This window comes from Pogonomyrmex barbatus, unplaced genomic scaffold, assembly GCF_055798465.1.
Source record: "Pogonomyrmex barbatus isolate J1 unplaced genomic scaffold, ASM5579846v1 scaffold28, whole genome shotgun sequence".
Classification (NCBI taxonomy): Eukaryota; Metazoa; Arthropoda; class Insecta; order Hymenoptera; family Formicidae; genus Pogonomyrmex; species Pogonomyrmex barbatus.
In genome coordinates, this window is record NW_028297125.1 from 362471 (window position 1) to 429889 (window position 67419).

The 67419-nt window shown below is 37.4% G+C and overlaps 2 protein-coding genes, 1 long non-coding RNA gene and 2 pseudogenes across 3 annotated transcripts in view; 2 read left to right on the forward strand and 3 right to left on the reverse strand.

The window, feature by feature from the left end:
• LOC148936201 (uncharacterized) overlaps nt 1-1860 on the forward strand; it is a 2892-nt gene extending 1032 nt beyond the window's left edge. The window contains exon 1 of the mRNA XM_089078702.1: nt 1-1860. This exon is cut by the window's left edge and continues 1032 nt beyond it. Coding sequence (XP_088934828.1) covers nt 1-1737 — 1737 coding nt within the window. The 3' untranslated portion in view covers nt 1738-1860.
• Nucleotides 1861-35428: 33568 nt separating this feature from the next.
• On the reverse strand, nt 35429-36200 carry LOC148936202 (uncharacterized). The gene is made up of 2 exons (XM_089078704.1): nt 36011-36200; nt 35429-35913 (listed from the first exon to the last, which is right to left on the reverse strand). The coding sequence occupies exons 1-2, from the start codon at nt 36048-36050 to the stop codon at nt 35621-35623; spliced, it is 333 nt and encodes a 110-aa protein (XP_088934830.1). The 5' UTR covers nt 36051-36200; the 3' UTR covers nt 35429-35620.
• A 1242-nt stretch (nt 36201-37442) lies between these two features.
• Nucleotides 37443-38601, forward strand: LOC148936203 (uncharacterized; annotated as a pseudogene).
• Nucleotides 38602-42218: 3617 nt separating this feature from the next.
• LOC148936204 (uncharacterized) lies at nt 42219-44024 on the reverse strand (annotated as a pseudogene).
• An 18900-nt stretch (nt 44025-62924) lies between these two features.
• LOC148936205 (uncharacterized) lies at nt 62925-67412 on the reverse strand. The gene is made up of 3 exons (XR_016139706.1): nt 65951-67412; nt 65680-65848; nt 62925-64690 (listed from the first exon to the last, which is right to left on the reverse strand). It is a non-coding gene; the product is annotated as an uncharacterized LOC148936205 (long non-coding RNA).
• Between the last annotated feature and the right edge of the window lie 7 nt (nt 67413-67419).

Genomic DNA, 67419 nt, shown 5'->3' on the forward strand with positions numbered 1-67419 from the left:
TTTTCTCACTCTATGGATGTTCCCAATGGCAAATATTCATACATACAAGAAATATCCCAAGGAGCATGCATAAATATGCATGTGTTTGGTCACTACCACCTAGGAGCAACGCTTACAGGCATTCTTCCTAACCAAACGATCACCAGGCCTGTAACGTTGGCGGGACAATTAGATGCCGATGGAACATGTCATGGGGGAACGTATTCAGACCCTTACGGAACATGGACAGACGTCACCGTTCTCGCGACTATAAAGATCACCTTACAAGATTATACAGCCAAAGTAAAAGTAGATACCAATAGGATTATACTCCGTTCAGCAGTAACCTGTGAACTCACGGCTACTCGGTGTATCGATCTAGAAGGAGGAGATACATTCTGGAATGCATTACCCGAAGACGATTGTCAACTTAGTAATTATGGCTTATTATATGAAGGAGTCGCAGGAAAAATAATCGACCAACTGGACGATCAACCCATGGAAATCTATGCCCTGGTTGCGGATGACATGGTTTTCGCCTTAACCAGCAAGGGAACTATCTCAAAATGCGGATATACGCTTACCCGAACTGAACATCCCAAATTATTCATTTTTATAACAACCCCTGATAATAAAGTTTTTAAAAAGACGGAAAACCGCGCTTATAATTTCGATATATTCACCTATGTAAATTCCAAATTCGTATACGTAGAAAGGCATGTCCGTACACAAATAAGCCAGTTATACCGAAATGTTCTCCTGCAACAATGTAACCTCGAGCAAAAAATGCTAAAGAATGCTTTAGCTATAGCTACTCAGTCACCAGATGTTTTCGCCTATCATCTAATGAAGGGACCAGGATATATGGCCCTACGAGCCGGAGAGGTAATACACATAATAAAGTGCGTACCAGTTGAAGTAAAAATTGCTCAAACTGACAAATGCTACGACCAATTACAAGTAATACGAGACAATCAAACACAATTTTTAACCCCTCAAACACACATTCTATTACAACAAGGAACTGAGGTAAATTGTAATAAACTCGCATCCGCCATGTATCTACTTGGAGATTCGTGGTACAAATTCACACCCAAACCAATCGAATCACTACCCCCAATCGTCATAAAACCAACCACCAAATTAACTTGGAAGTATATTAATCCTGGAGCACTCGCTACAAGCGGGATATACACGGAAAAGGATTTACAGGATCTTCGGGATCATATAATGTTTCCTGCAGAACGGCCTGCAGTACTTAATACCATAGCCCGAGGAATGCTAGGGCAACCTGGCTCTGTAAACGGAGGATCATTTTCTAATTTATTAGACGAAGCATCCATAGAAAAAATAGCTACATCTGCCTGGGAAAAATTTTGGGATCGGTTTCTCATTTTTGGTAACATCAGCGCCGGAATGATTAGGATATACATGACTATTAGAATCTTAAAATTGATACTAGACACAGCAGTACACGCATATACCCTGCATACCGTGTATGGATGGTCAATACATCTATTCGGATCTATTTGGGATTCTATCACCCATCTTTTGTTACACCTTAGCACATACGGACAGAAAAAATCTTCGGAGGCGAGCGCCCCTCCTCCTGAATGCAATTCTGAGCATACAATCCCAAGCGACGCACTACGAGAAGCTCCAACGAAAGGCGCAGACCCAAACTCAATGTATCCTCTCCTTCCCACGGAAGTTGTATCAACCTCTCAACCAACCTTTTCTCTACAATTGAAAAATTAAAATCTTCTTTAATATCATCATCCATATCTTTGCAATCAGATAATACCGAAAAATGGAATCTAACGTCATCGATACCAGCTGTTTGACCCGTGGGCGCCTTGACTGCAAGATACTCCGGATGGAATCACCTACCACCTCTTTTGGATACGACTCAAAACTGGAGAGTCGAGCCTAAAGGAATTAATGGAGGAACTTGGGTTCCGAATGAATCGGAAGTCAAATACCCTCATCTGCTGGCCACACTTGGTGAAAATAAATCTGGCCGTCGCAATCAAGGAAGGCGACATATGGCACCGAGAAATAATAACGGCAGTCGGGCGGATCCAAGGAATTGCCCGGGTAGCTCTCAGGGACGAAGGACGAGAAGTGTGGCGGCGATTCAACGAATTATACATCCTAGAAGATCGCTTTCAAGAATTGCCGTGGCAAGCTCTCAAGTGTGGGTTAGCCTACACTGGCCCGACAGTGCCAACTCTAGTATGATCCAAGAAAATCAGGGCATTGTGCCAAATCCTCGCAGAAGAACAGGAGGGATACTTAAAAATAATACATCCTCTGCCGGACGGAACCGCACTCATCAAGCTGGTTATTTCACACGAAAACGGCTACATGCAGTTGAATCTTCGAGACGCCCTCGTAAATTTAGGATATGCACGAATTGACAAAAGAATCGCGGTAAATATTTATCCATCTGTCGAAATTAACAAATGTAATCATAAGATAATACGAAATACATTAGCAACAGATAGTAATAGTCTCAGGAAAAATCATTGCAATTCCATTAAGTAACTAATCCAAGTAAGTAACTTTAACATTAGATATGTACACTTTCTCTCCTTTCTACTACCTAAAATTAAATCTTATAAACAACCCTGGAGGATCACGATACCGAATGCCAGTGATGAAAAAAAAAAAAAAAAAAAATAATAATAATTATATATATATATATATATCTCTTCTGTCGATGCCTATCAACCTTCTATATAATCCAGATGCATTTTACTCCCATCAGGCATTACTATCAGCAATCGGTTATCATTCAATCCGAAACTATCTAAGAATATAGTAGTGCCGCACGGTCCAGTTCATAAGAACAATGCACATAAAATAGCGTGCATCTTCGCGACTAAATAGAAATCAGCAAAACAAAGATTAGGAGAGCATCGAAAGGGATTATGTATGTGTGCATCCACATGCATATATATTCTCGGGCAACGACAGAGAGTATCCACACGTGCGAAAGGATAACATCTGGTTACTTGATGACTAACCTCTGGCATTTTGTATCGGACCCCCTGTAGTAAACCTTTTTCTTTTGTGTTTCAAATGAACTCACTTTATGGAAAGGAAAGAACGTGTGCATTAGTACAACTGTTAAGTAATCTATACACCAAAAATAGTAATAATAATAAATAATATAATAATAAATAATAATGATAGTAACGATAATAGAAAAGGGAAAAATATATATAATAATAGCACTAAATTAATTACCCCATACTAAATTTATTCTTCTTCCTTCAATATCTTTGATATATGTAAAAGGGAAGAATAACTAAACTTTTTGTTCAAATGCCTAAATATACATATACATATAAAAAAAAGGGGGAAAAAAAAGGGGAGAAAATATATAATATATATATATATCATAAATATAATGATGTAATTGTTAAAAAATCATTTCACAGAAATATATGTATATGAACACGCAACGAATGAACAGAAAGAATAGAAAAGATAAATAATTATAATTAACACCTTAAGAGACTGCTTTTTATCGCTGCATTAAGAATTTTTTTTTCTCTACAAAAAGAGGGAAGAGAGAAAAAAATAATATATATATATATAATCTATATACACATTTATAAATAAGAAAACTCAAGAAGAACGAAAGAAATTACAGAGTCCTTTCTTTCCTTCTTCTTCGTGTTGAGAAAGCGCAATAGTACCTATCGAAAGAGAAGAATTATTACTTTTCAATGCAAATATCGTGTACCCCCGATATTTGTCTAAGATGGGGGGTGTTACGTCGTGGGTGTTACGACTGCACGATTCTTCTCTTTCGGGTATCTGTTATTAGAATTTAATTAAGCAGATAAACGAGTGACGCATGTTTTGTTACTCTGTTAGATCGCGACGGTCACACAACTGATCTCTTCCGGAGGTCGGTTTCTAGAATTCGGCTAAGCGGATAATCTCTATTATCTTAATCGCTGAAGTACACCGACGTTACATTTTGATGACTGCGCGACTCTTCTCTTTCGGATATCAGTTATTAGAATTTAGTTAAATAAATAAACGAATGACACATGTTGTGTTACGATCACGATGGCTACGCCGCTAATCTCTTCCGAGAGTCGATTACTAAGAATTAGGCTAAGCGGATAATCCCTATTATCCTAATCACGGAAAAACAATACGTGTACAGATGTTTTCCTCAACGAAATCATATATATATAGTGCCCTTAAAGGCACGGAAGGCACTCTCTCTGCAACGTCCCATTTCTTTACACGGTCGGAACATTTCGTTTTACCAGTTTGTCGATAATTTAAGTTATCAATAATTTAGTCGGTGTCAGTTGAAAACAACCAACAAGAACAAGCGATCAAGTTTCCTAACGACACTATTACCGCTTTCATCTCGCAGATCTCAACTCTACAGAATAAAAGTAAGTTTAATTACACATAAAAAATTCTCTTAGTAATAATTTTCGGGTCTCTTCTCCTTATACTTTCTCATTCATCCTTTCTATCCTCTGCCGTTCTCCTTACACGTCTACTCCCTTTTTCTTTTTCTTTTCTCTTTCTTTCCTTGCTTCAGCTGTCGAACCTCTCGGGCTCCCTATGCGTTGCGGAGCACTCAGCAGGTTCATGGCTGTCGAGTAACTCGGGAAATCTATTCTTTTGGCTGTTCTCTCCTCTCTTACAATTTTCTTTTTCCCTTTTTCCATTTCTCTCCTCTCGGATCTCTCGGTTTCCTGAAATATTTCAGAGATAGCCTTAAGGTTCGCGACTAACGACATTTCCTTCATATTCCAAATCCATTCCTTTTTAGTGAAAGCTGCATATTCCACACTCTCCGACGCTCAAAGACGGAGGCGAGCCCTGAAGAGGCTCCGTTACCGTCGGAACAAGCGAGCTCGCCAGACGGGAAGCTATCCTTTGCCTGGGACATCCGAGGTTTTAATACATCAAGAAACCACGAGTTGTTCCAGCAGGAGACCCAATTATTTACATCTTTCTCCTCCATCCTATTCCCCGATCAAACCTGAAGACCAAGCTGAATCTGGATCACCCCCAGATTTCAGTGTACTCTTCCCAGAGCGCCACCTCCAGACATACTCAGATTTCCTGAAATCCTTGGACGAGTTCTGTGAACTACGGACTCCTTCCCCTCCTCTCCTAGACCTCACTAGCGAAAACCCGACCTCCTCTCAGAACACACACAGTCAACAACATACAATTTAAAATAAATTAATAACAAATTAAAAATACTAAATTAATAGATTAATAGAATTATACACAGAAAAACCAAACAATACATCCGTCGATTTCTAGAACACACGAATTTCTGTACGTAACACCCTTCCTGTTTTATATTTTTATAAATATATCGTCAATAAATATATTCCAACGAAAAAAAAAATATGATACGATCTTGTAGCTAATGTACGATCTTGTATACGATGTCGATACGTAATTAACCTTGTATCATCTTAAAATTATTAATTATATGTAAAATTTAAATTATTTATCGTTTAGTTATTCACTCCCTCTTTCATTCCTCGTCATCCCAAGATTCGCGCATGGTCCTATCCCTGGCAAAAGAGATTAAATTCTCTTGCCTAAATTACGGACCGACGGACGCACGTCACGCAGTCGAAGTCATAGCGTCTTTTTCAAGACGTTGACTCGCACTCGTGGCTCTGCACAGTGTGTCCGACTCGTAGGGACGCCTCAGCGCGGTCACCTGCGAGAGGGTATTTGGAGCGTCCTTCCAAGCCCCATCCATTAAGAAAAAAAATATATAAAAATATATTTACCTCGGGTTGGACGTAACAGTAAAAAAGAATGCTGTTCCTTCTGTTTGGACGTGTGGGTCAATCACGATCTCCAAGTCACGATTCTGTGCGTTTTTTGAATTGATGGTTTAAAATAATTGGTGGTTTGAAATAAAAACAATGTTCCCTGACGGAGGTGTGTGATTGAGTGGGGGAACTGTAGAAATAATGGATCGGTTTTATGTCATTAATTTTAATTCTATGTTTCGTCAATAAGTTATCAAATTTCTTGTTAAGTTTGCCATGATTGGTAAAAAAGGAATGTATGCCTTGTTGCCTAGTGAAAAAAGAATTGCAGATAGATAAAGGGATATAACTGTCGCGATATAACAGCCGAGACAGTTTATAAATCTGAGTGTGTGTAGTGTAAGTAAGTGTTGGAGAGTTCAATCTACAGTAATTGCAGATGAGCTCTGAATTTATTTGTAAGTAATCTTTTTATATGTATTTGCGCGTTCTTTCACATCGTCTCGCATAAAAGCCGCTCTGGTCATTTACAGGCATTATTGTAAATGCATCATAACTTCATGCCCGTACAATGTTGGGATTTTTCAACTTTCGACCCTGTAATCGAGGAGTTGGCCATCCTAGCAACTACTGTCATATGCCTTGAAGATGCATCGTAATATGAGAGATCTCCGATTTTATGAACTTCGACATTTGTGGCCACAATGACTAAGATTTTGCGATACGTCTTTTGTTTAATTATATTTATCTGTATATGTTAACTCTTGCGTTGATGAAGGCTAAAAGATTAGCCGAAACGTCCGCTCTACGCGTTATGTTACATTTCGTTCTACTTTATGTTGATTATATAATAAACTTATATGCGCTCTTAGTATTGGGCTCTTAGCGCTGGGCTCTTATTGCCATTATATCTCATTCTTAGATTCTAAAAGCTAACCATCATTTTATGTTACATTATCCTCAAGTCATGCGTAATGTTGGTCCGCTATAGTTCGTATGTTGTCTTCGATGGGAAGCAAAATAGGCCTTTGAAACAAGCAGCTCGTGCTACTAATTCACACAGAAATTTGCCCTTAACCCTTGCTATTAAACATCAACTGAATATATGTGCTCGATTTTTATCAAAACAGCCTCTTGGTAATAAATTTTCTTTTGTTGAAACAGTTATACTCATTATACAATTAATCACAAAAGCAATTTTGTAAACCCACGTACAGAAGTTCATACTCAAAATATTGAAAGATTCTGGAGAGATGTAAAAAATGTGTATAAAAATATGTTACCTCGATATGGAACTTCTAAAGATCATTACATTATTTGAACAAATTTATATTTAAACAGCATTACTTTTTAGAAGAACGTATTGATAAATTTTTTAATAATATAACTCATTTCCATCCACCATATCGTGATTAATAATGCATTTATTCAATGATAATATTATGAAAATAATTAACTGTGTGTTACTTATTGATGAATAAATTGTTCACTTTATTCTTTATTTTTTTGTTAACTTTTTAACGAACAGTGATCATCACCTAAAATCTTCTCAGGGTAGTAGACAACATATGTCAAGGTTAAAGTCATTGGAAGTAGCTCCGTTTTTCTATACATTTACCTATATTTTCATTATGGTGCAACTTTTTAATATCATAACTTTTTTGAGTAAATTACATTTAGATTAATTATATTTTTCGTACAATTATATTTTTTATTAAAATACTTTATTTTTCGTTTACTATCCGTTTTTATAAAGTAAAATTATATTGTGTTTAAGATTTTAAAATCTTTTGAATTTCATATCAATAATTTATATTATAATTTTTCCACTTTTAACATCAAACCACTACGTACATGTTTATATAATTTCTGCATTTTTAACATCAAATCATAATGTGCAAATTTATATTTATATTTTACTTTCCTTTTGACATAATTTTTGGATATTATCAATTTTGGATATTATCTCTTTTTAAAAAAGTAAATTTAAAGTAAGTTTCTTTCTGTATAATATATCTTTCATTTAATTAATTTTTTATTTAAATGTTTTTCAATCAATTTTTACTCAAAATTTATTTAATCAACATATTTCCATATATTGATGTCAACATATTTTGGTGCTTTCTTTTGCCTTTTTAAAAAAAAATATTTTAGTAATGTTTTAGTAATCTACAATTTCTTTACAGAAATCAGAGGAGGAAATAAAAAAAAATATAAAAAAAATATTAAATTCCTCCGACAGCAAAAAAAGAAAAGAAATCCGGCAAGGTAATATACGTAATAGAGGCATTGTTTTTAATAATAATCCATCTATTCTATTTTATCTTTCATTTCAGAATATTTGTCAAATATATAAGGAGAATAGAGAAGATAAAAAGATAAAATATTTAGTACAAAATGTGGCGTAGAAAAGTACATAAAAATTATCCACAATAAAAAAAGACGTTTGTGAGGAATACGGTAAAAAATATACTAGTAACGATAACTAATAAAGAAACACAAACTAAAAGAAAACCATTAAGAAAACTGTTACGTCCGTGTTCTCGTCAGGAGGAGGAGAACTCGGGTGGACGCACGGAACCTCTCCTTTTCTCGCGGAACGACGTCGTGATGCCGATCCGCGAGTCGAACGCGCGTTGAGAGGGGGCAGGGATCGGGTCAGCGTCAGCGGCGCTATTACCCTTACCTGCGCCCGCGCTATTCGGTGGTCCGTTTTAGGTCAGAGAACCGAATCTCTTTGACCAGGGATGGACCTAGTGCGATCTTCAGGGAGCCGGGAACGGCGCGGGGTCAGGTTTAGGAGAAAAAAAAACTGTTTACTACCGAATTTTGATCAATTAATTTTAATAAGAAATAATAAACGTGAACTACAATCTTCTGTTCGTATACATAAAAGGTTAAAGTATTGACAAAAGGTTAAAGTATTAACAAAAGAAATCTTGTACATACAAATATAAAAAAAAACGACCGCGGGGAAGGAAAATCTCTTATATTCCCAATTTCTCAAGTTGGGATAAGAAATTGGTGATAGCGAACGGGTCTATCGGATCGGGTTGCAGGTGTGGAGGAGGATTGGGGTGCGCGCTGCGGAATGCTTTAATCGGGACGAGGTAAGGGAGAGGATCGCGGGAAATGTACATTGGGACAGTATCGGTTATGGCATGCTTGGATATTTGGTCCCAGAATTGTTGGTCGGGTTTAAATTTCCTTGGGATGAAAAAGGTGCCGGGAGGTGGATGGGCGGGAGAGCGGGGGAATTGACGGACGAGGTGGAAAAACTTCTCCACGTCAAAATCTTCCGGAGTGCACTGCCTCTCGAATTCGGCTGCGGAACGGAGGGCGGAGGCGTATTCGTGGAGCGATATATTGGCGAGTCCCGGCTCTACTTCTAGTAACCGCTCCGCGAGCTCTTCGGCGTGGCATTCGCGACGAATCCGTTTATTTGCCTTCTCGCGGCGGTGTCGCAATGCCCGTTTCGTTGGTCCATTACGATTGGCATTTGTTTGGTTCACTATACAAATGAAGGTCAAATATGAGAGAAGTTGAGGAATCGAAATAAGGCAGCTTCACCGAATCAATCGGCGACTTGCCCGGTTGGAATGTTATGGAATCGGAGGAGGCAGCTTCACCGAGTTAATCGGCGGCTTGCCTGGTTAGAAGGTTGTGGAAATGATTGTGAAGTTAGGGAAGGCAGCTTCACCGAGTTAATCGGCGGCTTGCCCTTTGGGAATGTTGGGGTGGGTTTAAGATAGATAAATTTTTGAGGAATAAATAAATAAGATGTCGCGAACCAAACTGCCAGTAAACACGCGGGAAAAATTGATAAGGTTGGACTTACTTTTTGTTGTAGCGGCCGGGGGCGGTGGTCGAAGAATGTAATTGCACAGGCTGGATCACTGAATGGTTCGAGAATAAAGTCGCGCACAGATTCTAACTGTTACGGAAGGTGTCGACCTCGAGTGTATCAGGAAGAAGAGAGCGATCCGCTCCGAGTCGCGGTTTTTGAAGGGTTCCGGAGGGGTGGGAATATCTAAGGGCGTGATGGATTTCCGTGTTGGCTTGTCAAATGATAATTTAGGAAAATTATGAATATAGAGGAAGGAGGGGAGCGGTGTCCTATGATTTGTGGTCGTTTTTCGATTTCCAGATTTCCCAGCGAATGATAGAATTAGTTTTTAGATAGATAGAATTTATTAATAAAAATTCTCCCGCTAGTTCACACTCTTAATCGCTCATTGGTGTGCCAGCCAACGGCCACTAATCAGTTCTTCTTGATTGGTGCTTTTTTGTGTTTCCCCACCAATGTGGGGAGTGTCATCCCCGAACGATCCAACGCGCTTCTTATCCGTTAGGAATTTGCTTTTGTTAATAAAAATTTTTTTATTGGTAAGTCGTAAACTTGTCGGCGCCGACAAAGCTGTTTACCAAGGATTTTTTTGATAATGAGACATATCTCGGGAGAACGATTGTTTATTTAGAGTTTCTTTTTTTTTGTTTGATCGAGTTATTTTTGTTTGATCGTTCGAAGTGCCCGTTTATAGATTAGCAGCCGTTAAATTTTCCTTCCCGAAAGAGAAGAATTCGTGAAGTCCCCCGGACGTAACAAAACCATTGTCCAATTACTAGAAATTAATTTTAATACGATTTTGTCATAGCATGCGTTTTTTTTATACATTTACTATTATATTTATTATTTTTTATTTATTTTATATTTTATAAAAAGACAATATGCTTTAATAAAAACAATAAATAGTCAAGAACAAAAAAGAAAGCAAAAAAGATGTATGTGTGAACTGTTTGTGAACTGTGTGTGATGTTTTATAATTAGTCAACTGTTACATCCACCCCCTTATGAGGAAAAAGTCCTTATGAGTTGTTGATAACGTTAGTTTTTAAAGTTTCAACCATTTAAAAGGGTATATCTCAAAACTGTAACAGGTAGATAGATAATTTCTTCATTTAGCGGCTGTTTCTCGCGCTTGGAGAACCATGTATAAATATGAGCAAAATCGTAGACAGCTGCGCGATCCAGATATCAAGAGGAAATGACGTTCCTGACACCAAACCGATGAAGAGATTAAAATCTGTTGAATTTAGGAATAAATGTTTTCTGCAGGTAAATACGCATCGATCTTTTCGAGACTCTCAGAGGAAAATGGAATAAGAAAACCAAATGTATAAGATAATAAATTCTCAATTTCTTTAAATCATTAATAAATACTCACAGTCATGACACCTCATTACTTAGAAATAAATAATATAATAAGTATTGTATTCTTATTTAATAATAAATATTTTATCTTAATTTACTGATGGTTAATTCCTTAATAGTATGTAATATATAGTACATATATTAATAGTATATACCTTAATAGTATATAATAGTAATTTTATTCTTATTCAATAATATTTTAAAGTTCATTTGATCATGTCTATTTTATTATAAATATATGATCATAATAAATATTTAATTTTGATTTTATTTTATTCATGATATAATCGAATAGAGTTGTCAAAATCATATCACGTATGTGTATTTTTTGTTATATTTTTTATATAACAGTTATCTGTAGATATGAGTTCATATTAATAAGTTTAGAAATTAATGTTTAAGATATCTAGTATCATATATTTAATCTTTTATCCAGGAAACATTGTTGTAAACCTTTTAAAATAAATATAAAAGTAAAAGATATGATTTAATCAATCAACTTGTCTATGAAATTCACACGATGTTTTATCACTTTTAGAAACAACGATAATTCTAGTAATATTTTTCGTAATTCAATATTTTCTTTAAAGCATTGAGAAAAATAACGTGTAATTCTGATAAATTGTAATGACAATATATTTTTCGAACAGTGTTTTATTGTAATAAATTTCAAATCGAGATTTCTTAGGATCCGATAAATTTCTTTATTATTCAGTGAGAGAATGCTGCAAGGCGATAAAACGTTTTACGTCGCATGTTTCTCGTCCGATTCAAGCTAACGAGACTCCTTTAATCTTTAATTTTTTGTCGGTCCCTGCGCTAAATACTTTGGTATACTTTGAAGGTAACGTCTCATTTCATACAAACTCACAAATTATTGAGAGGCTTCCTTTTTAATAGTTCTAAAGTTCTTGATTAGGTTAAACAAATAGTTCTGTTCATTAAAGCGAAAAAATCGGACAAAGTGAGACGCTAGATTCATGCTGCGTCTTACTTTGTCCTAGACGAGTTTCGACGAACACAAACGAAAGATTTTGAAAGATTTATAGTTTTACAAGAGTTCTATAAAGAGTTCTGTCATATAAAAATGAAAAAAAATTTTTGAATAAATTGAATTATCAGTGAAATAAACAAATTGAATTGAAACGCAGATCAATAATTCAGAGTTCTGATTCACAACAAATATATTTTTCGTATAGTCCTAAACATATTAAAACATTTTCCAAAAAGTTCTAGGCATTGGCGATGACGTACAATTTTTAAATAAATAAATATCGACCGAGTGTCATGTTCTTAGACGGAATAGTATGAGACGTTGATCGTAATCTCAGAGTTCCGGTTTAATAAATATACTTTTTTACATTGTTCTAAATATGTTAAAGCAATTTCTAAAAAGTTCTAGCCATTGGCGATGACGTATGATTTTTAAATAAATAAATATCGGCCAAGCGTCACGTTCTTAAACGGAAAGGTATGAGACGTTGGTCGAAATTTCAGAGTTCTGATTTACTATATATACTTTTTACATAGCTATAAACTTATTAAAGCGTTTTCTAAAAAGTTCGAAGCATTGATGATAATGTACGACTTTTAAAAATAAATAAATAAATACCTGAGCGTAACGTATCTACACTGAAAGGTATGAGATGCTGGTCGAAATCTTGGAATTTTGATACGCGCTGGCGGTATAATTCTTTATATTAAAAAATGTTTTTTTGGAAAATATAAAACTATGTAATTACTAGAAATATATTTTTTTGTATTTGTTTAGCATAAAAGAAAACGTTTTGAAATAAAGAAAATATTTTCTTACGCTGCTTATTTTTCATAAATAGAATTATATTTTAAAGAAATATTTTTCAAACAAAAAAAAATATTTATCATTCGTACAATTTTCTTTTAACACATAAAGAATTCATTTTTTTAAGTCAAAGAATTCGAAATTTAATGTAAAAATATATTAATTCAAATTAAATAATTTTTATAATAAGTAACAAAATAATTTAGGTAATATTCTTTTAACTTAAATAATAAATTTATTTAATTCTAAACATTATTTTTTGAAGTTTAATAAAAAAATTATATGAAATAAATATTTCTTTGTATTTAATATTTGCTTTTTTGTTGTCATTGTTAAATTTGTTTTATCAAATAATTTATTTGTTAAAAAAACATTTTATTAAAAAACTGGATTAAATCATTTTGAATAAATAGTTAGGAGTATACAAATAAATAAACTGTTTAAATCAAATGTAATTTTTTTAAATATATTAGGTATACAAAAAAATTCTGAGCTTTTTTTGTAAAACTCAATCTTTATTCAAAAACAAACAAAAAAATATTAATCAGCGAAATATTTCCCGTTTGCATCAACGACCTTTTGCCATCTTTCGGGTAGCTTGCGAATTCCTTGACGATAGAAGCTCACTGGTTTCGAAGCGATAAAGTCATCAATGCATTTTCGTATCTTTTCAAATCTCACGAAATGTGTATCAACCAAATGATGCTGCAGCGACCGAAAGAGGTAGTAATCGGAAGGTGGAATGTCTGGGCTATACGCCGCGTGCGGGAGAAGTTCCTAGCCTAACGTAAAGATATAGTCCTGAGTCGCTTTCGCAACATGTAGTCGAGCATTGTTATGAAGCAAGATCACTTTACGACGTTCTTGGCCAGTAAATGGTCTCTTTTCTTCTAATGCATCGCTCAAATTGGTCAATTGTTGTTGGTAGCGGTCTGCCGTGATTGTTTCATCTGGTTGTAACAACTCGTAATACAACACACCTTTCCAATCCCACCAGATGCAGAGCAAAACCTTCTTGGCGTAGATATTGGGCTTTGGCGTCGATGTCAAAGGTTGACCAGGGTCAACCCATGATTTTCTACGTTTAGGGTTATCATAAAGAATCCACTTTTCATCGCCTGTAATGATTTTGTGCAGAAAATCTTTTTTGCGGAACTTTGAAAGCAAAGTGAGTGCAGTGTCACGCCGACGATTTTTGTTATCTTCGGACAATTCATGCGGAACCCATCTGCCTTCCTTCTGAATCTTTCCCATCGTATGTAAACGTACGGAAATGGTTTGCTACGTAACGCCAAGCTGTTCTGCAAGTTCCTTTTCAATTTGCGCAGAGTTTATATCCAGCAGTGCTTGCAATTCGTCCGTTTCAATCTTTTGAGAACGTCCAGCACGCGGTTCATCTTTAAGACTGAAATCTCCTTGGCGAAATTTTTGATACCATCTTTTACATGTAGTATGACTTACAGCATTCTCTCCATATGCAGCACAAATCAGTGGCTTCAGCAGCATTTTTCTTCAGATGAAACGCGAAGTGGATGGAAAATCGAATATGCTCTTTTGTTATTGCCATCGTGAACACTACTGATTTTTGAGGTTATGTGCATCAAACGCCAAATCGTATGGCATTTTAGAAGGCCAAATGTCAACGCTTTAAAACGGCAAAAGGGCGGGAAGATATATAAAATTTAAATTGTTATTTCGGTTATATGAAATCTAAAGCTCAGAACTTTTTTGTACACCTAATAATAAATTTTTTCTCAGTGTAATAAATCAATATTAACATTTAAGTATAATTCCATAATATATATTATTTAATATAATTTATATTAATATTCTTTCAATTCTATCAATATACATATTGTGCGTATTGTGTATTATGCGTATTATATATTTATATAACCATTTTTCAAAATCTGTACCTCTGATAAGCTAAATCTATGTATTGTAGATAAATTGTTGTACAGAATGTGAACTCAAATTTTGTAAATAAATTCCTTGAGAATTCGCGAATTTCCAAGAATTTTAATCAAAATTCCAGGGAATTTATAAAATTTGTTAAGACAGTCTTAAAATAAATTTATTTTATCACACAAGCTCTTTAATATTCTTTAATATTCTTTATTATTTAATTATAAAAAAAAATTACTTGAGATTTGAATATTAAATTGAGGAATACTAAAGAAAATAATATGAAGGGTTGTATAACAATTTGTCCATAATACATGGATTTAGCTTATCGGAAATACTTTGAAAAATAGTTAAATACACAACGCATAATGATGAAGAATATCATTATAAATTATATTAATTAAATAATGTATATTATGAAATTATACACTAAAAAGTTAATATTGATTTGTTAGTTACAAAATTAATCTACGCAGGGTGTTTCATTTTAAGTAATATGATCGATTATCTCGCGAATCGATGACTTTATTGAAAAAATTTTTGAACGAAAGTTGCATGGCTTGAAGGGAGACACATGATGGAAATGTGGACTTGACCTTGAGTGACCTTGTCAAAATCAGGTCAACGTCATTAATGTTTTTTTAAATAAAAATCTCTATTTTTATTAACCTCTATTTTTTAAAACCTCTATTTTTATTACATATTCTTGTAGCTTATCTCAAGAGCTTTCCAAAACACTATAATAAAGTTACGTTTCATTGAATACTTTCCGAGTTATGGAGCTTGAAGATTACAGTACCGCCGGCGTTATCCATGTACGCATGCGCGTGTGAGCAGGATTCTTACGCGCACATGTCTCCGCGATCTTTTTTTTTTTGATCGAAGACAAGGGAAATGCATTGACGCACACCTAGGGAGCAACCCCCTAGGTAGTGGTGGGACTCATCCGTTAAGCGGAAATACCCACTAAAACCCCTCCTTACATACACATGACACCATTAAAGGGAAATAACCTCGGAACGCCAGAGGGCATAACTTCAAGGTTGCCCCAGTCATAACTGAAGAACAGTAACTACGTGCACGACTGACAAAAACACAATTAGGCTTACCCGAATGGGTCTCTATTATAGGACGTCACGAGAAGCGCCGGCAGGGGAGGAAAAAGAGGGCTCCCCGCCCACATCTCCCGACATTCACACCACGCTTATAAGGAAGTGAACTACAACACACACCAACCATCAACATCATAGATATTAAATTAACGAATTAAACAAATAATTAATTAACACTGACGACTTCTAGAGTTAGCAGATGACGAGGACGGTTAGTACCGGATCAGCACGCACAGAGGCACGCGCCAATCAGGACAACGAAGACGAGCAAGGACGCAACGCGGGATGTGCCCAATGAAAGGAGAATGCGATCAGCCACGCTGGAGACCGATCTCATTACTCCCCCGAACAGGAGATCGACACGTCAAAGGACGCGACGCTATCCAGTCGGATCTTCCACCGCCAGCTGTCTCCTCCTCTCCGCATCTTCTTTAATACACATAATCTCTTCCGAGAAGGAGGAAACTACCCCCCAATTCTCCTCGCCAGAAAGCAAAATGGGGACCAGCGTATCCCTAGAGAGTGTTCCCCACTATCAGCGTCAGGTCGTCCCGCCAGAAAGACCAGGCGTCACAACCCGACAGGGTATGGGACGCATCATCTCTACCATGCTCGCAGTGTTCGCATCCATCGGAGTAATACCTCCCGATCCATTTGAGGTAAACGCTAAAGCACCTGTGGCCAGTAAGGAGCTGGGTCATCCTGTACGTGAGGTTCCCGAAGCCTCGCGTCATCTATCGATAAAATGGGAAAGTATCATGGCCCTAACACGTTGAGCCGGGTCACCAGGGCCCAACCCCTCGATGTGTGCCTTCCACATATTGAGCATTATCTCGTTGCCTTTATCCTTTATGGCCGCGCGAACTCCATTCGAGATTCTACAATTGTTTCTCCGCTCAATCTACCGGATAGTATTGAAAACATACAGTCTGTTCTCTGCAATAAATCGAAACGGAGGGATCCTAGCGAGCAATGTAGCCGCAATGTACGAGACAGTACGGTACGCCGAGATAACTCGGATTGCCACCCGACGCTGCATCCGAAGCACCAAACGCATGTTACGATTGGTAAAAACCTGATTTTTCGCCCACACAGGGGCCGCATAGAGCAAAACAGAATGTATGAAGCTCACATACAGTATACGCTTCGCACTCGAGGGGCCACGCAAATTAGACATCAAAGCATTAAGAACACCAAGAAATCTCTCCCCCGCATTGTTAAGGTGTTCCGAAAAGCGTCAATGAGTATCAATGATAATTCCAAGATATTTCATGGTATCTCCCGTGATCACGGGGACCGAGTCCAGAGTGAACTGGAGAGATCCGGGATCAACCCCTCGAGGGCTAAAAAGTAAAGCTTCGGTCTTGACCGGAAAGACCTCCAGGCCCAATCCTCGAATGTGCTGCATGACAACTTCGCACACCAAGTTGACCTTATTACGTAGAAATTGCCTCGACTCGCCACAAGTAATAAAGTGTCGTCTGCGAAGCAGACCATACGAGTACCCATTGGTAACCCCAAGTTCATCTCGTCATAGATTATCCACAACAGGGGGCCCAACACCGAGCCCTGTGGAACCCCGCAAGTCACGCCATAATTAAGTGCTGCACCGCTACCTTTAACCGCAACGACAGATCGACTTGACAAATAGTCCTTGACAATATTTACCAGATAAGCTGGTATCCCTTTGTTCGCCAACGCAGAAACAATCCGGTTCCACGGCAAGGAGTTAAATGCATTCTTAATATCTATACTGATGGCCAAGCAAAACTTGCCCTCAGCAGTATAACCGTCTACAATGTCACGTACGTGGTTAATCGCGTCGCAAATCGATCTACTAGATCTGAACCCAAATTAATTCGGATTGATGTCATCGTTAGGAAGGGATTGCATAAATTCCATCAGCCCACCAGCCTACAAACTTCTCCACATTCACCTCTGAGGAACCTTTAACAAGGCACCTAACGTAAGGTCCATTGCGGCAAGGACAGAGAATGGACTAATACAAATAATTGTGGTCCGAGAGCGAACAACAGGAGGCATCAACCCTACAATAAAAGTCTCGAGCACCGCCGCCAGGAATCAAACACAGGTCCACAACGGATTTATCCTGCGGTCTCTCGCAAGTCGGAACCCCAAGGAGGTTTGCCACCACCAACCCAACCATGTCGATCCACTCCTCCAAAATCACCTCCCGGACAGTGGTGATACGGTCACCCCAACTGGTGGATCGAGGGGTACGGGTTCGTGTAATAGGGGTGACGTTAAACCTTTAACATCACTTATGGCGCGGGCCTATCCCGTATCCTTTTTCAGTAGAGTCATCTTTAGTGCAGATAGGGTGGGCCGCCTGACAGGCTTCTGTACTCTTTGCTAGGGATTTCTTTTCAGCAGGGAAGCAGCCTTACCGCGGTAGGGCTCCCATGATGGGCGAACCGTTTTATGAACATTATGGAAATGGATCCTCAACAAGCCAATTCGCCGGATGAATCATTTAAGTCGACCGAGGCATTTAACATAGACAAAAGTATGGCTACTCTAGTTAGTTCTCGAGAACTGAGGAGAGTTGGAAATGAGGAGGTCAGAGTGAGCGTGGAGCGCCTACCTCTGGATTCCCCGAGGAGGCTCAGTATGGGGGACTTTGTTCCTCCCTCTCCTACGTTGGACGAACGCTCGTCGCGTTCCGTGTCACAGGGCGAGTTGGTCTTGGCCAAGCCTAAGCGGAGGGGTCGTCCTCCTGTCTTCAATTACCGGAGTCCGTACAAGCCGGTTCCTAGAGAGACGACATGGCCGACTGGAGAGCTGGGCTGGAATATGGACCGACCGGAGGAGGACCAGATGTCGACGGCCAGTAGCGTCGGATCTCGTTCTGCAAAAAAAGGGAGGGCAGTAGTCATTGACAGTGATGACTCTGACGATGGAGCGAAAGGGGAAGAGGAATCGATTCTCGACTCGGTTGACCTGCGAATGCCTACTATGCATCTGGGGGCGAGATTGATATATTTTGCAGACGAGGCCGAGTCCCTTCGTTTTAGATGTACGAAGATGAAAGGCGAATTTCACGGTAAATTTAGATCCTTTTTCGGGAAAATGAAGATAATATCGGAGGAACTTGTTAGAAGGGCTGAGGCGAAGGTGGAAGATGACAACCTTAGACGCACGGTCTCCCTCTCGAGGGAGGTCAAGTCGCTGAGGAGGAGGTTAACACTTTGAAGAAAGAGAACAAATGTCTTCTTTTGGAATCTAGAAGAACGAGAGAACGATCCGAGAGACCACTGGATGTCCCTGGAGTGCCGGGGGGGAGATCTCCCCCCCCCTCGGCGTCCTGTTGGCTCCTCGCGGAAGTCCCCCGAAAATGTTGGAAGAAAGACGTATAGCGAGGCGTGTGCTACCTCTCCCCTCGGTGAGAAAAGTGGGTATAGCTTACCTGTGGTGGAGGAGAGGGTGGCCTCTGCCGTTTTTAGCTGCATGGTGGAGCTGTTCACGGCGCAGGGCTTCTTTAGTGCTCCGAGGTCTTTTACGATCGTTGGGCGTGATCCTTCCATTGTCCTGGTGGATGCACCTATAACATCAAGAAAGGTCGGAATTAAGGAAGGTAACGACATCAGGAAACCGATTACCGGTAAGCCCCGGTCATCTCTATCGAGAAAGGTGACTATAGACACGTCTGATCCATCGGCCACGTGTTTCCGCCTTCCGCCACGGATACTGATGGTGAGTGGAGGGTGATTAGAAGGAAGCCGAAGAGGAAGAGAGCTTCTGGGAAGGTAGGGAGGGACTCACTTCCTCCTCCCACTTTACCCAGTCTGGGGAGTGGGGGAACCCCTCATGGAAGGAAAGGGAAAGAAGGGGATGAGTCTGGATCGGGAGAGGTTGCTGTTCCTGGGGATAGGCGTCGGCCTTTCCGATCCTCGGTCATAGTGATTAAAGACATTTAAAGACAAGAGTGTGATCCCTGAGTCGTTTCGTAAGATCAGAGAAATGATCTCTCTCAAGCAGCAGGGTATTCAGCTCCAGAACCAGATATACGAGATCTGGGGATATCCTCATTGAGGTATAGAGAAAGGATAACCCGGCCAAGGCGGATCTCTTGGCCGAGAAGGTGAAACAGGTAATAAGTCCCAGTGTTAGAGTGTCTCGTCCGGAAAGGATGGCGGAGGTTAGACTGGCTGGGCTGGACGACTCTATCGTAAAGGAGGAGATTTCCAGGGCTATAGCCGACTTTACTGGATGCAAGTTGGACGCAGTCATTCTTAGTGACCCCTTGAAACTGGCGAATAGGCTTAACATTGTGTGGGTGAAGTGTCCCCTGGTTGCTGCACTGAGACTTGCTCGGGAGGGCAAGATCCTCATTGGATAGTCCATGATTAGAGTGACTCTGATGCCGCAGAAGAAGACTCAGTGCTACCGCTGCCTGGAGTTTGGTCATCTGAGTTCCCAGTGTAAGAGTGGGGCAGATCGTTCGGGGTCGTGTTATAAGTGTAGGGAAAAGGGTCATATTTCGAAGCAGTGTCGGGACGTTTTGAGGTGCGTGCTGTGCTTTGAGGCCGGCATACAGCATAATCACAGAATAGATAGCCTTCGATGTGGGGCAGCAAAGTTTCCCGGGAAGTTCAAGCCAGTTCGGAGGCTGGCGCCAGTGGAGGGGATGGCTACGGATTTGAATAATGAATAAAGTTATTCAAATCAATGTTAATCACGATAGGAGGGCCCAGGATCTTTTGATTCGCAGGATGATTGAGCGTAGGACCTATATCGCGATGATCTCAGAGCCATATAAGACTACTGATGCAGGTATGTGGTACACATCGTTGAACTATAACTGTGCCATTCTAGTTTTGAACAACAGAGGTAACATCTCGACTAAATTGCTGTATCGCGGAAATGACTATGTTGCCGTGGAGGCTAACAACACGCGGATTTTTAGTTGTTACTCCCCTCCTAATAGATCCCTCGCGGAGTTTAATTCTCTCCTCGACGATCTCTCGTGTAGGGTTGATAGGTTGTAGGGTCTCTCGGCGTGTTATCCAGAATCGTAGTGGCCAGTGATTTTAATGCTCGAAGGGCGGACATCTGTGCCTCAGGCTAGACGATGCTGCAATTTGCCCTATGCAGCTCCGAGTATGGGAGAATACTGGCCACATAACTCCTCACACACACACACACACACACACACACACACACACACACACACACGCCTTCGAACCCCCTTCAACCCCGACATAGGCCCCAGTCACTGGAGGGAGAGCTGCCATCGCAACATGGGGGTTCACGGGATTTTTGCCCGCAGTCTCCCGGAGGAGGCTACGGGACTTATGGTTACCCATATTACTACCCCAAAGGCCGCGACGCCAACCTAAACCCTCCAGCCCGGTCGGGGGGCAACTACTCCTCCCTTGGTTAGTCTATCGGGAATCCAGGGATCCTCCACCGTGTCTCATGCAAACAAACACATTCACTCGCTCTCATTCACTCCAGCTCGGGTATTGCGGGTACGCGAGGCCCGTACTGCCTCTCTCCCTCACGGGAGGGACGCAACCCCTGCAAACGCGATCTATCCACACTGCTTGACATACGCTCACGCGTACAAAATTGAATCCAATCCTTCCCAATTGAACGATTCAACTTTCTTCTTTTTTTCATATAGCTTTTTCTTTCAATTTTTTTACATTAGTAGACTTTTTCAAAGCTTTTTTCAAAATGTCCGCTTACAGTTCAAATGAAATCGTTAATATTATTCTTGTGCTTGGTGAAGCTGGATGAAATTATTGTAGAGCAGAAAGATCGTAATAGATTGTATCGTAATAGATATCCGTTTAGACGACATCCAAATGTAATACAGATAAGAAAAATTTTATTACGAGAGCGTAGAAGAATCCGTAAGAGAAACCGCAAGCAAATAAATGTTGAAGATGACGTTAATGATCCGCGTGTATTAGCAATGATAAACTTGAATCCTTCGACTAGATTTCGACTAGAGAACTGCAACTAATTTAGAAATTCCTTATGTGGAGGATTTTACAAAGACATAAATTCCATCCCTATCATATCACTTTAACCCAAGATGTAAGTGAAAAGTGATATGAGGCTAAGAAGACAATTTTGTCGTTGGGCATTACGAATGATAAGAGAAGATTCAACTTTTTTCCAGTATGTTTTCTTCAGACGAAGCCTCATTTCATAACAATGGACAACTCAACAGGCATAACTCATTATTGGTCCATATACAATCCTCACTGGACTCAACGTGTTGATAATCAACATCATTGGAGTTTAAACACTTGGTGCGGAATTGTAAATGGATTTGATTGGTCCATACTTTTTTGATAACCATTTAAATGGGGAAACTTATCTTTCTTTCTTGCAGAATAAATTGCTTAAGCTTTTAGAAGAGGTTGATCTTGTTACTCGACAAAAAATGTGGCAGCAAGATGATGCGCCACCCCATTCTCATCGTATTGTGACAGAATATCTCAATAATATCTTTCATGAAAGATAGATAGGGAGCTGTGGATTCGATGATCTTCTGATTTAACTTCGATTTTTTTTGTGGGGCTAATAAAAAATATTGTTTACAAAATTTTGCCGACATCTGCAGGAGACATGAAAAATCGAATAATTAATGTTTGTCGTAGCATTTCTCAAAATATTTTAATTTCAACAGTAGAAAATTTTAAAAAACGGTTGAGGTTATGTCTGCAAGAAAATGAAGCTCCATTTGAATCTTATCAACAGCTAAAGACATATTCGAATTGATTTTGCCTTAGTTGGCTGGATCAATGATCGGTCTTGCCCTAGTTGGTCAGATCAATGATCGGTCTTGCCTTAGTTGGCCAGATCAGTGATCGGTCTTACCTTATAATTTAACAAGTACTTAACGAAAAGTCACTTTATTATAGTGTTTTGGAAAGCTCTCGAGATAAGCTACAAGAATATTGTTGCGGCCGTGCGGTATTCCGTTCGGCGCTGCTAAAAGATAATCAATATCAATCGATAAGAGTTTGAATAGAGGATCGGCCCTTGGCAACGCGTCGTTCTCCGACTGTTTTTCAGATTTGACGGCCAGATTTCGCGGTGGCCAGACGCGTTTCTGTACCGTTGGTTTAATAAAGAGCGAGTCTTTCCTAAAACAGTGTTCTTCTTTTCCGAAAGCGCTTCGCCGAGTATCGCGATCACGGGAAGTAACGCCGCGAACGCGGCAATTTATATATGTAATAAAAAATAGGGGTTTCCGTTTAAAAAAACATTAATGATCTTGACCTGATTTTAACAAGGTCACTCAAGTCCACATTTACATCATGTGTCCTCCTTCAAGCCACTTTCGTTCAAAAAATGTTTCAATAAAATCATTGATTCGCGAGATAATCGACCATATCACTTAAAATGAAACATTATATACAGAGTCCCAAAACTATCCCATTTGTAGTACACTACGTGATTTTTTAAGCTAAAAGAAACAACTTTTTTCTTTAGCAAAATTGCGTGCGACGAGTAGTTTTTACAGTAAATCAAATTAAAAGTGACGAATGAGCACGCGTATATGCGTAGCGGTCAGGGCGCGCGTTCCTCAGACCGACTGTGTTCACAAGTCGATGATCACTTGATATCAATCATGATTTTTCGGTGCATTAGATTTGATAATGACTAGATTCTTTATTGATCTTCGAAAGAAAATCAACATTTTATCAATCTCATATCGATGTTGCATTAACGATAGATTATCAAGATATTTTATCGATATCATATTAATATCTAGTTGATATATAAGTAATATCTAGTAGATATTCCTTTGTAGGTAAATAATGTACCATAAAATTATAACTAAAAATTTAGTTGCTCATGCAATATTTATTATTTATATTATTACACATATATACTTATTACAAAGGTACTACATATTGATATTTAAGATAATACTAATTGTTTTCTCGTTTTGGCTTCTTATCCCTGCGAATGGTTGAAAATTTATCGTATAAGTAATTTGTTACCTCCAATTTCCTCTTGTCTCTTTCCTTTACATCGGGAGGTACTTTTTCCAGATCCATCCTTTTATCAAGAAGAGCTAAATTAAAATAAATTATATATAAGTCAATTTATAATATATAGAATCTTTTAAAGATGCAGATATGATTCAATTTCTTTCTTTTTTTTTATGTGAAGCCAAGAAACTGTATTCTGAAGGAATAAATTAGACATCTTCAACTGGAGTTCGCATTAATAGTAAAATTCTTGTGTTAAACTGTATTCTTGATTCTATAGCAAAATCCCTAGCAAATAAAGCAGTTTAATGATTTTTATGAATGTAATTAGTGTATTTATCCTGGTTACGGTCTAATACCATCTGCTGAGCTTGATATAAACCCAATTACAGTTAAATATGCTATAGATGTAGGTAATAATTTTGTTGTTAATCTTCTTGAAGATAATAGTTTTATTTACACCGTAACACGAATTGAAACTGCTACTAATATTACAAAAATATATGAGAAAGATCGAACCAATAATGATAGCAAGAAAGATATATTATAAGCTGAGTAAACTGGTATTGAAGTTCATGGAGTTAAAGATATTAGTCCTGTAGCAGTTCTTTTAGAGTTTAATCTTGTAAATGGATTTGTAGATTATATATTATATATTATATGCATTGTGTCCTTTTAGGTGTAGTGTGACGTCCTGGGAGGTCCTGATAGATCGGACGGAGCCGAAATCAACAGATCCTCGACACCTATACTCAAACGTTATTTGTGAGATTCTTTTCCTTTTGCGTTAAGAGGATAAAACCAGGATTAGATACTGCGAAGGAAGTGGGTAACAGGAATGTCGAAATGACTTTTATTTTTAGAAAAGAGTTTTCGATTTTGGGAATGAGGAATAATATAATATCACACTTGTGGTATTTGAATCGGAATTTATTCACTGTTATAAATGATAGGTATATATATATATATATATATATATATATATATATATATATATATATATATGTATATATATATTTAGCGAGTGCGAGTGGAAGTACAAGTGCAAAAATGTACGTGCGCGTACAAGTGCAAATGCGAATGCGAATAAAATGCAAATATGTAAGTGTCCGTGGATGTGGAAACGTAAGTGCGAAATAGGAAAATGCGCAAAGGTATCGTCGCTTGAGGTTTTTATATGTTGCCAAAATATGAAAGTAGGGGTGACCTAAATTCCAATGTTATGATTCTACAGGTCTGAATAAAGCCTATTGTTAGTCTACTTTCATTGTGAGTCAGCTATGATTCACGCATTTAAGACCTTCTAGTTGTTCTTGACATAGTTTTCTATTGGTCGACTTAGCCTACATTTGCTATGAGTCAGCGATGACTCGTGGTATTAAAATATTATGGCGCCCTTGACATTTAACGTTGGCCTACTTTCGCTTATAAACTGACCATGAGTCAGCGATGACTCGTGATACTAAAATATTATGGAGGCCTTGACATTTAACGTTGGCTTATTTTCGCTTACAAACTGATCATGAATTACACTTGTGACTAAATATTATGGCGGCCTTGACATTTAACGTTGGCTTATTTTTGTTTACAACCTGACCATGAGTCATACTTATGACTATTCGGTCGACCTTTTTGTTTTCAAAGAGTTATACTTCGTTATAATAATTCCTTTCTTATAATTAACAAACATATAGTTTGCTTGAATTTAAGCTTTTATAATAAATATTAATCATCGCAATATCGTTTTAGATATACTTTACAATTTTATAATAATAATGATTACATCGTATAATTAGTATATCTACAATATATCAGTATAATTCTTTTTAAATTTGTAATACATTATTTATTAAATGTTTTCAGGTACAAAATGGCTCTGATTGTGATTGGTTGAATTGTTAGGGTAGTTTCCATGCATATTAATATTCAAGATTTTTGTCATAGCCATAGGATTAGTGTTAATGAAAAAAGGGAAGTAACAATTATAAATATAAGTCTAGGATGAAGGTTTCTAGAAGTTGAACTGGTTTATATACAGAGATTTGTCTGCTGAACTGATTTGAGTTTTTGAGGTAAGTGTATGTAAGGAAGTTTATAATTGTTTAAATATCTTCTAAACGGTGCGAGTTAGGTAGGTATGTGTAATGAGGTAAGTTGCAGGATTTCCTGTGTGTTGTCCAAATCTTTCATAATAATTATTTGTTAATATAATAATTTATTTATTTATAAATTTTATTAAACGAAATTTAAATCGTAGAATTTCTTTTCTGAGATAAAATATGTTTCTATCGGGGTTGTTTATATAATTTCATAAAGAAAACTATATCTTATAAGGAAATGTATAATGTACGTATATATGTATATAAGTGTGTGTGTGTGTGTGTGTGTGTGTGTGTGTGTGTGTGTGTGTGTGTGTGTGTGTGTGTGTGTGTGTGTGTGTGTGCTTTCATATACCCTTAATTTTGTAATATATCTTGAGAATTAAGAATCGTAACCACAAACTATATTTATGTTTTCGAAAGGATTTTCGATGGAGAATGTATTTATACAGGGAAAATATATCCATATAAGGACATCAACAAAATTTATCCTTGAAATAAGGATATGTATCAGATGAACTGTTGAATAAATATTTTGTCGTGGATTTTGTTATATTGTCATTATGACTTTTATTCCTTATTCATATCCTTTCTATTGTTATTGTTAATTTTGTTATTAACTTTTATATTTATTATTAAAATGGAACAAAAGTGAAAGATTTGATATACAAGGGTTTCTTAGTTTCTGAAGTTATATTTGACGATATGAAGAAATTGGTTGGTATTTTGTTATTTATATAATTATATGATTTTGTTTATTAATTGTTAATAAAGATATTACAATGTACCGATAATTGTTTTGTTATAGTTTTCGTGCATTACGTGGGCGAGCTTATATTTCTTACATTCGTTTTTTATTCATTATTTACTATTTGTTGAGATTTTATTGTTAATGTTGAAATGCTTAGATAAGGATGCGATATTTAGCTCTATTTTCTTTGTTACTTTATTGAACAGTCTGGAGAAGTGATTTCGGTATGTTCTGTTTTTTGTTAGTGAGGTTTCTAGGGAAAATTTACTAGGAACATTAAGGCTGTAGTAGCGCCATAAGGTTGTGGTAAGGAGCGGCCATTTTATATAAATCTTTAAATAATTTTAAGCGGTATTCTTTTATTAAATGTATAGGAAAGATTTGACGGTGCTCTCCTAACACAGTTAGTCATAAATAATTAAAAATTTTGAAAAATTTACACTGAACATGATTAGAGGTACTTTCGGCGCTGGAACGTGACACTTGCCGGAGCGTGTAATTCCTCAACGAGTCGTCACCTCTCGGAGCTAACATTTTTTTCACGTCCATTGGATTTCATGTTTCGACAATGTTTAATAGTAAATAAGATATACGATTTAAAATTGTTTTTTTTCTCACTGACGTCAATCGACTGGCTCGTTTCGTCGATACGCGATTAATTTATAATAATGCCGGCTTCGCGAAGTTCTTCGATGATCAACAGCATCTTGTCGTGAGCGTTATTCCTAGCTCAATGCGAAGCGTCGAGTAATCGGAGTCGATCCACCAGCTCGTTGAAATCATCCCAATGCGTAATCGATTTTGTTGTCATTTAATTTCATGGCGGATGGTATATTGCCAATACCTGCACCCTTTTTACCGCTTTTCTTATATGTAGATATGAGTGGAGCGATGATATTAATGTACTTATATCTCTTGTTGCCCATGATGGAATTATAGGCGCTATGGCCACGTCTATGAGCATTCGTTGTTAATAGTATACTTTTATACGTTTGTTTGTCATCTTCGGTGAATGTAGCCTCATCGGAAAGTCTCTTGAAGATCAGTTCGTATAATCCTGTACCTCACATTGTATCTCACATTGTCTATGATTATGGAGTCATCTTTGTCAACGTCAGACCTACCGTCAGAACCTTTTGTCACCGAGCATCGTACTACTTTTGTCAAAATAAACACCGTACATATTATCGATCGCTTTATCTATGTCGTCACCGAGAAGAACGCCCACACTTTTGTCCCAACGGTCCTAGCTGACCATGAAGCACCTCGCTTCCTCTTTGCGTTTGTAGAGTTTATTTGATGGTTGTTTTCGGTGATGGTTCACTGACGTTTTTTGTCTCAAAAACATTTTTGTTTCGTACAAAGGTATTTTCGGTGGTTCTTTAAATGATTCTTTCGACAGCAGGCAGTTCTTTCGATAGTTCTTTCAGTATAGATTCGTACGTGAATGAATCTGACGTGGCGTTCAATTGTTTTGTACGTTGCTTTTTAGGCGGCGTTAATTTCAACCATCCAACATCCGTCCAATCCCTGTTAATTGTAGTGTTATCATCGTCGTCATCACTGTCTTCACGTTTCTTTTTCTTAATACCGATATTCTTTGCAACATTGACTCCTTTTTTAATCAGCTGAGATTTCTCGATGTATTCAACAATTTGTTTCAGAGGTTCGACGTTGGGCTTGAAATGTCTTTTCAACGCTACATCTTCAGCTATTTTACCAGTTTTCAAAGCGCGATATTTTTTGCGAATCGAATCGCTCGTTTTCGCAATCTGTTTCGCTATTTTCTCGCGATCTTTGATGTTATCCATGTTGCCTGCTTGACGTATCGATTTCGACTAATCGCGTTATGATACCACGAACGTGTTAAATTCTTTTCTGTATCACCGATTGATAAACGAACTGTCCTTATCTATCACTAAAATCCGTACTCGCGCTGCCAACAATCGCGGCATAACGCACAGAATTCATCGTACGACATGTCGATATTCACATGATCATTGTAAACATATTTCAAGTTAATACTATCCTGTTTGAATAGGATCAGCAGATTCGCATTGTCGCGTGTCACATGTTTAGGTATCCTCGCGTACGTCTGACAGAAATAGAAACAATCGACGTTCGAGTGACGGCCCATCGAGAAGAATTCTCTCACTGCATTTTGCTTATTGCATGCAACGTCATCGAAGACAAAGATCGAATTGGGACGTGCCTCACTCGGTGGAATGACATCATTGTTGTTGGAGAATGTAAAGTAACCGATTTCGTCGATCGATGTCAACAAAGTTTCGAGATATCGATATTTTGGTTGTTGCAGCGATTTCGATTATACGTACACGTTCTCGAAACGTACAGCGTGCAGACTTTTGAGCAAGCTTATGAGAACATTGGTTTTATCGCAATTCGACCGCAAATGATGGCGCGATACTCGGTAGCATTTCATCGTGCTTATGCTCCGTCGCGATGTCCCTCATCATTCGCGCTTTTTCGTCGCAATTCGCGACGCGTCAGTGGCTGCCGCACGAATTTCATGTTCACACTGCGTTATCTAACCTTCGATCGAACGCCTATTTATAGGCGCGCGAAACCGCGAATCGCTCAGTTGCAAAAATGTTTCTCGCGCTGTCGCATCCCTCTGATATTTGGGACTTGAGCGCTGAACAGTTGCAATATATATATCGAAAGTCGTACTGTTATGCGCGTGCGGTGAATGTATCCATCATGTGTAGAACAAGCTTCCGGATCATATAAAGACGAATTTGGACATTCGAACTTATCGTCGCTGTGTCGAGCATTATAACCAACCGTGGCAACGTACGCACATCTAAGATAAAAGATTGTAGCGTATGTCAGCAGCAGCAACGTCAAACGTAGGTTGCAGTGGAGGTCTGCTCAATCGAGCTATAAATGCGCTTCTTTTTGAGTTACATATTTCCGGCTATCAATTTTGCGGCCCGGGTATTCGGCTGAAGAATCGATTAGGTGAAACGGGCATAAATCCATTGGACGCGGCATGCCGTGAACACGACATTGCGTATCTTCAGAGCAACGATCTCGCCGACAGACACGTAGCGGTACTCGCCGATAAAGCCTAGGACGCGTCATCATGACGGATTCGACTCTGAGCGAGAAAACTGCAGCTGCAACTATTTGGACAGTGATGAAAGCTAAAATCAAGATCGATATAGGTATGAAAGCGAAGTGCAAGGGCCGTGGTACTGTGCGGATGTGTCTCTATCGCGCTTCGCCAAGTGTGTTCTTTGAGTTTTATTTTTAATTTTGTTCTGTTTTACATATTAATTTAATTTCGCAACATTACGAGTAACATAACGATATATTTTTTGTTAATCCTACTTATTTTGTTAATTATATGGAATTTGATTTTTCAAGTGATCGTGGAGTGATCTCTGCCCCTGCCGACACCTGTTCTGTTCTTTTATTCATTCTTTATCGACTTTGCGTGTTTATTGTGTGCTTTTTCCGGAAAATATTAGTGATATTCAATGGCCTATGTTAGTTGAACGATAGTTATATTAATGAAATGTACTTGGTTTATTCTTCTAATTCATTAATTTCGAAAACGTGGCAACCAAGATGGCGGTTTTTCTAATGCCGTCCGCGATAAAGACAATATGGCTAAACGACAAGATAGACAGTAATATATTCTGGGACGATATGCTGTGATCTAGTGTTTTTACATTATGGTGGTGGTTTTTCCTACAATTAATATGGCATGAAATAGCTATATGGCGGAGAGTGCTATAGTGTGATGCATTGGATGGCTGCTCTGTTTTATTCTGAAGTCCGTCTATCCAGAATGTGTTAGCTGCATGGATTGCCTGAACCGTGATTTTTTATTTATTTTATTTTTTCGGAACAGTATGTTTCTTGTGTGTACGTGTGTCTTAAATGCAGATATGTGTGGTGCAAGGATTATTCATGCGAGTGTGTCTCTGAGCGATTGGCATACATTTGATGATGCGGTTATTGGAATATGTTTCGGATTGTATTTACAGCAATTACAATGTTAATTAATGTTATCGCTTGCATCGCATATATTTTGTTTATGTTCTGTGTTCTTTGTTTCTGCAGTGATAGGTTAATGAAAATATATATATGCTTCTTATTATAAGATGATATTGATATTACTTTTTGTTTTTGCTTATTAAAATCTATTATTAAATACCTTTTTTATTATACTATTTTTGACAGACATAATTATTACATAGTATTCAATTAATATTTTATATATGCTTTAATAATACTTCAGCTTATAAGTTACGTTGGATATTTTATGTTGCATAGAAATTCCGCTGCAGATTTTGTATATTGTTTATTTAGTATAGTGAATTTTATAATATTAATTCTCAAATATTAATTCAGTATTCTCTATCATGAGTTATTTCATATGAGAATTAAATAATGACTATAGCTGATAAGATGATTTTATACGTTGAATAATAATTTTGAGTAAAGCCTATTTGATTTGGATATATTATGTTTTTGAAATAATTGTATTGTAAGTAATGAGCGATTATTGAGTACTAATATTTAAATGAGTCATTATGTCACAACGTGTTAGTTTATGTGCTAGCCATAGCATAGTATAAATTGTACAATTTTTGATCACAAGAGAAGGCATATGCTAATGAAATACAGGTAGCACCATCTAGAAGTATCCATGTAAATCGATTCCTCGAATATGATATGAATCTGTTCGTAGTAATGATGACAATACACCAAGTACGTCCTCTAGGATATTAATTAAGATATTAATTAAGATATTAATAATATTAAGATATTAATAAGATATTAATTATAAGTTTGTTCGGTTTGATCACTCTGAGTGCAGATCGGTACACCTTTCCTGGGGTATCGTGCTGGGATGTGTTATACCGGAATCAATATCCATATTGTGGACAAGTTAATATTTAAAAATTTTTTGCTATGTAATTGGTAGCTCTGATTCACTTGATCGCGCATTTATGTATTGCGGATTATATATGAAAGTTATCTTCGAACTATAATTTAATTTCTGATTTAAGTCATTCGACTTAGTTTTTCTACTTTGACCTGCAATACTTCTCTATATCCATTCATGTGTAATGTTCTGTTTGTATCTTTGTTACTTTACATTGCAACTCGTCTTTTTCGATGGGTTATGTAGCACTGATTCATTCAATACTTAATATTTATTTTAGTTTATTACGTTTTATTTACCTTAATTATGAAATAGTTGACTTTAATTACGCTCTCTCAAGAATCAGCTTGGAGATTGGACTTTAAAGTCATAATTTTGATTGATCTATTATGAGAAAGTGTTTTATCACTAGATATTTGTGATTTTATATGAGTGAGACATCTTGACTTCTATGTGTGACGCCCTTGCCTCCTGCCGCTGCTCCGCCGCCTCGCGCGCTCGCCGCCGAACGCCACCGTCCACCGAGGAAGCAGATGCTGATGCCACGACTAGAGTGGTAACTTCCGCTTTCTTTCTCGTCGGCCATTACCACGCGCATTGTGTCGAGCGACCTTTTTGTGATAATCATCGGACTCGCAGCAGCCACACGTCTGCTAGAGAGAAGAAGGAGAGAGACTCCGGCATCAACATCGTCAACGTGTCACTGTGTCGTGACTGGTACGTGACCGTGCAGTGTGAAGTGTCGTGTACGCGTCGAAGTCTGTGTAGTGTCGCAAGTTCCGTCTCGCCGGCTCCGTGCGACCACGTGCGGCGCGCCGCACCTGTTGCGCCGGGTGCCCTCTGCCTTTCTCACACTCTGTGCGCCTCCACCTCTCTCGCTTGCGCGCAAGATGCGTGCGCTCGCTCTCTCTCTCGCTCGCGCGTGACCAGTTGCCATCTCGCTCTCTTTCTCGCGTGTGACATCTCTCTCTCTCTCTCTCTCTCTCTCTCTCTTTCTCGCTCGCCTTGCGTCACTCCTCCTCTCGCTCGTGAGTGACGTCTCTGCACGCGGTTTTCCGCATGCGTCTCATCTGCGTTTTGCGTTTTATTCGCATCGCTTGGTTCTGTCGTTTTTATTCGCGCTTGTGATTGTGCCGTCATCAATTTCTGCATGCGCTCCATTTTATCCGCGCCCGCGTTCCGTTTCGCTAGCGTCTGTGTGTCGTTTTCCGTCTGTATCGCGCCTCGTTCTAATCCGCGTTTTTCCGAGCGTCCCGCGTGCACGCGCAGTGTGTGTTTCAAGCGCTCCGCTTTTCTCTTGCGAGCGATACATTTCAAGTGCGTTCTTTCCCTCCTTATTCTTTGTGATTTCTCGTTTCTAGCGTTTCAGTTCTCGAACGTTTCTCCGTGTCCGCGGTGCCCTTGCTGGCATTGTACGCTTCGTGAAAATAATATTGTCACGCGCTGTTCTCGTGTTCGCGATGCCCTTGCTGGCATTGTACGTCTTCGATCTCTTTATTCTGTGATATTAGTTTTTAATCGTTGTAAATATCGCGCCTTTGTTCTGTTAACCCTGTGACTTTGATACGTTCTAGAATTAGCGATTGTGTTCAAGAATAAACGTGGCCGAATCAGAACTTCGCGAGACATTGCTGGCGACGGTCGGACAACAAAATTGTGGCGTGAACTCAGTTATCCTGCCTACTCCTGCCTATCTGATCTTTCAGAGACTCGAGCCTGCCTTTTTCGGCAAGGCAGTTCCAGCGTAGCCATCACTGGCAGAGCAATTATTCGCTACACATGCTTATAGCTATAATTGAATGTTTGTTATGTTCCTATTTAGTATTTTGATCATTTATCTGTGGATCTTCTTTGTGCATCGATAGTAAATGATACGGTTACACGTTTCGCATCTAATTATTTCCTATTGTGATTTACGCACGGGAGCGAGGCGTGACAACGTGGACATTTCTTCGCGCAACGATGTCTCCTATCGTTTCGAAAGCTCGTGTTGCACGCTTCGCAGTAACCGCCACGCGAACCGGTTGCAGCTCTTAAATTTAATATAGGGTTATAATCCCACGATCGACGCGAATCCTCGTGATACATTATATTTATTGTATACAAAGGTTCGCCTCCGAAGTAGGCGAGTAATGCACGACCGTCGTATCTCAGTTTTTCACCTCGACCAAAACTATAATATTAAAATTATAAATTATTATAGCGATATTTTCCGCGGTGAGAAACCGTTGAAAACGCTCGATTTCATTCAGAAAATAATTTTAAACTAGCCAATGAGTTGTCTGGCATGCAATTGAATGACGACCATACACTTGTGTCTTTCGATGCGATCTCTTTCACCAATGTTCTTATTGACCTATCAATCGACAATATTGCAAAACGCTGGGGAGACATCTCGAAGAATTGTGACATCCCTAAGGACGAAATTTTAAATGCAGTCTCGTTTGTCCTAAATTCTATCTTTTTTACGTTTGACAATGTAATCTACAAGCAAACCTTTGGAACACCCATGGGTTCCCCATTGTCTCCGATCATAGTCGATTTAGTATTAAGAGATTTGGAGGAGAGCGTGCTTGAAGATGTCAGGGCGCATTTGCCTTTTTTTTTATAGATATGTTGATGACATTGCAATGGCCATTCCTTCCCGATTGATTGATGAGATGCTTGGAAGGTTCAACTCGTACCATCCTAGATTGTAATTCACTGCTGGGGGAGGGAGAAGCGAGTTGAATTTTCTCAACTTGACCTTAAAGATTATTAATAAGAATATTGAGATTGATTGGTTTCATAAACCCACATTCTCGAGAAGGTACCTCAATTTTCATTCCCAGCACCCTCTCACCCAAAAAAGAGGCACTATTGCTGAACTCGTCGATAGAGTTCTTATTGTCCCACCCGAAACTCCACCAAAAAAACTTGAATTTAGTGATTAAGACTCTGTTATTGAATGATTAGCTTTATCTTTGATAACATTCTCTCAGCTTGATATACATCCTCTCAGCTTTATCTTTGATAACATTCGAGATTAAAAATGTATTCAGGCAAGAAAATAAATCAAGAATGTCGAATGCAACAGCGCAATCACATGGAACAAAATGGTTTACTTTACCTTTGTTCCGGAAATTGCGATTAAATTCAAAAAAATTGTCGATGATTTTAATGCAAAATCCGCGTACTTTAGTATGAACAAGCTAAGAGGCATGATCAGGGTTCATAAGGACGCTCTACCAGCATATTCCAAAAGGAATGTAGTGTACAAGATCTGCTGCGGCAACTGTGATGCGTGCTATGTCGGACAAACAATGAGACAATTAAAAACGAAACTGCATGAACACCAGAGTCATATACGTAGGAACACGACCACACATTCAGTTACTGAACATAGATTAGATTGCGATCATGAATTTGACTGGAACGGTGTGAAAGTATTAGATTGTGACGTAAGTTGCAAAAATGACTAATCTCAGAGATGCTTTTTATTAAGAGACTTTTATTAAGAGAATAATAGCTTGAATTCACAGTCGGATACTGAATTCTTACACCACGCATACATTTCGGTCTTGAGCAGGCTGTAACCTCAGCTTTGTTTTGATGACAAGCTGTTGACTTGTTGAATCACCGCGTTCAGTCACTGCCTTGAACTCGAGGCATGCGGACGCGTTGTTGGTGTGCTGCTGCACGAACCGTGCATTTCTGTGCGTGCTCTATTCGATATGTGTGAGCCGTGTCCATCCGATAATCGACAACCCTTAAAGACAACTCTATCTCTTTAAGAATGATAATCATAATTCAATGGGTCAACGAAATCAATTAGTGAGCACGTCGGATGAACACGGCATCTTATCCTTACTTTTATATTTTTATTTAATTTTCATTTTTGTATACACTGAGGATGACTCAAACTAGAGTCGAAACTTATGTCATATTTTTCAATTTGTAATAAGGAATATAAATTGCGCACTGCAAACAGCGCTGATTCTTATTTGCCCTTCTATTATTTCATATTTAATTATAAATTTATCGGAAAGAATAAATTATTTTAAAATTTAAAATAAATAATATTAAATTTACCTTCCTAATTTTCTGGAGAATAGTCCGCCCGTGTTTCGCATTGATGGAAAACCTCGATCTTTTCTTCTGAAAGCTCATCGCACATTTGCTTGAAGGCTCTTCTCCTGTTTTTATTTTCTTCAACTTCGTCATCGGCTTCTTCATCGTCATCGTCATCTTCTTCTCCTTCTCCATCTTCTTGTCTTTCTTCATCAACTTCTTCTTCTCCTTCATCTATATCTTCTTCTTGTTCTTCTTCATTTTCCCCTTCATTTTCTTCTTCCTCATATTCGGATTCATCCAAATCGTTTGCTTGTACTAAAAAAGAAACATCGTTGTTATTATTATTATCTTTTTTTCAAGAATTAGCTAATATTTAGTTTTATAACTTTTATTATTTTAAATAATTATTCACGCGGTGTGTAAATTTCGGTGTCGGCTTCGCTCACAGCCATCTCCTCATCATCGATATTTTCTTCCGCATTTGAAACAAAATTAAGCTTTTATTAATTGAATTCGATATTCAGTGTATATACAGTGAACTAATTTTAAAAGCAATATTTGCTATTTTCTTACCTGAAACTAGATCAGCCATTGGGATACCCTTCTTCTCAGGCTGCGCGTCTATCCGCATTCGCACTCGTCCTAAAAATTCGATATTTTAATTTAAAAATCTGAAAATTTAGAAATCTAGATTTTTTTAATTATATTAATTTTCTATTATTTTACTCACGCTCGTTTACTCCTTCCGCCTCGTCTTCGGCGGGGCGTCTCAATCCCCGTGGTTGGTACGGATGTACAACCGTGATATTATCTCTCGTTTAAAAAATTTAAATTAGAATTTTTTATACTTACATTCTATTATTCTAATTTCAATTACCTTAAAAATAAATATTTATCTCCTCCGTTGTAAAAAAAAGCGATATGTCCGCCAGTATCATCCTTCTCCACACCGCGCCAATTATATATTCTTTTACAATATTTAAAAGTCTTTTGTCCTCGAAATGCCCTAATCTGAACATAATGCTCAATAGGGTTTTCGAGCATTCCGGTACGAATTTTGCAAACGTGATATAATTTGTTTCTTCATGTGTTAATAATAAAATATAAGCACTTGCGTTTATCGTTAGGTTGATATTCGCGCACACGATAAAAAATTTTCTTAATTTTTCACAGAGTATTATTTTTTTCACTTTTTCACTATTTTAGAATATTACAGACAGCGAACGAATCGGTGCAATAATGTAAAAACCGGCCAAGTCACTCACGAGAAAGTATAATCTCGAAAATAAACCTTTTTTATAATTCCGCGCGGTATTTATACTTTGAAAATACCGGCACACTCCAAAAAGAGGATGGCACGCAAAAAAATGCAGCGCCATTGGATAGATCAAAATTTTCCTTAATACAGGTTACACTTTTTCTATTCTCTGAGCTAAAACATAGCTGAAAGAAAACGAACTCCCCACTCAAGAAACACTTCTAACCTCCTCCTTTTTTATTTTGTAGTTTCTAGGTTTATTAAATAATATTTTGCGTAGAAGTTTTAAAAGTCTAGAAAATCTAACCTTTAAAAGATTTTATAATTTTATAATTTAAAATTTTTTATAATTTAAAATTTTTTAATTTTAAAATCTTTTAAATTTTTTAATTTAAAAATTTTCTTTTGCCCATCTGCACGCGCGTTCTTTTTTCTTAGTAGATAAGCTAACGAGTTCGACGAATTCGTCAGCCCTCAGTTCGTTCGAGTGTCATCCTTCGAGATTTCAACTTCATAAATCCGAAGTAGTCTATTACCTCTCATTTCAATGTGATTATTAGTTACATTTGAGAAGAAAACAGGAACAATGACGAGTCAAAAAGCTGTTCCCGATACCGAGAAGCGCGATATTCCGGAGCCGAGCAATGTTCCCGATTCCGAGAGGCGCAAGTACAGAATATCTATATACGATATTCCGAAGGGAAATTGTAAGGAATGAAACGATAAGTTCCATATGATGCTCTCGACAACATATGGACTCAACATCTCTCACACGAAAAGGATACACGTTGGATTGCAAACAACAAACGAAGGAGTTTTCGTGTCAATGGTTAAATTAACCGGTAATTATGCAGAAGGAATTTATTTCACTGATTCCTGACAACAATTCCTAAACAACATAGGGCTTATCGATGAGTATTTAAACGCTACAATAAATCGAGACCGGAACCTATCATTGTCAAAAATGTTGCGATCAATTTTACCTCCTCTTATGGGTCGCGGTCCATATTACTGACGTATAAAGAAAATGAAGAGACCGCTATGAAAAATATCGAAATTCAATATCGAAGAACGACTATGGATTCGCAGTCACCGACGAAGAGACGTAAAACCTTTGCTGTCGCAATTGTGATGCAGAAGAGTACTTTTCACGGATTGGAAAATATTGTGAAATGCGTCGATAGAACTTAAAACCTTTACAAAGCGTGACCGATAATGTTAACAAATGCACGCAATATCTTATAAAAGAAATAGAATTAAACCTTCCGAAAAGTTACATAGATAGTGTGTTGTAGCTCGGATTGTACAAGATTGTAATTAGGGAAAGTCGGGTTCGCCGAGCCTTAGGAGTTAGAACTCCGAGCAGGATCGTAGGTGGAAGATTCTTTTGATTAAATATTATTACTCACTTTCGTTAAGTAGCTGATTTATTACGATACGGCTTCTTGATAATGATTCATGTGAATGTTGCTATTACTGATAACGACTGACCGTGACGAAATATAACTGTCTTGTTACGTATTGTGACTGTCCGCTCTCGATGATTTAGCGACCGTTTTTATAGTATTTTAGTAGTGTCGTTTTATAATTCTAAATCAGACCATATATGGTCAAAACGGCACGCTTTCGCAAATTCCTCGTTCGCGCTCCGCTTTGGAATTTGTGGACTTGCTTTTGCATGCTTGCATTTCCGACCGGCGTTTTCGTAGCATCGGCTATTCCGAGATTCGAGAATGATCATGAGGATAAGATATAATATGGCAAAAATAATATAAGAAGTAATTCGGGCTACATCCCTCCCTCGCCGGGAAAAAAAAACGGAGTTTTTCGCATTACAATTCTTCAACATACATTTACATAAAATTTTAAAATCGTGAAATCGTAAAATCGTTTCGTTTCTTCTGCGCAGTTCGCTATTTTTATTTACATTTTTTGTTTTCTTTTTTCTTATGATTACACTTATTATTCCTATTATAATTATAATTATTAATAATCCGCTGAAACTAACAAAATAGGTAAAATGTACGTTTTGGAATACGTTCGGCTCCTCATCTAGTTGCTTATTTAATTCGTTTATTTTTGTGCTTAATTTTGTTAATTCTAACGGGTCTTTTAGTATCGGTCGCAGTTTTATTTTTTCTGTGAGCTGTTTTGCACCTTTGATGTTTTTTGATATTAACGTTAGATTGTATTCCGGTAAATGTGCTCGTACGTAACGGATCGCTATCTATCATCGCGTGACTATTGTTATTTTCGGCGTCGTTAGTTTACAATCGCCGTTTAATTTTACTTTACCTATACCATTTATCTCTAGTTTTCTTACTTCCGACTTATCATATTGAATTTCTATTTTTTGGTTTACTTGTGCGAAATATAGTCACGCTTGTGGTTCCGTTAGCGTTAGCCATAAGATTTCAGAAATTATACGTCCTTGTTCACAATTCTGGAGCTGTTCGGGTGCGTTTATATAAATTTGCACTTCGCATGACGCGTCCGTACCTATGATGATAGATGGGAAAATTTTGTTCGCATATGTAAGTTTGATCGTTTTGTATGCACGTGTTTAGTTCACGCTCTTCTAATAATATATAATAATGGTTTTCTTTATCTATTGGATATTATTAAGGCGTGATTTACCTGTATAAATGAAAAGATATTCGCGTGTTCGCGTATTGGAATCGGTTTTATTAATTTGAATGTCGGGAAAGAGATTACTGGAAATCGGAAGATCGTGTAGATATCTGTTTTATCGTAATATGCATTTATAGCATTTATATATTTCTGGGTAGTGCGCCAGTTTTATTTTATTGAATATTCTCAGGGCGCTTCCTTGGAACCCTATTTTGATAAGTCTTTTTTATTTGTATTTTTATTTAGTTTTAGTTTTCCGCGAATGCTTTCATTCGATTTGCATGCACGGTTATCGTACGGCGGCCCATTTTTATCTTGTAATTTATTTCGGACAGTTTTTCTATAATTATGTACAGTCCGATTCATTGCGCTTCTAATTTCTTTGAGCGTCCTCGTCTAACTGTCTCGTCGTACAGTAGAACGTGGTCGCCTATTTGAAAATTTTTTATTCTCGTGTTTCGGTACTGTTTCGTAGTACTGTTTCGATTTTATCTTTTCTTGCTTTACACATTCTCTCGTTACTTGTTTCATTGCACGGATCTTCTCTCGTAATTCTTGTACGTAATTGTCATACGAATAACTTATCTTCGGTGGTTTGGTTAGGGCTGTCGGTAGTTCCGCTCAGTGCCCGTAAATTAATTCAAATGGTGTGAATCCCGTCGCCGTGTATGGCGTTGTATTATACGCAAACATTGCGTAGGGTAGCCATTCGTCCCAATCTGTTTGGCTCTCATTTATGTAATGTCGAAGATATTCTGCCAAAGTTTTGTGTGATCGTTCTAATGCTCTATTACTTTTGGGATGATAGGCTGTTGTTTGAATCTTCTCGATCTTCAACAACTTGCATGTATTTTTAAATATTTCACTCATGAAATTCGTGTCTTGATCAGTTAAAATCCTTTCGAGAATCCCGTGTTCGGCAACTATTTTGGTGACAAAGACTTTTGTTATTTGCTTCTTGATTCTCTATCGGAATCGCTTTATTAAATTTCGTTAAATTATCTTGAAAAGTTAAGATATATTTGTTTCCGGCGTTCGTAATGGTCCCACTATATCAAGCGCATATTTTTCGGTTTTTTCGGCGTGTCGATAATTGATAGTTTGGTTTTTTGGTTTAGTTTATTTTTCTGACAGAGGTTGCATTTGTTAATATAATCCTCCACGTAGCGCGTTATACGCGCCAATTATGTAATAATTTAATTCGGTTCAGAGTTCGTGAGACTCTTGGATGCCCCTCTGTCGGCGCATCATAATATTCATAAAGTATTTGTTGCTTTTCTTCTGCATATTCTCGTTTTATCTCTTCCTCTGTTTCGTCGTCATCGTTTTTCTCTTCGTGTGCGACGGTGTTTAACTGTGAGTCAAGAGTGATTGGATTTCTATTTAGTGCATCCGCGTTTGTATTTCCTTTGCCTGCCTTGTGAATAATTTCGTAATCATATTCTTCTAGCTTGAGTTTCTACCGTATCAATCTAGATCCAGGGTCTGTAACGCTGAATAGCTAAACTAATGGTCGATGATCGGTGATTATTTTAAAAATTTCGTTCCGTATAAATACGGAATAGTATGGGGAGTTAAATACTTCCGACGGAAGTATTTAACTCCCCATATTATCGCTAGAAGCTCTTTCTCAGTCGTATTATAATTTCGTTCTGCTTTATTTAATATTCTGCTGGCATAGACTATTGATCGATCTTGACCTATTCGCCCTTGTGATAATATTGCTCCAATGGCGTAATCGAATGCGTTGGTAGTCACTAAAAATTCTTTAGTAAAATCTGGGTAATTTAATATTGACGCCGTAATTAATTTTTTTTTAGTGTCTGGAAAGCGTATTGTTGCTCAATACTCCAATTAAATTTTTCCTCCTTTTTTGTTAGTTTTGTTAGAGATTTGGCAATTTTCGAAAAATCTTAAATGAATTTTCGATAGTATCCGGTCAGTCCTAAAAATAATTGTATATCTTTCACCTTTTTTGGTGTCGGAAATTTCTCTACCGCTTGCAATTTATGGGGATCAGATTGTATCCCATTTTCCGTAATAATATGTCCTAGATAAGTAACTTCTTTTCTGAGAAATTCGCATTTATCCGGCTGCAACTTGAGATGGTCTTTCAATCGTTGCATTACTTCATTCGTTTATTGTGTTCATTCAATGTTGCACCGTATATTATTATCAAGATAAACTGAACATCTGAGTCCTTGAATTCCGGTTAACACCGAGTTCATTAGTCGTTGGAATGTCGCGGGCGCGTTTTTAAGTCCGAACGGCATTCTATTAAATTCATAGTGTCCATATGGTGTAAAAAAAGCCATTTTATTTTTATGTTCTTCCTTCATTTGGAATTTGATGGTATCCGGATGCGAGATTTAACGTTGAAAAATACTTTGCATTTCTCAGCTAATCTAGGATGTCTGTTATATTTGGAAAAGAATCTCCGATTGTTAGATCGTTTAATTTTCGAAAATCCACTACGATGTGTAGTTTTTGTTTCCCAGATGCATCCACTTTTTTGGGTACTAATGGCGCATTCCATTAATTCGTACTGTGTATTATTCTGTCATCTAACATCTTTCCAATCTGCCGATTTACTAAGAGCAAAAGAAAACGAAGACGCAGAATGACAATTCTTCGTTTTCTTTTGCTCTTATCGTAGTATTTACTTGTCCTCATGTTTCTTTCTCTTGTCTCGGTCGTCTTACTTAATTTCTCTTTAATCCATTGGATTTGATCAGCATTCTTTTTTATCGTGTCCCGCCTTTTTACAATTTACGCAATATTTTTCCATCGCGTTACGCCGATGGGTTTTTTGGCTCTGGGTAAAGAAAATCGGTTCGAATATCTATTAGTTCGACAATCTCGTCCGACATGTCCGATTTTTCCGCATCTTTGGCATTGCGATATTTTATTTTCGCGGGCGGATGTGCGTACTGTATTCGCTTTTGCTCGCCTAAAATTTTCCATTGGTCCTTTAAATTTCTCTTCCGCGCTCGCGTCAGCGATGGCGTCTTGCAGCGTTGTATAATATTGTGATCGTATCAATAATTTTATGTCGTCTAATAATCCGAGCTGAAAATTGCATAGAGCCTGCTGCTGTATGGTTTTCAAGATCGCTCGTTTACTTTCTATTGTGTTATTTCGACCTTCTGTCATGTTCGTATAGCTCCATAGCTAGTTTGTCCGTATGCAATCCAAACGCTCTTGCCGATTCTCCGGATCTTTGTTTCAACGTATTGAACTCTAGTTGCAAATGTGTAGTACTTTTCTTGCTAAGATAGCAAACTTTTAGCTCTCTTTTTAACTGAGCATATATTTCGAGTTTGAAAATCAGTCATAGCTTTGTCTTTTAGTTTAATGCACAGTATTGCTTCCAGTAGCGTTCCTTCTTCCATCGGATTCGTATTTTTCATAGCGTATGATGCAGTACTTAAGAATTCCGGCAACTTATGAGAGATTCCATCGAATTCCGGAATCATATCGCGAGCTTCTTTTAATCGTAGATATCCTGCTACGGTCTTGGATCGGTTTCGTATGTCTTCGAGTGTTCGTCCGTAAGTTATGTCTAATGGCTCGCCACGGAGTTGTTCATTAGGTACTTGTGCGAATCGGTTTTGGTCGAAAACCGTAATTTCTAGTCGACCTATTCGTTCTTGTAGCGCGCGAATTCCTTCTAGCAACACGTCTAATATTGATTCATTTTTCGGTTTTGATTGCTCTACCCTTCTGCGTGAGGGGCCTGCCGAAGCTTTGAGACGTTCTATTTTCGTATCTATTTCTGTGCGGGTTACCTCCGGTTCCCTAGTTTCTTCGCTACGAGGTATACGTAATTGTCGTTCTGCCATGTTTTTATGCTCGAGATTGTGCGGAGCCGTGTAATATTCTTCCGGATCGAAAATGCTATCGTAAGATGTTAGCGAGAACTGTCTTCGTTGTGAATTTTGACTCTCGCCTCCTTCAGTTCTGGGATGCCGTCTGTTTTTGTCCATTGATTCCGGCTATTAAGCTCTCGTCAACGTCATTGAACGGAAATACTCGCTCGATAAGTATGTGTGGATGGAGCACCAGCTCAGATGAGCTCTCATCCGAATGTCGCATTTCTAAATTTCGACGCACGCTATCGCGGATATCGCGTACGATACTTCTTGGACTACACGTACCGAGGGTGACAGGCTCGCCGTGTAACTACAATATATTTCTAAGAGGTCAGTTTCTATTTATTTCGCTGTCCGACATTATTGCTATCGTTTGCTTACAATTTTTACTGCGATACGATTTTTTTACTTACAATATATCGCTGCTAGCTTCATGTTGCTTCATTGTCGCGTGTTGTTGTCGGTGTCTTCTTCGATGTCGCTGATATGCGCTCGCTGGCTGCTCTACCGGGTGTCCTTATCAACTAGTATCGATGTATGATGTTTGGGCGATCTTAGCTCGCTGCTCTGTTGCCGCTGATATCTGTAAGGTTGTCCTAGATCGGCACTCAGCTATCTTTTTCGTACTCTTTCGATTGTAGGCTTGTTATTTTCTGACGGAGCCTTTTTCGTCTGCCTGTTTTTCACAAATCTTGTAATTTGAGAAAGTTTCTTTTCTGCCTGCAGCTTTGGGGCTAGTACTGCAGGTCTTATGAAAGTTGCCAGAAAAGTTTTTTTTTCTTTCTGCCCGTTTTGTTTGCTAGGATTTACTCTTGATTTCTGCTCGGTTAGCGATTATTCTTTCAGATTGTATGAATCGTGGGGATAATGTCGACAATTTCACCGCTGCCACCAAAATGTTATAGCCCGGATTGAATAATTACAAGATTGTAATTAGGGAAAGTCGGGTTCGCTTTAGGAATTAGAACTCCGAGCAGGATCGTAGATGGAAGGTTCTTCTGGTCAAATATTATTATTCACTTTCATTAAGTAGCTGATTTATTGGTACAGCTTCTTAACAATGGTTCGTGTGAATGTCGCTATTACTGACAACGACATGACATTGGCCGTGATGAAGTACAACTGTCTTGTTACGTATTGTGACTGCCCGTTCTCAGTGATTTAGCGACCGTTTTTATAGTATTCTAGTAGTGTCGTCTTATAATTCTAAATCATATATATGGTTAAAACGGCGCGCTCTCGCAAATTCCTCGTTCGCGCTTCGCTTTGGAATTTGTGGACTTGCTTTTGCATGCTTGCATTTCCGGCCGGCGTTTCCATAGCATCGACTATTCCGAGATTCGAGAATCGTGAGGATAAAATATAATATGGCAAAAATAATATAAAAAGTAACTCGGGCTACAACAGGTGATATTATAAAACTCAGTTTAAAAGGAAATTATCACAAAATCGCGCGCAAAATACGTATGCAAATAAACGATTTAACATTTCTGGATATGTATTTCGATATAATATTTGTGGAATTAACTTCTCTCAGATTTAATGAAATTCTTCGTATTATTTTCTCAAATCGTAATTTATAGCTTTTATTTATAAATTGGTATAATATGTACAACGATATAATAATAAACTTAATGATTTTGTAACTTAAATTCCAGTCTTTGTCTCTTATTTTCTTTTCTCCAACCTAAAATTAATGCGCTACGTCCTTCGAGCTAGAAATCTAAAAAAATTTTCAGACATTGCGTTTGTTATAGAATAAGAGTTTCATATAACTCCGAGTTCATTAGAAAAACGTCTAGTGCGAACCTGTTCGTTCCTGTTTTCCTATTTCGCATTCCATTTTCGTCAGGTCAAGTATATTCCCTTCAGACGCACACCCTCCCTTCTTATTCGAGGGCTCGAGTTTGATGCAATCTCTCCTGTCATGCTCCAGGAGGATTATTTGTATATTTGCCAATGGCGTTGGAGGGTGTCGCCGTTGCAATCCGACCTGTATTCATCGAGAAAATAAGACCATCATCTCTCTGGAGTATCGGTCGTGGGGATTCGAAAGAATACATGTATTAGGTGTACAAAAAAGTTCTGAGCTTTAGATTTCATACAACCGAAATAACAATTTAAATTTTATGTCTTCTTGCCCTTTTGCGGTTTTAAAGCGTTGACATTTGGCCTTCTAAAATGCCATACGGTTTGGCGTTTGATGCATATAATCTCAAAAATCAGTAGTGTTCACGATGGCAATAACAAAAGAACATATTCGATTTTCCATCCACTTCGCGTTTCATCTGAAGAAAAATGCTACTGAAGCCACTGCAATGATTTGTGCTGCATATGGAGAGAACGCTGTAAGTCATATTACATGTAAAAGATAATATAAAAAATTTCGCCAAGGAGATTTCAGTCTTGAAGATGAACCGCGTGCTGGACGCCCTCAAAAGATTGAAACGAATGAATTGCACTGCTGGATATAAACTCTGCGCAAACTGAAAAGGAGCTTGCAGAACAGCTTGGCGTTACGCAGCAAACCATATCCGTACGTTTACATACGGTGGGAAAGGTTCAGAAGGAAGGCAGATGGGTTCCGCATGAATTGTCCGAAGACAACAAAAATCGTCGGCATGACACTGTACTCACTTTGCTTTCAAAGTTCCGGAAAAAAGATTTTCTGCACAAAATCATTACAGGCGATGAAAAGTGGATTCTTTATGATAACCCTAAATATAGAAAATCATGGGTTGGTCAACCTTCAACATCGACACCAAAGTCCATCCACGCTAAGAAAGTTTTGTTCTGTATCTGGTGGGATTGGAAAAGTGTATTGTATTATGAATTGTTACAACCGGGTGAAATTATCACGGCAGACCGCTACCAACAACAATTGACCAATTTGAGCAATGCATTAGAAGAAAAGAGACCATTTACTGGCCGAAGACGTCGTAAAGTGATCTTGCTTCATGACAATGCTCGACCACATGTTGCGAAAGCGACTCAGGACCATATCTTTGCGTTAGGCTGGGAACTTTTCCCGCACGCGGCGTATACGAAAATGCATTGATGATTTTATCGCTTCGAAGCCGGTGAGCTTCTATCATCAAAGAATTCGCAAGCTACTCGAAAGATGGGAAAAGGTTGTTGATGTAAACGGGGAATATTTCACTGATTAATATTTTTTTGTTTGTTTTTGAATAAAGATTGAATTTTACAAAAAAAAGCTCAGAACTTTTTTGTACACCTAATATATATATATATATATATATATATATATATATATTGTAATATACGTATATATATGTGTATCATTTTATTGTTGACGTGTTATTTTAAACATGTTATTTGCGATAAATATCATCACATGCCTCGGTAGTCGAAAGGATAAGATGCCTGCCCGGTAAGTAGGAGATCCAGGTTCGCTTCCTGGTTGAGGTGGTATTTTTTCGCAAAATAATTACGAGTTTTGACGGTTCGTGGTCGGGCCTCGCCGTGACGCACACCCTCCCTTCTTTTTTTTAATCTTTCTTGTCGCAGATATCACTTTATCGAATTCAGAGCGGTCTCGAAACAAATTTTTAAGTTTCGCTAGCTATTAGACATCAAGAAACCTTTTGTCGTAAGAAAAACTTGATTTACATCCCATATATACAAAGTAACAAATTTCTACCTTCGGGACGTTCTGCGTATCGTACCGCAAAAATCTTTTTCCATTAGCGCGGGGACAAGCATATCCCTTCATCATCCTTCTTATCGTTGGCGCCATTTTGTCGGACCCACGAGCGGTCCGAAACAAATTTTAATAATTTCGTTAGCTATTAGATCTGGAAAAACCTTTCATCTTAAGAAAAAAACGTGATTTGTATCTCATATATACAGAGAATCAGTTTCCTTCTTTCGATCTAAGTTGTGTATCATAAAATTCGCATTCCGTTCTCGTCAGGACAAGCATATTCTCTTCAGATGTTCGTCGTCCTTCTTATCGCTAGCACTATTTTGTCGGATCTCACGAACGGTCCTGGAATAAATTTTAATAGTTTCGTTTGCTATTAGATCTAGAAAAATCTTTCGTCTTAAGAAAAACGTAATTTGTATATATGTGTAACGTCCGAAGAGCCGCCATTTATATTTTTTTTCCTCTTCCACGCATGTAATATCACCTTAATATAATTCATCGCCAGCGACCGAGAACGGCCATTAGCTCTCCTGCCGTTCCGCCTAACATGGCGCACCCCGCCATTATTATGCTACATAGATGTAATATTATTCTAACCGTCTTCTTCAATAATTATAAATATTAACATTTAATAACATATGTATTCGATTATCCTAACCACTTTCCTTACTAACTATAAACAACAATATTTGATATAATACACGAAATACTTTATAATTATACTTTAAAAATATTTAAATTATAATAATAAATATAATGTTTCTTAAACATACCTAAATATAATACCTGCATTAATAATAAGATCATGTTAATGATAACGATATTAATTTAATTAATTGTAAGATTATTACTACAATAAAGCTCGCATTACTGTTACGCGCATCATCTCCAGTCAGCCACGCACTGATTGGCCGATCAACGACCGCCATAGATATGCACATCTAGCCTAGCTCTATAATCTATGCCGCCGCCAACGCCACGTGCGTTGGCGTACCCACGCTACCGTCATGTTGCGCAACAGCGCCGCCGCAAGCACGCGCTACAACGCGTTCACTCATACATACTCCTCTACTCTTGTGCGCGTCGTCGAACAGTTGACATCGCAAGCGTCTTGCTCCGATCTCTAGTACGTAATTCAAGTTCTAGTTGCGTAGTTATTCAATTTCTAATTCGTATTCCATTCTATTTCTAGTTCATATTCCGCTATAATTTCTAGTTCTAAATAAGCGATTTTGATTGTTTATCTCGTATTAGTGAGTAAAGCTTCGTGAGTGTAATCTTTAGTTAATTGTTTAAATATATTAATATTAAATTCAAATCGCCACGTGTTCGTTCTTTCACACGCTCCATCACCGCTTTTATCCGCATTAGAATAAAGCTTCGCGCGTGCAACTTTTAATTAATCTCCTGAATATAATAATATAAAATTCGAATCACCATGTGTTTGCTTTTTCATACGGTTCATCACCGCGTCTACTAACAGAAGTGTTCACGAGGGCACGAAGCAATTAGGTGTTAATAGCAAGTCCAATATTGACTAATCGATTAATTCATAATTAAAGCAAGAATTCCGATCGTTTCTGGGGGCAAGGTGTTGTGCGTCATCCGCACTTACCACTGTTACGTCAAGATCGCGGAGGCCCCTCCGATAAGCTCAGCGGCAAATTATTGAAAACGCTCCCGAGGAATTTCAGCAAATTACGCGGCTGACCTTGCGATTAAACCGACGTCGAGTAATTATTTGACCGTGAGCGAATCAGTGAAACGGAAAAATTGGTTAGCCGGCGCGATAAAATGCCGTTGGGAGCGGGATTCGTCTCGTCAAGGTAATATCGTCCGCAGATGTTTTCTATGGTGTTACCTAATTCCCTGAGTACTTCCAGAGATACGATAAAAACCTCGGTACATTCGGGGCAAAGCTCGATGTCGCAGACTATTACGAGACTGGTACGGCAGCTATCACAATGATCCCGGACGGAAGTGTACCCAAACTGGAACGCGTGGGGCAGTTCCAGATGATATGTAAGCATCCCTTCTGGTATTTCTTCCTTGTATCGAAAGCACAGATATTCGACACTGTTAGGGAACGATTCGGCGGTAGTGTCGTCTACGCGTCGATATCCAAATGTGGTAAGGCAATGCACCGTACTCATACGATATTTGTATACGGCAGCTGGGTGAGTGCGAGAGTCTCGTGGCTCGAGGAAACAAGGCGGGCACATTACGTCAAATAACGTGTGTTAACATTACGCGGCGAATATTCAACGTTAAATAATATTTCGAAACTAGAATATTTCTATACGCAACGGTAAAGCGGCTTAAAACCCTGCATGCCTTAAGGGAAAGTACCAAGGGAGGCAAAAAAAAAGGGTCGATCGTAAAACCTTTCCGGTCGAGTGATGTGACTATGCGGCGGTCGCTCGACGCGAACAAAGCGAATGATGTAACCGAAAGAATCCGGAGCACGACGAGTATACTTATATTCGTTTACATCTAATTTTCTTATACGTATACTCTTTCACCGGTGTAAACGTATGCCTGGTGGGAAAATGCGAAAGCAACCGGAAATAAAACTCAATGCATAATTCTCACTTACCTTTTGGTGTTTGCTCTACGCAGATACTCTTCGAGGGAGATATGTGGTCGAAAACTGCTTCCTTGGTAAGCTGCTACGGGCACGGATGGGGCTGGCAGGGCGCTCCAGAGGCGATCATGCACGAGGAGTTCGTACTCGCCGTCGTAAGTCATTCCTTCGCCGATGATTGCATTGTGGTCGTAAATCGCGGCCACGTGGAGGTCGTATTCGAGTCGCCGAAGTGCGTTGTTACGACCCGCGCGATTTTTCCGTGCCTTAGGCATTCGACAGAGGCTTTAGGCGTATATTATATTTAATGAAAAGGTTAGGGTTAGGATATTACATTCGGCTGCGAGCCAATTACGCATTGGTTCGGCGTCGCGTTGGAATGCAGGAGCTACCGCGTGCTCGAAGTCCGATGTTTCCTTCGTGGTAAGTGCGGATGACGCACAACACCTTGCCCCCAGAAACGATCGGAATTCTTGCTTTAGCCGTTAATTATTCGATAAAAGAAGACTTGAGTTATTATGAACGCCCGTTGCCTCTTTAGCCTCGCGAACACATCCGTTATTATCGGAATCTCGGAGACAAGGGATGAGATAATGAAGGACACGTGGCATTAAGTAAAAATCGATATATTTAGATATTCACTGAATTTACTTACACTCACGAACAAGATGGTACGGAATACTAATAATATATATGTTAAATTAGAAATTGAAATAGCTAGGATTTGGAACTAAATTTAGAGATTGAAATACACTTAAACTTGAACGAGACAAGGATTTAGGAACGATGCTCGCACGGTGTTCACTGATCGATGACGCGCACAAGAGTGAACGAGTATGGCCGCGCATTGTAACGCGTGCCTGCGGCGGCGCTGTTGCACAACATGGCGGCAGCGTGGGTACGCCAACGCACATGGCGTTGGCGGCGGCATAGACCATAGAGCTAGGCTAGATGTACATATCTATAGCGGTCGTTGGTCAGCCAATCAGCGCGTGGCTGACCGGAGATGATGCGCGTAAAAGATGGATATCCAGCTCCTTTTTACTATCCGGTTTGATAGCCGAATTATTAGTATCCGGATATCGGATCGAAATTTGATATTTAAAATTGGTGCCATTAGTGCGGGATTCGAGACGCAGAGTCCTCTAGGAATAAAGCTAATCATTTTTTATCAGATTGGCTCTCTTTTGTACAATCTTTTTAAAGGTTTTAAAGGTTTAAAGGTGTATTTTCAATAATGCTGAAGTGCATTAGTGAAAAGTTTTCTAACTTAACCTACGAGAAGATATTAATAGCAAAGTAATTAGAGAAAATTATTGATAAATTCATCTTCTACATGGTGTAGACCTGAAGAATATATCGTTCATTTTATTGTTGCATTCAATTATAAAATATAATGGCACAAGGAAAATCTAATGTATGGAAATTTTTAAAAATATGTAATAATGATGAAAAAAAAAATAGAAGGCGATTCACAAGTGAACAATAGTTCGCAAAAAAAAATTATGAGAGATAAAACGCCTAAATTATTCTCTACAAAACCTTTCTGGAATCACTTGAAAAGTAAACATCCATTGACAATAGAAAATGTAAGATATTGAGTTAGGCAGATGTTGAATAGACACGCGTATATATATATCAGCACGGTTATTATATTACAATATTCTATATTGGTTTTCGAATGTCTCAATAGCGGATTGCCTCTATCTCGTTTTCTTTCCATCCTGTAGGAGGCGCCTCCCAATGTTTCGTTCCTAACTAAGACTCGTAACACTCTCTCCCTCGTTATTATTTAAAAGTTCAGCAGCTCAGGTCGTCTTCTAATTCTCTGTGAACGACGTGGCGCAGTCTTCGGAGTTAGGTCTGCAGCTTCCCTAGGTAAGGTAGGTTCCATAGGTTCCTGTTGCTCTTCAGGAATAGGAGTGATAGCCCTTCTTGTGACCGGACTTTGTCCAGGTAGTGTGTCTCTCGCCACTTCTGGGCTAAGTTGCACAGTTTCTTTTGTTTCAGGTTGATTTTGTGTCGGTATGGCTTCTTGCAGATGTCTCGGACTAAGGTGGTGCGTATTAGGTATATAGACATTGTCACTCATGCATGTGGACTTTATAATTTGGTCAACATGCCTTTGGTGTATCCTTCCGTTTACTTCCACTTCATACTGCAGTTTCCCTCTTCTGTTAATGATTTCTCCGAATTTCCATTTATTACTGTCATACATTCTAATCTGTACTCTATCTCCTCTGTTAAATTCTTTTCTTACTAGCAGATCATCATTCTTGCCTTCTTTTTGTTTTTCTTCTCCTCTTCTTACTAAGTCATTCCTTGTTCTATATAGTCTCTTGAACATCATCTCTCCAGGACTCAAACTCGTCGCACTATTTGGTGTTTTCCTGTACATCATCAGGAATTTATGAAGTTTGTCTGGTAGCAATCCTTCTTCATTAGCCATTGCTTTGAGTTTATTTTTGAAAGTTTGTACATATCTTTCTGCTTGCCCATTTGTGGATGGATGAAAAGGTGCAGTGAACTTTGCTTGAATCCCATTTTTCTTAAAAAATCTTAGCATTTCTTCTGATCTGAACTGTCTACCATTGTCTGAAACTTGGGTGATGGGTAGCCCGAAAGTGACATATAACTTTTTGAGTATGTTTATCGTTGATGTAGCTGTGATGGATGTAGTTGGTATGACTTCTAGCCACTTTGTGTAAGCATCTATAACCACCAGGAAATATTGATTCATGAATGGTTCGGCATAGTCTATGTGAATTCGACTCCATGGCTCTTTAGGATATTCCCAGCAGTGTATTGGTACTTTTACAAGATTTTTCTGCATTAAACAACACATCTTGCATTGTTTTACCATATGTTCAATATCTAAGTCAATATTTTTCCACCATACATAGCTCCTAGCTAATGCTTTCATCTTTACAATACCTGTATGCAGTTCCTCTAAGATTTGAGGTTGTAATTTCTTAGGTATTACAATTCTTGTACCATAAAAAATGCAATTGTTTTGCAATGAAAATTCATGTAGTCTCTTTGGGTCCATTTTGCCTGATTGAATGTCCAGGTACAGTTTTTGTAAGTCCGGGTCTTTTCTAGTCGCTTCTGTAATTTCTTGTAATGTTATGGGCATTTCAGAGATTTGGTTTAAATAGAATGCATCATCATCTGTTAGGTTTTCCTTTGTTGTTTCTGTAGAATTTATTTGTCTTGAGAAGTAGTCTGCATTTGCATGATCTGTAGTCTTCCTGAGTTTAATATCATAGTTAAACCCTGCTAAGAAATTTGCATAATGTACCAGTCTAATAGTTGTGGTTGCAGGTGTAGCCTTTTCAGGATGAAGTATTCTGACTAATAGTTGGTTGTCAATAATCAATGTGATTTTTCTTCCATAGCAGAATTGAAAAAACTTTTTTAGTCCCCATATTAACGCTGCTGCTTCTTTGTCCAGTTGGCTGTAACCTTTCTCGGCTTTAGATAGGAATCTTGATGCGAATGTTATGGGTCGTTCCGTCTTGTCTGGTATTATGTGTGATAACACTGCTCCGAATTCGGTAGGTGATGCATCTGTAGCCAGGGTCACTGGTAAATTTCCATGAAATGGTGTCAGAACTTTTTTCCACACATTTCTTCCTTTAATTCTTGAAAAATCTTCTCACATTCTTTTGACCAGACAAATTTTGTATCTTTCTGTAACAGATTATAAAGTGAACTTAGTTTTGATGCCAGATTTGGAATAAACTGCTGATAATAATTTATCATCCCCAAAAAGGTACGTAGAGATGATACATCAATAGGACGTGGGCTATTTTTGATATCGTTAATTTTATCTTGAGTAGGATGTAATCCATTTTCATTTATTTTATGTCCCAGATAAGTTACTGACCTTTGGAAAAATTGACATTTCTTCCTATTTAGATGTAGTCCACATTTTTGTAATTTCTGGAAAACTGTTCTAATTCTTTGCAACAGCTGGATGTATGTTTTTCCTTGTAAGGTAATGTCATCAAAAAAACATGCTGTACCTTCTATTCCTTGTAGAGTTTGATCTATGTAACGTTGCCAAACATTTGGTGCTATTTTTACACCAAACATTAATCTTTTTACTTTATAGGTGCCCTTGCATGTGCTTATGACCTGCATTTCTGCTGTATCATCATTGGTCATCATGTGTAAGTATGCTTGATTTATATTCAGTATGCAGAAGTATTTTCCACCACTTAATTTTGAAAATATTTCTTCAATTCTTGGAATAGGGTAGTTATCATTTTCGAGATTTTTGTTTATAGTTGCCCTATAGTCTGCACCTATAAGCGCACCTTTCCATTCTGCTTTATTACAGGAACTACCACCGGTGTGCCCCACTGCGAGTAAATAACTTTTTCTAATATTCCTGCATCCTCCAATCTGTCTATCTCTGCTTCCACTTGATCTTTGAGTGCGAACGGTACTGGACGTGCTTTCAAAAATACAGGTACTACTCCTTCTTTCAATTTAAATGCAGCTTGATAGTCTTTAATTTTTCCAATCTTTCCTGAAAATAATTCTTTATATTCTTCTATTAGGTTTCGTAATTTTTCTTGAAATTCTTTTTCAGTTATGTCCTTATCATTTTTATATATTGCATTCACTTCAAATTGTAAATTTAATTTTCTTAATCATTCTCTTCCTACCACTGGATTTACTTTTTTTTTTATCACAAATATTCTTCCTTGAACTTGCTTATCTTTGCATATAATTTTTATGTTGCCGGTCCCGATGGGTTGTATGACTTCACCTGTGTAAGTTCTCAATTTTACTGACGTATTTGTAAATTTCAGGCCTTGGAAATTCTTGTTGAAATATTCAGCCGAGCATGTTGTAACTGCTGCACCGGTATCCAATTCTAAAGTATGTAATTTTCCATTTAAGTTTAATGTTATTTTGAATTTATCATTTTGTGTCATATTTTCCAATGGTATTTTATGTATCTCATATATCTCTTTATCGCTATCATGTGATGATGAATCTTCTTCAACTTCTAGTTGTTTTTGCTCCTTAAAACACACAGATTGTAGATGTCCTTTAGTCTTGCATTTCTTGCAAAACAGTTTATTTTTGAGTCTGCACTGACTCGCTGTATGATTATTTTTACCACAACGGAAACACTGTATTTCTTTTTGCTTTGTATCATTTTCTTTATTTGTGTATATATTTTTCCTGGATTTGTTTACTGATATTTTATTTATGTTAGGTTGTACTTCTTGTCCCATCTCTTTAGTTTCTGATTTAGACGTCTCTATGGCTATGGCAATTTTCATAATGTCATCAAACTTGGTATTTAGTGATTCCTGTAGCAGCCTCTCTTTTATCTCTGCATTACGCAGTCCTCGAATAAATTGGACTCTGAGGTGAGTTTCAAATGTTGTTTGTTTGCAATTATTGCAAACAAAGTTGCATTTTTCGCCTATTTCTTTTAACCCGGCTACATAGTTGCGATGCTTTCGTATTCTTGTTGCGTTCTAAGGCAAAACTTATGCTGTTGTGCTACTTCCCCAGGCCTCAGGTGCTATGTGGCTCCTCAGTATTTTCACTAATTCATCATACGATTTCGACTCAGGTGTATTTGGTGCCGTTAAGTTTTTCAACATTTGGTAATGTTTCGGTCTGATACAGTTCAAAAAAATTTGTAATTTTGTGGTTTCGTTTGTAACACCCTTTAGGGTTATGTAATTTTGCAATCTTTGCAAATAGCTGATAAATGATTCATTTACCTCGTCGTACGGCTGTAAGTTGATGCCGCTGATACTTTTCGTACCTTCATTTAGCAGTGCTTTTTGTAGATTTGCCTGTTGCAATTGCATGCCGCGCATTGTCTCCATCATCTGCGCCAGTACTTGCAATAGTTGTGCCTCCATTGTATTTCGTGACAGGGAAAACGGAAGGTTGTGAAGTGGGTTATCGTCACAGGAATTTGAGCTCCTGGATTGAAGGAAAAAGGTTGGTGGACACACTTGGGAGTACGTAATTTTTCCTTTTAAGGTTATGCTCGATGCACGTGTACCTATCACGCGTGTTACTTTTGCGCAGATTCACTTTTTTCACTTATCCTATCCTCGTTGCCAAGCTGTAAGATATTGAGTTAGGCAGATGTTGAATAGACACGCGTATATATATATATATATATATATATATATATATATATATATATTAGCACGGTTATTATATTACAATATTCTATATTGGTTTTCGAATGTCTCAATAGCGGATTGCCTCTATCTCGTTTTCTTTCCATCCTGTAGGAGGCGCCTCCCAATGTTTCGTTCCTAACTAAGACTCGTAACAGAAAACATGGATGGAAATATAAATAACAAACAAAGCTGAATGTGATCTACCAAGCTCTCCATCATCAATCTCAAAATCAAAATCTCATCAGCCTACTTTACAATCTTTAATTAAGAAAAAAGAAATGTGGTTTTTAGATGATCCAAAAACCATGAACATAATCAAAAATATCTGTGAGTATTTTTTATTTTTTTTATATATATTTTTATATATATTTAAGAGAAACGCTATATATTTTATAATATTATGAATAAATATTAAATAATTAAATATTTATGCTAATTTGTCAGTAATGTCATCGTCAAGTTATGTCTAATATTGTTCCTAATGAACAAACGTTCGTATTATAATAATAAATTAGTTATAAAGTTTAAAATTCTCAACTGTTTATTTTCGTTATATTTAGACGAAATGATGACTCTTGATGCTGAACCATTCGCATTAGTTGAGCGAAAAGGCTTTCAAAGGTTAATAAAATATTTGGCACCGCAGTATCCTCTTGTAGAACATATTTTTCTGAAAAAATTATGCCACATCTGTATGAAAATTTGAAAACATGTTAAAGAAAAATTAATTACAGCGATAAACATATCGTTCTCCATCGATATTTGGACTAATCTAACAAACAACGAGTCATTTATAAGCCTGACAGCTCATTTCATACGAAGTGATGATATGCAAAGAGAAATACTTGTACTCAGTGCGAAACACTTTCCTGATAGTCATATTGGTTTCAATACTCTCGGTCAGATATTAAATGATGTGATGGAAGAATGACATATAAGTTCTAGCCAAATTCATAAAAGGATAATGATCGCCCACGTTTCGCAGTTCCAGAAAGCATGATTAATAGCATATTCGTACTTACCACGATGATAAAGCGTTGTGGATTTGATAAAACATTTCGGAATACACGAAACATATTGATTTCCTATGCGAAAACGAATTCACGATTATATTGAAAATTACTTGACGTGTTTGGTCGCAAACTCGTCAACGCATCGATTTGAAGGGCAATCATAAACCGATGATGCGTCGACTGTACCTTATACAACGTTGCATCTCGATCATTTCGAGCCTTTCGAAATTTTCAATGATGGTTATAAGTATATTTTAGTTTTGATTGATTCATTTTCGCGTTTCACATGGCTTTTTCCAACTAAATCTACAAATTCTAGAGAAGTTAGACCATTTACGAAATTTGTTCAATATCTTCAATATCTGGGTTATCCGTCAGAAATCATTACTGATCACGGTACAGCATTTACGTCAGAGAAATTTTTACATTTTTGCAAAACTTAAATATTAAATTGCGACAAGTAGCAGTGGCTTCACCATGGGCGAATGGTATTGTAGAACACGTAAATCATTTCATCAAAAATTCATTAGCAAAAATTATAGATTCCCCGGAGGATTGGAAGATAAAATTAAAAACACATTCAACACATCATAAATAGTACGCATAATTCGGCATTAAAATCTTCACCGTCGAGAGTATTCAGTTTCGAAAAAAGAGGGCAAGACGACCAACAAATAAAGTCGTTAGTAACCGAATTAGCAAAAACACCTATTTCTTTTGATGAACAAAGAGAAGTCATGAGGAATTTGGCTTCGAAAACAAATGAAAAATTGTGGGAATATAACTGTGTTATTACGATAATCGATATAAGAAACAGTCGAAATATCGAGAAGGTGATTATGTCCTCGTGCGAATCACGCAAAACAAGCCTGACGAACGTAAGAAACTCAAACCGAATTACAAGGACCGAATTACAAACCGTATATGATCGCGAAAATTCTAAATCACAATCGTTATATCATGAAGGACATTCCGGGATTCAATATAACACAATGTGCCTATAACATGATAAACTGAAATTTTGGGTCAACCTAGTGGAATCCTAGGAATATAATTAGTATTATTTTAGTTAAAATTAGAAGTTACATGGTTGCTTTTCTTTTTTTCTATTCTATGCCATCATCGAGAAATTAAAAACAAATCTTAGTTTAAGAGGTATTATGATTAATTAAATATTTTAGATTACCTTATTAATCATTAAGCGTTGTGATAGGTTAAGTACTAGAATTTAAATGCGTTAGATGTAAGCTAGTTATGTAAAAAAAAAGCAATTAATATTCTTAAGAAATCTATTGTGTTTGAAACATTTATATTTGATTTTATCCTGATTATTAATATTTGGTTTATATTTTCATGTTTAGTTTATATTTTGCTTACTTCCATTTTGTTATATATATATATATATATAGTTCAATTATGTTGTAATTTTCTGTTATTTAAGAAGGAAGAACGTTTTATATATATATATATATATATATATATATATATATATATATATATATATATATATAGTACATTCGAGGCGAATGTAACATCAGAATGGCCGAGCTGTAAGAATTTTTAGACCACTCGTTACGTTGCTCCAATTGTGGTCACTTCGGCAACTAGCGGCGCTCATCACACATCACGTGAATATCACGATGAGACAGCGCATGCGTATTGTTCAGAAATTTGGAGAATCGGTCCGAAGCATGCCGATATTGCGCCGATTCGACACTCGATATCTCGCTTCATTAGTTATCGATTGAATAAGTAATTCGTTCCGATCTTTTGTAATAATCGAATCTCGTAATCCGACACATTAGTTTCCAGTGCCATTTTCGGTAATGCGGAAGCACATTCGGTGTTCAATATTAATCATTGATTCAGATTTTGTGCGTGCATTTCGTTTCTTGCACGTGCGTAATTTTCGAGTATTGTTTTTGTTTAAATAAAATGATTTTATTTTTAAATACAAGTTTTAATTGTGCCATCCAAGATAAACTCCTCATCCAAGTTAAAGCTCTCAGAAATAATAAAGAAAAACTCTTCAAACCAGAGGTGGGCAGTATTTGAAATACATATTTAAATACATTTTGTATTTTGTATTTAAATCCTTTTTTTGAGTATATTTTGTATTTTGTATTTAAATACTTTTTTTAGAATATTTTGTATTTTGAATTTTATTTGTAAATATATTTAAATTTTGTAAAATGATCAACCAAACAACATCGTGTCTACTGTCTTTACAGTAGCTGAATTCGTCGAAATTATTAGTGTCGCTAGTTGCCGAAGTGATCGCAATCGGAGCAACGTAACGGATGGCCTATACAAATTCTTACAGCTCGGCCATACTGACGTTACATTCACCTCGAATGTATTATATATATATTTGCGCAAACTATATATATATATATATATATATATATATATATATATATATAAAACGTTCTTCCTTCTTAAATAACAAAAAAATTACAACATAATTGAGCAATATATATATATTAGGTGTATAAAAAAGTTCTGAGCTTTAGATTTCATACAACCGAAATAACAATTTAAATTTTATATATCTTCCCGCTCTTTTGCGATTTTAAAGCGTTGACATTTGGCCTTCTAAAATGCCATACGGTTTGGCGTTTGATGCACATAACTTCAAAAATCAGTAGTGTTCACGATGGCAATAACAAAAGAGCATATTCGATTTTCCATCCACTGCGCGTTTCATCTGAAGAAAAATGCTGCTGAAGCCACTGCAATGATTTGTGCTGCATATGGAGAGAACGCTGTAAGTCTACATACTACATGTAAAAGACGGTATCAAAAATTTCGCCAAGGAGATTTCAGTCTTAAAGATGAACCGCGTGCTGGACGCCCTCAAAAGATTGAAACGGACGAATTGCAAGCATTGCTGGATATAGACTCTGCGCAAACTGAAAAGGAGCTTGCAGAATAGCTTGGCGTTACGCAGCAAACCATTTCCGTACGTTTACATACGATGGGAAAGGAAGGCAGATGGGTTCCGCATGAATTGTCCGAAGACAACAAAAATCGTCGGCGTGACACTGTACTCACTTTGCTTTCAAAGTTCCGGAAAAAAGATTTTCTGCACAAAATCATTACAGGCGATGAAAAGTGGATTCTTTATGATAACTCTAAACGTAGAAAATCATGGATTAACTTTGGTCAACCTTCGACATCGACGCCAAAGCCCAATATCCACGCCAAGAAGGTTTTGCTCTGTATCTGGTGGAATGGGAAAGGTGTGTTGTATTACGAGTTGTTACAACCGGGTGAAACTATCACGGCAGACCGCTACCAACAACAATTAACCAATTTGAGCGATGCATTAGAAGAAAAGAGGCCATTTACTGGCCAAGAACGCCGTAAAGTGATCTTGCTTCATGACAATGCTCGATCATATGTTGCGAAAGCGACTCAGGACCATATCTTTGCGTTAGGCTGGGAACTTCTCCCGCACGCGGCGTATAGCCCAGACATGGCGCCTTCCGATTACTATCTATTCCGGTCGCTGCAGCATCATTTTTTTTTCTGATACACATTTCGTGAGATTTGAAGAGATACGAAAATGCATTGATGACTTTATCGCTTCGAAGCCAGTGAGTTTCTATCGTCAAGGAATTCGCAAGCTACCCGAAAGATGGTAAAAGACAATTGTTGATGCAAACGGGGAATATTTCGCTGATTATTATTTTTTTGTTTGTTTTTGAATAAAAATTGAATTTTACAAAAAAAAGCTCAGAACATTTTTGTACACCTAATATCTATACATACATCTTCGCAATAATTATTATTAGTTCTTTTTTGCTTGTTCTTTATAAAATTGACTATATATTAATATATAAACATATATAAATATTGATATTAATATAAATAGATGTTAATATAGATGTTAATGTATATATATATATATATATATTGAATATATATATATTGAAACATTTTATTTAGTTTTTGTATATTTTTGTTCGTATATTTAATAAGAAATAAAATACGTATTGACTGTAAATTGTGTAATTATTGGATAAAAATATTAAACAAATCTTAATTAAATATTATAAATCATTCTTTATTGTAAACCTTTATTTTTACAATAAAACAAACTAAAGACTAGACATAAACTAAAGTAGTAAATAAACTAAAAAACCTTTTTTAAGAATATTCTTAAAAAGTAATATTAAAGAAACATAATATTTTTGAAACATATTTTGAAACATATAATGTTCAAATATTAAAAAAAACAAACAAATTTTTTAAACATAAATTCAGAACATACATTCTACTTTCATTCATCTCTGAACTAAAAAAATAATAACAAAAATATTTTTTAACGAAATAAATGTATAAAATAAAATTCAAAACATTCTTTAAATCATAAAATAATTAAAAAAAATCTTTATCTTTAACGAAATAAATGCTTAAAATTAAACATTAATATAACATTTTTGGTTAGCTTTTTTAATAATAAAAGAAAAAATATTTTCTATTTATTTTGTAAATCTAAATTTATTATTATAACGGTTCATCCTCGCCGGACGTGTTGTGCGAGTTCGGATGCGCGGACGTGCTCATCGGTTGCCGGATTCGGTAATTAATAAAATTATTTAACTCGGATGTTTTGTTAAAAGAGTGTATATTTATTTGAATTAATCCAGGTGGATACATAGCGGTGTTGATTCGCCGTGAGATTCTCGATGCGGGCGAAGTATGCGCGGTGCGCGCGACACGTGTGTCGGGGCAAGAGATTGGCTCGCATCGGGGCCTACTGGTCGCGTAGGCACGTGATCGAGCGTGATTCGGCGATAGCGCTCGCAGTGCGTGCCGCAGTATTTTCGCGCGGTCGATGTGCGTTTGAATGTCAGGAGGGAGAATGCTTGCTCTGGCTCGTAAATTTTGCACGAGAGATAAGTATGCTTGTTGGGGACTGAGAATATTCCGTCCCGTATGCTCGTGTATAAGCGGGATTGATGAGACCGAGAATGCTCTATCTCAGAGTGGAAGATAGAAGGAATAAGTGACAAGTATGCTTATCGGAGACTAAGAATGTTCCGATCCGGTTTGCTCGTATCGTTAGTAAGAAAGCGTTGAGACTGAGAATGCTCTGTTTCGAGGGAAACGAGAGTCAAGTATGCTTGACGAGGACTAAGAATACTTTGTCCCGATTTTTTCATCTTTGTGAATAGATGATACCTGGTGTCGAGTATGCTCGGTGGAGATCAGGAATGCCTGGTTTATTGGTATCGGTCGGAGATGTGAACAGGTCGTAGAATCGAATCGGTCTGGTCTGTCTTATCGTGGATCGATCGGATTTATATATTCGGCCGCGTCTGCTATTTTGCGCTAACAAAATAACAGCAGTGTTGATTCGCCTAGCTCGCTTGTTGGCAGGTGTTATGTGCTGTTCGCCGTGAAGTATGTGCGGTGTACTCGGAGTTCGCGGCGCGTGCATCGAAGCGAGAGATTGATTCGTGTCGGGGCCTATTGGTCGCGTAAGCGCGTGATTGGTTAAACGGTGGTTCGTCGATAGCGCTGCAGTGCTCGCAGTGCGTGCGGCGTTATTCAGTATTTCCGCGCGGTTAATGTGCGTTCAAATGCCAGGAGTGAGAATGCTCGCTCCTGTTCGTGGATTTTACACGAGAGACAAGTATGCTTGTCGGAGACCGAGAATACTCCGTCCCGTGTGCTCGTATTGTTAGCAAGAAAGCGCTGAGACTGAGAATGCTCTGTCTCGGAAAAAGCGAGAGCCAAGTATACTTGACGGGACTGAGAATGCTCTGTCGATTTTCTCATTTTTGCAGATGGATGATACCTGGTGTAAAAATCGTCGAATATGCACGGCGGAGATCAGGAATGCCTGGTCTCGGTTTTCGGTATCGGTCAGAGAATGGAATAGAGGATGAATCGGAGGATCGGATTGGATAGATTATTTTATTCTAGATCGGCCGGGTTTGTATACCCGGCCGCATTTGTTATTTTGTGTTAACAAAATAATGCGGGTCGTCGACAGTGTTTGACACTCACGTGGCGAATGCGTGTTCGATTGCGCGCGCAATGATCGGTGCGTTCAGTATCTCAGGCGCGCGCATCGGTCGGTGTGTTTAATAGCGGGCGCGAAGCCCGGTCGCACTTACTGACTAGAACGATGCGCGCGAGGCGTATCGTTACATTATTAATATATTACTTTAACTGTATTAATTATCTTTTCTTTGTATTTTTATTAGTTCCTGTAACAGTTTATTCTTTTCCTCGCGTAATTTATTTGTGATTAGTAATTGCTTTTCGTATGATTTTCTCATTTTTTTGTATTCATTTGTAACGGGGCACATCCCTCCGCTCCGTTCCTCCTCCGATTTTCCCCCGACCGATCATCCGTCGGGGATCGCCGAACAATAGGCGGAGTGTGGCAGTGGCCGCAAGAGGCATTTATGCCTCTTTTTTTTAAGTATTACGATACGCGATACTCCGAAGCGTCGGAGAATACCATGAAAATATGTTTGTTTTCGTGGTATTTTCTCACACCGCGCCACGCGTCGCGCCACCAAGCGCTAGCGCAGCCCGCGCCGCACCACGCACCGTACCACCGAGCGTAAATGCGTTCCGCGCCCCATCAACGCCGCGCCACGCAAGCGAGCGAGCATCCTGCACCGCGCCACGACCGCGTCTACAAGCGCGTGACCACCCCCGCACCGCATCGTTACCTTCCCACCGAATTCCTTCCCTACTCTTAAACATCCCCCGCTCCTATTCCTTATAATCCCCAAAAAACCAATTATACTCGATCCTTTTTTTCCGCTCCTGGGAAGAGAGATGCTAACCCCAAGATCGACCAATCCGACCGAAAATACCGAGGTCGATCTCGGGTATAAAAAAGCATCGCTCTCCACAGGAAATCACTTCTCGTTGACTCCTGTTCCTCGCTCGTTTTCCAAGAGCACGTCTCAAGGAAGCGAGCATTCGAAATCGGTAGAAAGCCTGAGTTTTGGGGCCCTCCCCAACGCGCCAAGTTCGCTTGGCCTGGCCGAAAGCCGTAGCTCCAAATTTTTCACGGCAAGCCGAGAGCTGCTGGAGTCTCCCCAGCGTGTCGAGTTCGCTCGATCCGACTCCGCCGTTCCCGAGATTTCTTCACCGGGTATCGGGGTTCTCCCACCGTTCCTCTCCGAGCACCGGGGTACGCCTTGGTCGGCCGAGTACACTCGGCACCGACGCCTCTTTCTCCGCACACAGCTGGGCCCCTCCCCGGCTGGCCGAGTTCACTCGGCACTCACTAAGACAGACGAGGGGTACACCCTCGAGCCCTCTCGGCAGGGAAACGGAACGGGCCCACCCGTTCTCCGATCTAAACGATCCGACAACCTCGCGAATATCTCACCCTCGTGACAACGCCCGCAACACGCGTGCACGTTTTAAATCACCGCTGATTTAAAGGTCCGCGACGAACACGTGCGACACCGCCGCCGCCGCGCGCGCCCCGCGCCACCAAACTTCGCACAGCGACCAGTATCGCGCCGACCGCCAGAGCGATACCTCATTTGTATCCAAACAATATCCGCGCGCCGATCGCCATCTCGCCCGTCCACGATCACGGTCATTCGCGATCGGTGCATTCCATCGCACCATTGTTATTTGAATAAATCATTGTTATTTCTTATAATTATCGCCTAACAACTAGATAACCAAATTTCTGTCTCCAACGTCCTCGCTTCCTCCTCCTGATAACCGACTGACCGCTCTCCGCGCGGGAAAGCGAGACCGTTTTACATTTATTATTTCTTTTTGCATCTCACATTTAGTCTTATTTTCTTTATGTATATCATTTGTTAATTTTTCTAAATTTCGTTGACATGTGTCCAAAACTTGTGCTTATTTTCTTTATATAGCTTTTGCTTTTGAATATCTATATTATAAATTATAGAATCATTATTTTTTATTGATAAAAAATTCAAGTTGAGAAAATAGATCTAGTCATTCGGAATATCTCCGTTATATTTTAAGTAATATAATATTAATTATAAATCACAAATTGTTGATTTATTGTAATCATTTTGAATTAGTATCAAAGAACGTATAATAAGAATTCTTGCAAAATATAGTAAAATATAGTAAAAATATTAATCGATAATGTTTACATTTGATAAAAAAGATTTATAAAATATATAAAAAATTTATTTTTATTACATTAATCAATAAATAACTGTATATTTAAAATGAATTATGACTTTGTTTTTAATTAAGCATAATTTATTTCTAGATATATGGTTATTCATTCATTATTGAAGCAAAAAAGAAATTTGATATATTTACAATTCTATTCCATTAATTTCAAATTTTATTTTATCAAAAAATATCTTTCTTGTAATGTATTTTGTAATGTATTTTGCAAAAATTTTCATTATATATTCTTGCTTGTGTTATCAATTAAGATGACCGTAATAAACCAATATTAGTGAAATACAAATGATTTTATATTTTATCTATTTAATTAATTTTTCAAGCTTTGCTATATCTTATTGTAAAATAAATGAATATAACAAATAAATATAGTATTTTATTTAAAATGTTTATAACTTTTAATATATATATATATATATATATATAAATTTCACAAGGAAATTGTCATTATATTATATTTTCAAAAATATTCTATAGATTAAATATGCAATGTTTCTTTATATTAATAAATATAACGAAAGTATTTTATCATTGTAGAAAACTTATGTTTTAACGTAATTTTATAATTTTTTATAATTTTTTATTTATCTTTCTGTTACCGTTAGTATTACTGATTGCAATTTCATTATAAGTTGGTTCATTATATATTGTTTGATGTAATGTTGTTAATTCATTATATGTTTGATCTGATATTGTTGATTCATTACATATTACCTGCTGTGATATTGTTGGTTCATTATGCTGTCTGATACGAAATTTCTTCATTACATATTGCTTGATGCGACATTATCGGTTGGTTGATTACATGTTGCTTAGCTTTAATTTGTATACTTGTATTTATACTATTATAATTATTTTCATTATTTTCATTATATATATAGATCTACAATATATTTAAAATAAATGATTAAAACAATTTTATTATATAAGAAACGGTTTCTAATAATTAAGACTTTTTTTACTTAAAATCTAATATAAAACTTACAAAGATATTGACCTACTATCATTTTTTAAAATTATGCCTTTATTTTCTGATAACAATAAGGGTTCAATGTTGTTTTCCGCCTAATAGTTCTGCTAATTCTCTATAATTAAATTAAACATGTTTTATAATAAATATTAATTTTTTTATACATTTTAAAATTTATTGATATACTTATTCATAAGGACAACTTAATCTATTTCTTCTACTTTTTTTATTATGGGTTATTATATTTTTATAAGATCGTTTCAATGATTTATATTTGTTTTCTACTTGTATTGCAGAAACATTATAGCTTTGCATTTTCATTTTTTCTGAAATTTTTGCAGAATCATTTTGTTTTAATTTTTCTTTGTACAAATAGATCTATATTTTCTTTATACAAAGATAGAAATAATTTTGTACTCGTATCTGTCCAACAAAATGCTTCTCTATATATTTCTTCTTTTCTATTCATATCCTCATTATTTAATTCATTTGCATTACTAGGAATATCATGTCATGTTATTAATATGTTTTTATTATCAATAGTACATACTGTCAAAATTAAAATCGATTTCTTTGTATATGTGAAATTCTAATCCTGCTGCAAATGCATACAACAATATATTAATTTTTATATTTTGTTTATACACAGATGTTGATACACAGATTTAAATCTACAGAGGCTGATATTCATAATAGTAAATAATTTTGAATTCTTCGTTAAATAATATATAAATACTAAATTTAGAGGGGCAATCTTAATATTTTCAGAGATACATGTAACGTATCTATTTTCATTTATCAGAATGTTTCCTGCGCCGTCTTTTTTGATAAATGCTATTTCTACATTATCGTTTGCCATTGCTGGAAATGGAATGCCAGACGGAATAATGTGCGAAAGTCCGATTTATCAAATAAATGACACCTTGATATATAATGACACTTCTGTACACGTCGGTGTCCGTCGGTCGAATCTCCTGTTCGTTATTCCGTATTAGCTTTCTTCCCTACTTTTCTCCTTCGAGATTATTCTTAAATAATAAATATCTTAATTCTTACAAATAAATATAGTTTCGAAGGAGAATCTGTTTGCTATTATTGTTTGTCTCTTGTCTATTGTCTCGATTGTTAAATGTTTCGAATTATGTTTTTCAACTTGCAGGAATTGTCAACCTTTCGGTATTACAAAGACAAGAAAATAATAATCATGGAATACAGTAAGTATAAATTTAAAAACAAATATGTAATATTTATATATAATATTATTAATTATATATAATTATAATTATGCATTAGCGTCCGATTTTCTAATCTACAAATTTTCTACAAATTTAATATTTAATGAATACTTTTTTTTTTATTTTCTAAATAGTAATGCCGATAATTTTAACTTGCATATCTCAAGTACTATATATTAAAATATATAAACAATATCAATCAGATATTGAATTTATACTCTAAGAAAGTTTCTACTTTCATATTTATTG

What these genes read in the sequence shown, in the direction of transcription:
- LOC148936202 (XM_089078704.1), bottom strand. Translation starts at nt 36,050, where the DNA reads ATGGCTGTGAGCGAAGCCGACACCGAAATTTACACACCGC. An exon ending in CACCGAAATTTACACACCGC is followed by an intron (nt 35,914 to 36,010) that starts GTGAATAATTAT and finishes TTTCTTTTTTAG; the next exon opens with TACAAGCAAACGATTTGGAT.